We start from the raw sequence: 52,008 nt of genomic DNA, 5'->3' as shown, positions 1-52,008 counted from the left end.
GCTCAGCAAATATTACTATCTGAGCCTCTGGTGTAGGCTGAAAACTATTCTACTCCCTCAGCACAAAAGAAAACTGGCTTAAAGTGAAACAAGAGAGATTTTACTTGTCCAGAAGATTGACCTGGGGAAAATGTTAGACAGTGGATGAGGTTTCTATGACAAATTGCTGTTCCCACAGAAAAACCCTTCAATTTGTTGGACAGCACAGAGTAATGGTTTCTAAACATGCTACACACAGGAATCACCTGAGGAACTTCAAAAACCACTGATGCCTCTATCCACCCATAGGGACTGGTTCATTCATTTGGGGAGTAGTATAGGCTTTGGAATTTTTAAATTCCAGGTGGTTTAAATGGGCAGACAAATTTGGGAACCATTGACCTGGAGGAAGCAGAAGGATGATTGAGAATATTGAGACTCCATTCAGTCTGAGGACAAAAGAATAATGATCATAGCACTAATAGTCAACCTCTCACCAAGGGCTTTCAATGGACCAAGCACTGCACTGGTTCTGTAATGTGGATAATCTCATTAAATCTGTAAGTTGACATTATAAGGGAGGTATTCATATTCTTACCCTCACTTTACAGATGGGGAAGAGATTTGGAGAGATCAAGTATCTTATCTGAGAACTTACAGATGAAAGTGGTGGAATGGAGATTTGAACCCAGGCACCCCTACTCCAGAACCCACAGGTACTGCAGAAGAGGTGGGGTCTTTGGAGAGACAGGTTCCCTGCCTCCTCTCTATATCTCTTCTCATCTGCCATCAGTGCTATCCTTAAAAGGAAAGTAGGAAGTCAGCTGAGGGCTCCAGCTGGCCCTGCCTGTCTCCCAGGTACTGAAACCCAGGGCTGCCAAGAGGGCGAGGCCCAGGGCAGTTATCAACTACCAGATCATAGCCTCTGGAAGCAGTGGGAGGCAGAGTTTAAGAAAAGTTGCTGATATGACTGGCTGAGGCAGCCCCTGCAAACCCCCCCACCCCCATCTCACACTGCATCTCCTAGGTCCAGAGGTGGATATTACAGGACAGCAAGGAAGAGGGGCAGGACATGAGGACAGAGGCAGGACCCCTTGGTCAGAGAAAGGAATAGAGGGAGAATTTCACTACCAGCCCCAACTTGGGGAGGAGGGGAGAGATAAAGTCCTAGTGTAGGTATGTGGGCTGTTAATCTTGAATAAGAGCCTTGGGGACCCTGAGCACCTCTCTGAGGGAGGCAGTAATGTGACAGGGATCAGGAAGAGCAGCCCCTAGGATGGATTTGAAATTCCTAGCCTGGGCTTCCCACACCCTTAGACCAATACTCTTCCTGTGGAGTATCAGACCTAGACAGACGACAAAGACCATCAGCCCAGCATCTTAATTTTATGAGAAGGAAATAGGCACAAAAAAGAAAAGGATTTGGTCAAGGCTACAGGGGAAAGTTGTTGGGGCAGCCAGAATTAGAGCTTGAATAGCCTCGCTCCCAATCCAAAAAAGAACCAGAGGCCTAGGAGAAATTCCTGGCAGCCTCTTGGCTTCTGAAGCCTGGGAGAGATGGGACCCATGGGGAACTCGGACCTCCAGTTTCCAACAGGCCCTAATGCAGGGATGGGAAGATGGAGCTAGTCATGCAGGAACACCCATGTATTCTCCCGATTCTGGGTTAGAGTGAGTGTTAGGGGCAACAGCTAAGGCCTCAATCTCCTCCTGAAGCCCCAAATCAGCCAGGACCCCACTTATGACATCCTTTTGACTAGAATGCCACCCTGCCCTGGAAACTAAGGATGAGTCTTTCATTCTCATAAAATCTAAGAAGTGTCCTTGGGCCAGAAGCCCTCACAAGGTCTCAGAACAGCCCTGTACATTCTCTTGGCCAAGGTCCAGAGATAATTTTGTTCCAGGCAAATTAACTCCTCCATCCAACATGTTGGAAGTCTCGACTATGTGTACACCCGTTTGTAAAGCTGGCAACTCTCTCTTGTCTCTGAGGCAGAGGGAGCACCTGTGCAGACGTGGGCCTGAAGGGAAATAATGCTGCTGGTTAGACGTGGATTAAATTCCAACAGAAACAGAAAGGCTCCTGCCATAAACAGGGGTTGTCTAGGCAGAGGATGCCATTATATGTTGGATCCGATTGAGAGACAAGAAAGACTCAAGGTCTCAGTCCTAGCTAGTGGTGGGGTGAGGACCAGAATCGCAAGTTCTTGGGGGAAATATGATACTTGTGGGAAACTGCAAGTATTTAGGATGAATCATAACCAGGCAACCTGATTCCAAAGTCTGGGTCTTACCACTGTGCTTGCAGTTTCATGAGGCAGTTTAGGGCAGCTTTGGCATTTGACTGCTAGAGTTTGAATTATCTCCCTCTGGATAAGTTCATTTCTCTTTCTTGCCTCTGTTTCCTCATTTGTAAAGTGGAAAGAAGAACACTGCCTACCTCTCTGAAAATTAAATGAGTTAATTCTTTAAGAATGGTTACCAGAGTGCTAACAAATAAGAAAGCATCTGTTTTCACAACTATTATGGTGCTACACAACATACACACATACCTGTTAACCAAATTGTATTTTCCATTCATCTTACCTTAACAAATGGGAAAGTCATTGTGAGCAGGAACATATGTATCTGTGATATATTGTGGTTTTTTGTTTTGTCTTGTTTCTAAAAGAAATTCAACTTTTTTTTTTAGGCTACAGTGCACGGCATGTGTGATCTTAGTTCCCCAACCAGAAATCAAATCTGCACCCCTTGCCCTGGAAGCGCTGAGCCTTAACCCCTGGATCACCTGGATCACGTGGGAAGTCCCTGTGATATACTGCCAAGCCTACAAAAGATACAGAAAAGCTTTTCTTTAATCGTATACTTAAAGGAAAACGGCAAGTTTTTAACCTGTTTGAAACAAGTCAAAATTATCTCTTCTGTCCTTGGGCTAAAGGTGTGTTACACTGCATCACTGCCTGGGGGGATGTGTAGCCAACAGTGGGTTTGCTTTTGAAAGGTGAGGCTATACCCCCTTGGAGCACAGGCTGCGATGGGCAGTTGCCAGGCTTCTGTCTGTCGGCATCAGACTAGTGCAGGTAAGCTTTTCACTTCAGAGCTAGAACATTCACTGTCAAAGCTGCAGTTGTATGTTTTGTTTTTTTAGGCAGTGAGCATTTGGCAGCTGTGTGTTTACTTAGCAAAGAGTTTCTGGGATCACCAGAAGGCGTGTCCTCTCTTTCTGTTTATCCAACATTCTTTGTCAGTCTTCTATGCTGATGAGGACCACACTTTAAAGAGAAGGTACTCAGGCACACACTCACGTTTGTCTACCTGTATGTCCCTGAGTCGAACCTCCCAGACCCTGCACTGAACCTGTGTTCTACACAAGTCCTCCTGGGTCTGCCTTGATTGTGCTGTACCTGGGGTAGGGGTCAGGGGTGACCTGTCACAGGGCCATCCAGGGTTTTTGACAGTTCTCCTAACTTTATATTTGAAGGCCCCATGCTCAGATGGTAAAGAATTCACTTTCAGCACAGGAGACCTGGGTTCGATTCCTGGTTCAGGAAGATCACCTGGAGAATGGATTGGCAAACCACTCCAGTATTCTTGCCTGGAGAATTCCATGGACAGAGGAGCCTGGCAGGCTGCAATCCGTGGGGTCCCAAAGAGTTGAACACAACTGAGACACTGACGCTTTCACTTTCACCACATCATAGCAAATGTGTTAAAATACATATACAATTTTGTGTTATAAATTAACACTCAAATTTTTACAATTGCTTTTGAAAATATACGACTATCAGCAACTAAGTGGATTATGATGAGCTATAATGACTGGACGATTTCAGACACTTCTGGAATGATTCAAAAACAAGGAAATCAAACCTACAACTTTTTTTCAAGTGTAATGAAACTTAAGAATTGAAAATCTGATCAATGAAGAAAGTTGGTATATGTCATGCCTAGTCTTCAGTGGATAAAAGACTCAGCCCCCCCACACCCAAAAAAAAGACCCAGCCCCTCCCACCTGGGAACTCTCAGAACTCCCTGGTAGAGTCTGACTTCAAGCTCAGGCCAAGCTGTGTGGGAAAGAGACTGTGGTCAGCCACTGGCGGTGGATATCAGACCCAATGACCTTGGAATCCAGAAGGAAAAGTCTACCACTGTGTCTAAATCAATGCAGTTTATTGAAGATACAGAACAGAAAAGTCATACATATCTTGGGGCCAAGAAAGGAAAAGTACTGCTCGAGGGAAACCAAAACATCAGCAGGAAATTGGGGGGAGAGGGGGCGCCGGGGTGGGGGGCAGGGTAGCCGGGTGTGCACAGGGCTGGCTGGGGCTCTCCCATAGGACAGTGGAACTTGCGCTGGGGTGCAGACCCCTGCGGGACGGGGGCGCTGACACAGCCCAGCCCCCGGGCACTGCCCCGCGGCTCGGCCTTATGCGAGTGGATGGTTTTACCGCCAGATCACCCTTCCCAGGAAATTTTGGGCTGCGATGCCAGCCGCAGAAGCTACGTAGGGAAAAGGTCCCACCGGTACGTGAAAGGGCGTACAGAGCTAGAGTGTGCCGGCAGGTGAAGGGGGCTGGTAGGTCCGAGACAAGTTCAGAGTTTGTGCTGGGACCGCTGGCTCTGGGAGGAGCTTTGTGTGACCCGGACCGAGCTGCGACCGCCACCCCCGCTGACGGCGCACGAGCCCCCGGAATTGGAGACGCCCCCGCGCACCGCTGAGCTCCCGCCGGAACTGCTGTCCAAGCCCAGGCCCCCGCGGCTGGCTCTGCTGCCCCGGCCTCCGCTGCCCAGAGCCCCACTGCCCAGACCGCCGCTCCCCAGACCCCCGCTGCCCAGGCCTCCTCGACCCCCAGCTCCTCCTCCCAGGGCGCCGCTGCCGCCACTGCTGCTGCTGGTCGTGTTGTGAACCATCTCTGCAAAGAGCATTTGGGGTCAGCCAGTTTGTGGGAGGCCGGTCCAGCCCGCCCACCAGTCCCGCCAACAGTCCGGGAGCCAATCCCCTCCGCCCACCGGCTCTTCCCCTGGGTACCGCCCACTAAGGTTTCGCGGAGTCGGATGAGGGCCGGCCTCAAGACAGCGAGGCAGGGGAGGTTGGCTTCCCCCGCCGCCACCCTCCAGGCTCTTCCCAGCCTGCAAATGGTGCAGGCAGCCCCTCGGTTTGAGAAACATTATCCCAAGGCATCCAGCCCCTTTCCGGAGAAGGAACCCGGTACTCACCGATGCTCACAGAACTCTGGCACTCCCCAGACATCCTGTTGGGGAAGACCAGACCTCGGTGTTAGCATCTGTGCCGGAGCCTCCTTTCCTTAAATACACCTTGCTTAGGTCAACAGCAGTAAAAGCCTTGGTCCCCCCAGCTCCTTGCTGACTGATGCTGACTGTAAGAAACAGGTGCTCAAAATGCCATGACATGCATTCCTCCTCCTGTTGTGTAAAGTTGGGTTTAAACTGTTACCCTTTCCCACTTCAAGAAGATCAGAGCAGAGGGTCATTCGTGTGTCTACCCATACTCTTCCTGCTCCTCAGGAGCCTATAGAGTAACTAATGTTTATATCTGTACCTTTAAAGGCCAGAGCCCTATAACCAAGTGCCAGCCTACAGAAACCCACTCTTCAGAAACCTACTATTAAGGCCTTAAATAATAAAGAAATAACCCAGAAATAGTGTTTATATCTGTGACAGTGAAAGTCGCTCAGTCATGTCTGACTCTTTGTGATCCCATGGACTATACAGTCCAGGGAATTCTTCAGGCCAGAATACTGGAGTGGGTAGACTTTCCCTTCTCCAGGGAATCTTCCCAACCCAGGGATGGAACCCAGGTCTCCAGAATTGCAGGCAGATTCTTTACCAGCTGAGCCACCAGGCAAGTCCAAGAATACTGGAGTGGGTAGTCTATCCATTCTCCAGGGGACCTTCCTGACCCAGGAATAGAACTAGGGCCTCCTGCATTGCAGGCGGATTCTTTACCAGCTGAGCTACCAGGGAAGCCCTTATGCCTATGAGTCCTCCTCTTTTCAGACATGTATTTTACAGCTAAAATATGAGACATGAAAGATGGGAAAATCCGTCCAAGATAAGTTTCTGTTGATGTCACTAGTGCATAGAAAGCACAGCTCTCCTGGAGGATTGGCAGCATCTCAAAGCCCTTAAAGGGGTGAAAGTGAGGGGTGGGGGCGGAATGGGCCTGCTGAGGGCTACCACCATCTCCAGCAGTGCACATGCCCATGCTCAGGCAGGAAAGCCATCAGACCTCTCAGTCTCCTGGAAGCCAAAGGGATTCCAACTAACCTGCACTCCTCGCCCTCCAGGAGGGTCCGGTAGGTGGCGATCTCAATGTCAAGGGCTAGCTTGACATTCATCAGCTCCTGGTACTCCTTCAGCAGCCGGGCCAGGTCCTCCTTGGCCTGCTGCAGGGCAGCCTTGAGATCCTGAAACTTGGCATTGGCATCCTTGAGGGCCACTTCCCCGCGCTGCTCTGCATCAGCGATGGATGTCTGCAGGTTGGCATTCTGGGTTGGGGAGGGACCGGAAGTCCAATTTAGGTTCAAGTGGATTCACTGAGAGCCTGCCTATGTGTTTGGCGCTTACACATGGATCACCTCATGTTGAACAAATGAGGAAACTAAAACCCAAGAAGATGAAGCCTGGGCTTCAATTGAAATCCTAGTGCCTCAAGGATTGGGATTAACACCATCTGGCCTTAAGGACCTAGGCCAGCTCAGGAGTCAGACTCCTCCTATACCTCTCTTCTCTTTCATGATAATAGTCTAAGCATCTCTTGAAAGCCCTTCTCCTCCAGGAAGTCTTCCTGAATTATCCAAAGAATTGTGTCTCTGCCCTAATCCAAGTCGATGTGAGCTACCTTGGCTATTCTCCCAATTTGGCCTTCACACAGGTTCTTTCCCCAACCTCCCTAATTATGTCTGAACTCAGCATTTCTGGTCCACATCAGCCTCCAGTCTCTAGTCAGGCAGGATCTGGGTCCATAAGACATAGCCCAGAAGCACGCCCCATCAATTTTAGCATGCAAGTGGTTGGGACGTGAGTGCTGAGTCCTGAGTTTATGGTGCAGGCATCAGCCCGCAGTCTCAGGTGAGTGCTCCTTCCTTCCCACCTGCTTCTTGACGCTCTCAATCTCAGCCCGCAGCCTCTGGATCATCCGGTTGAGCTCCATGATCTCACTCTTGGTACTCTTCAGGTCTTCTCCATGCATGCCGGCTGTGGTCTGCAACTCACCCAACTGTACCCGAAAAGAGTCACACATTCAAAAGGCCAGCAGGGCCTACTACGGTCCCCTGCTCCAATCCTTCTGCGTCACAAACAGGAAAACCAAAACAGAGTTAGGGCCTGTACAAAGTCAACCACTGGAGGAATCACATGCTCTGTCCTCTGTGTCAGGGACACATCTTCCAGCACAGTAGCTGCTGGGATTTTTTTGAGCATTTACTTTGCCCCAAGCCATGTGCTTTACCTCATAAAACCTCACAGCTCCCTGGTGAGGAAGGCATTATTATCCCTACCTTATGAATGGGAAAACTGAGATGCAGATTACTTGAGTACCATTTCTAAACTCTCCGAGGTATCAAGTAAGAGGGCTGAAGCATGAATGCAAACATTTCAGATGCTGGAGCCATCTCTTACCCAGCAGGCTCTGGGACAGAAAACTCAGAAGAGCCTGATGCTTAAAGGGCTAGCTTGGGCCCCTTTCAGATTTGGGGATGGGAGAAAGGTGTACAGAGTTCCCCTGTCCTCTAACTTTCCTCAGTCTCCCTTGCTCTCTCCCCACTCTGGCTTCACACCCTCAGTGTGATCAGATCAGAAGCAAGCATGTCAGGGCCCAATTGGGTGCAAGCAAAATGGAAGTGTCTCCAACAATAAAAGATATGCAGCCAGAGGGCTTGAAGTTAAGGATTTCTCAAGCTTGGCACTAGTGACATTTCAGACAGAGTAATTTTTTGTTTGGTGGGAGAATGGTGTCTCATGCATTGTAGAATGTTTAGCAGCATCTCTGGCCTCCACCCACCAGACTCCAGTAGCACCCCACCCCCACCCCTAGGTGTGACGTTCAAACCTGTCTTCACACATTGCCACGTGTCTCTGGGGGGAAAAGCCTACCTCCCCCCCTGGTTGAGAAGCACCAGGTTCGAGCAATGTCAGAGCTCTCTGATTAGGAAGGGAGATACCTGGTAGCAAACCAGCCTAGTAGGAGGGAGATGAGTCACCATGCTGGAAATGCAGAGGAGAATGACTCTGGAACAGACTCGGCCCTCCTAGGGAGACGTGATGGTGTCACCCACCTTGGACTGGTACAGAGCCTCAGCCTCAGCCTTGCTCCTCTGGGCGATGGCCTCGTACTGGGCGCGGACCTCGGCGATGATGCTGTCCAGGTCTAGGAAGCGGTTGTTGTCCATGGACAGGACCACGGACGTGTCGCCCATGTCTGACTGCAGCTGGGACAGCTCCTGCAGGGCCAGGCAGACATGACCCCTCCTGAGCTCGCCAGGGGATGCAAGCCACCAGCTCAGGAGGGAGAGTTCTGGACCAACTGAGGGACAGGTGAGAAGGTGTCACTTTCATCAGAAGGATAGAGAGGTGAACCTTTTTCTCTAGGAGACAGGAGGCAGGTGGGTCACGAGGCTTGGGGTGAGGGGCAGACTTACAGCATCATAGAGGGCCTTCAGGAAGTTGATCTCATCCGTCACACTGTCCACCTTGGCCTCCAGTTCCACTTTGGTCATGTAGGCAGCATCAATGTCCTGGGAGAGAATTCAGTCACATTCCCCTCTGACCTGTGGGCTTAGCCCAGTCCTGGGCACTGAGGGAAGGAGCGGGGCAAAGGGGTCACAGGGGCCTGCCGCCCCGCCCCCCCAGAGCTCCCGGTCAGGGGAAATGAGATGCCCATCCTGGCACAGGCAGACCTGGCCTAACATTGCCAAACAGGCTGCCTTTCAGGCTGTGCTAGAGGACCCTTCTCAGAAAACAGCCAAAGAGGCTATGAGGGTGGAACGAAGAGCAAGGGCTGGGCTGGGGCCAGGACACTGAGACGGGGTGAGGAGAATTTTGGAGGAGGGTCTGGGGGAGAATCTACATCAGCAACATGCAAAGGTTCCCTCTTTTTTGTTTCCAAAGGCTCTCTTTAAACTGCTCCTGGGAATACACTCCTGGGGTAGGGGGGAGGGATATATGTATTAATACATATTCCTTCTCTCCGTCCACTTTCTGATCACAACTCAAGATCGGATGGGATTCATAGACCCACAGGCCCATCAGGAGGGAGCCACATGGCAAAGTCTGATGGACCCTTTGGACCCTCCTCCCAGGAGGGGAGCCGCCGGGCCCTGAGGCGCCAGGCCCAGCCCGTCCCAGCTTGCTGGGGTGGAGGGGCTCCCTGGCTCCCTCCGTGGCCCTCCCTCACCTACATGGCCTGAAGGAGACCCTCAAAATAAGAGGACTGGACTTTTTCTCCCCTCAACCTCACAGCACCCTATTCAGCGGGGCTCTGGGGTGGGAGGTGGGGGAAAGACCCTTCACCTTCTTCAAGACGACAAAGTCATTCTCTGCCGCGGTGCGCTTGTTGATCTCCTCTTCATATCTGTGAGGAAAGAAGCATTTTCTGGCCCATCTTCCCCAGGAGGTCACCGTGGCCTCAGAGCACTTCCCGCAAGTAGCGCAGACTCAGGGCTTCTTGTCCTGTCCTTTAGCTCAAGGCAAAGCCCTTGCAGTCCACCACCTTCCAGGTTCAGGTGAGACCTGGTTTTTCTACAGGCTTCACTGAGGGTACAGCCTGGAACCAGCTCGATGTGCAGCAAGTATGGTAGCCCCATGGGCTCTTGGTAAGTACTTCCTGAATTCATGAAAACCAAGAATGGCACCACAAATGTGCCAGGTCTTATTCTGTGAATGACACATATTAACTCATTCAGGCCTCACTACAGTGAATAAATACTATCACTGTCTCCATTTTACAGATGAGAAGACTGAGGCACAGAGAAGCTAAGGAGTTAGTCCAAGATCACAGGGCTGAAAGTGGTGGAATAGATCTTGCCCAAGGCACTCGGATTCCAGACACCGTACTCTTGACTTTAAGCTGCCTCTCACTCAGAAGCCTATTGACAAGGGAAATACAGCCCATATTTGGAGGCAAATTTGGAGATGACCTAGTCCAGGGAGGATGGAGGGTGTTGTCTGAGTCTACATGGTTTGCAAATGAACTTCAGAGTGTCTTGGAACATCCGCACCAAACTTACATGGATACACCCCTTCATTAAATTCTTAAAAGGGTTTCTGCCCCAAACAAACCATGAGCCATTATTTTAAAGACTGGGATCTTGAAAGTCAGAGAAGATGAGGGTAAATTCCACCCAATGTGAAGCCAGCTGGAACAGAGCTGGCCCCTCCCACCCTCCAACCCACCCTGCCCACCCCCTGCCCCAGAAACTGAGCAGCACACACCTCTTCTTGAAGTCCTCCACCATCCCCTCCATGCTCCTCAGCTCCTCATGCAGCTTGTCCTTCTCAACAAGCAGACCATCCAGAAAGGCCCTGAGGCTACTGATGTAGTTCTCGAAAAAAGGCTCCAGGTTGCGGTTGTTAGTGTTAGTGCCAGAGCCCTGCTCCTGCAAGAGGCTCCACTTGGTCTCCAGGACCTTGTTCTGCTGTTCCAGGAACCGCACCTGCCATCCAATAGGAAAAGGCCATCAGGGAGCGGTCTGCAGCCAACTCCAGTCTTGGATGACTTTCCTAGAAACAAAGTTCCCAGGGATCTCCCAGTCCCTCCCGTTGGCTTGCATTTTGCCTGCTACAAGAGTTCAGTACTAACCCCATGTGGATAGCAGCATCCGTGTCATACAACGAAGGTGGAGCCCTGCTGTGCAGATAAGGAAACTGAGGCCCAGAGTAACCAAGGTCACACTGCAAGCTAGTAACAAACCAAAACTGAGGTTTCTTGATACCCAGGCTGGATGATCTTCTCACTGTATCATTCATTCATTCATCCATTCATTCCTCAATCATTTAGTACTCAATAAATAACAGGAGATCTGAGAGCCTACAGCAGATGTAGTTTCCAGGAAGAGGTTTACAGTACGTCTGGGTGCCCTGCACTAAGGTGAGAAATAGAGAAAACCATAGGGAAATGGCTCTTGGGCTGTCCTAGTCCTAGGAACAAGGACCCAGATGCACCAAGGATGGGCCCTTGCTGCCGAGCCTGGTTAAATGTAGGGCTCAGTTGCATTTAAATTGGACCACTAGCTAAAGATGTCTCAAACTTTCATTTGCTACAAAACATTTCTGTACACAAGCTCAAAGCCAACTGTGTAAACAGATGGAGTAAATATCAATTAATTGACCATTTAACAAACATTTACAGAGCACCAGACATGTGCCACGCCTTATGCTGGCCACTCAGGACCCCAGGACCTGGGAATCCCCCTTCAAAGATGATGAGAGATCCTGCTGAGAAGGTCTTGGACAGTTCTCCACCTTCTGTGGAGAACAGTATTTTCACATAACTTTCTACCTCTCTGTGAATAATTTACCTGGACACCCAGGTGTCTGCCAGGAACTAGTGGGTCACTAGGCTTTGAAGAGCTTTCCCTCTGCAAAGTCTGATATTCCAGTATTAAGATCAGCTTCATCTTCAGCTTTGCCCAAGCCTCTTATGTATGGTGAGTGGACCCCCAACGAGTCCCTACAAACCCTTTCTTTAGGACCTGATACTATCCCATGGTCACAAAGAGATCTCAACACCTCCTACTCAGCAGTACTGCTCAAACCCTCAGTTAGCAGCTGATCAAGCCTGAATACTCTCTAGTCACCACAACTATTGTCATAGTGTCCCCTGCATGGAGTAGTCAGAGCGCAGAAAGCCCGATAAAACCTCGCTTCAACCTCACCTACACACAGACACACATGTGTACAAAGGTCAGTGGCCTAACACTCACAGCTCTTCATGCTGAAGTCTTCCTATGAGAACCACCCAGGAGGAGGTACCCCTTACCCTTACTCCCTCCCACCCCCAAAAAACACTCCGAATCGCTCTTCTTAGACTGACAGTAGATTAATTCATCACTCAGGTAAATATCCAGCTTTGGCAGAGCTGGTCTCTCTTTCAAAGAGGAGCAATTCACAGTTTTCCTGAGATGGAGAAGGAGTTCTGTGTTTGGGTACAGAAGGCAACAGTGAGGGGACATTCATGATGGCAACATTCTCGGCAGTGCCAGAGGCACTCCAGAGTTGCAGTGATGGGACTTAAAGGAGGAGTAGTAGCTCCATCCAGTAAGGGACCCGAAATCTTTTCATTATCTGCCACTCCCTTAAGCAGGCCCACCCCAGAGGGCTGCAGGTAGAGGATGAACCTGCAAGTCCTTCCTTGGTTGCAAAAGGCAAAGAGGAAGAAGAGGCCAACCTCATTAGGACAACCTTTCTCACTGTCAGGCTCTCCTGAGGTGGGCTCACCTTGTCGATGAAGGAGGCGAACTTGTTGTTGAGGGTCTTGATCTGCTCCCTCTCCTGAGCCTTTACTTGCCCAAACTGGGGGTCAATCTCCACATTGAGGGGCTGCAGAAGGCTCTGGTTGACAGTCACTTCCTGGATTCCCCCAGGGAAGCCAATAGGGCCAAAGCCACCAGGTCCTCCAAAGCCACCGGCTCCACCAAAGCCACCAGCTCCTCCGAAGCCACCAGGTCCACCAAAGCCACCAGCCCCTCCTCCAAAGCCACCAGCCCCTCCTCCAAAGCCACCAGCTCTTCCTCCAAAGCCACCAGCTCCCCCCCCAAAGCCCCCAGCTCTTCCACCAAAGCCCCCGCCCATCCCTCTTCTACCACCTCCAAAACCACTGCCTCCTAAATATCCCCCACTGGTGCTCCCAAATCCTCCAGCCCGGATGCTGCCTCCAGCCACACTGATGGAGATCTTCTTGTTCCCCCCCAGGTTGTAGAGACTCCTGCTGCCAAAGCCTCCTCCCATCATGGCACAGGCGGCAGACCCACCGCCACCCCCGCCTGAGCGGGAGGCCAAGGAGGACTTGGTGGAGGTGACCCGGCTCTGGCCCGACACCACGGCTGAGTGCCCGCTGAAGCCCTGACGGCGGCTCCCACTGGAAGACCTGCAGGACTGCTGGCTGTAGCTGGCCTGACGACTCATGGTGGACAGCAAGGTATTCCAAAAGGAGAGTGGACCAGAAGGTTGGCGGAAACTCGGAGACCTTCTGAAGCTCTGAGCGAGAGGTGGCGCTTATATAGGGCTGGGAGCTTGGCTGGCTGACGGTGCCAGCCAACTAATTGAGGTATTATCAGCTTTGGTTTGCCTGGCAGAAAGAGGTCAAGTCCAAAACTCGAAACACACCTTGGTAATCACCCCAAATTTCCAAATTGCTTTGTCTCCCCAGGGTTACTCATCTGAAGTAAGCTTCAGTTGGAAGAGGGGCCATCCTGCAGGGCTGCACACAGCCCTAATCCCCGAGAGACTTACCCTCCCATCCCAGGAGTGACAAGTCAGCGTTTCCGTACCTCCTCTGTGTCCCCACGGCCACTCTGCCAGCCCATCAAGCCTCAGAAGTTTACAGGATGGATGCAGAGCCTCAGTGAGGACCTGGGGGAAGAAGGGAGAGGAAGGGGGAGGGCTGGGAAGGAGAAGGAGGATGAGGAGGTGGAAAATGCAAGAGTGAGAGAAGCTATAGCATCCCTCTGGGGCTCTTGCCATCCAGGCAGGAAAAGGTACACATCTGAATCACACAACAGGATGTGTTCTTGACTGTGTGGGCCTTGGATGGACAGTTGGCTGGGGAGTTGGGAAAATAGGGTGTGGGGGGGCTCAGGCTGAGAAACAGGGCGATATACAGTGGACTGATAGGAAATACAGACCATAGCCAGGGCTTCCCCAGTGGCTCAGCGGTAAAGAATCTGCCTGCAGTGCAGGAAACGCAGGAGACAGGGGTTTGATCCCTGGGTCTGGAAGATCCCTTAGAGGAGGCATGGCAATGCACTCCAGTATTCATACCTGGAGAATCCCGTGGACAAAGGAGCCTGGTAGGTTACGGTCCATAGGGTCGCAAAGAGTTGGACACGACTGAAGCGCCTAAGAACACACACACACACACACACACACACAGAGACCATAGCCGAGGACTTTGAGGAAGGCAACAAACAGGGAGGGGGGCCTGTGGGGAAAAGAAAGCTGGAGGAAGACTAATCCAGGAAGGAAGAGTGTGCAGACTACCTGGTCCAGGTCAGAGAGACCACCAACCTTTCCTATTCCAAGCTCACATTAGAGAAACGAATCGAGGATTTCTCATTTCTCCTCTCAGTTCCCCTAAGATACACCATCTACACCACCTAGGAAGCTTGAGTGGCTCCCCGGGATGGCTATAAACAACATCCACCTGCAGCTAGGCAGGGTCCATTTAACTTGACTCAGACCATAAGCAAGGGAAGACTCTTTCCATCATCAGTTTTCTAAAATATATTTTTATTTATCATCATGATGTATATGATAGAGCTAATTACTTCAAATCACATCTTGATCTCATAGATTTTTTCCCCAATATTCTTTGCATTGCTCTTTATTCCATATTAGAAACAATCAGGTATCTTTTGACTCAGTGTTCCAAGTTCTTGGGACATATCATTAGTATTTCCCACTATCCTGTTGGGTTCTTGCCTCTTAATCTTTGACTCTTTTTCCAGGGCACATTGTTGACTAAAATCCATGAATTCTACAGAAAAATCACTTAATCTGCTAATTTCCCTTTTCTTACCATCAATCTAAAAATAAGAAGAATGATTGCTATTTGTAAGGTTGTTGAGAGGATGATTATGAGAAAAGCAAACTGTCATATCACTCATCATGTGTGGTATGAATGTTTAATCACTGTTACAACATGTACCTCCCATTGCCCTTCAGCAGCAAAGACCAGTCTTAACTACTCCCAGGCTGAAAACAGACCTCCAGGTGCTCCGGAAAATGTCTTTACTTAAAGAGAAAGAGAAAGGAGACTTCTCTTTCCTCTTCTAATTTGGCCTCCTGTGTCCCCAGATACCTGTTCCTCCAGGAATCCCCCCTCATTTATCTCACCCAGCCCCTTAGTTCACCCCTCACCTTCTGGCTGCTCAGCATATGTGCTTTCAACCAAGAGTGCGGAGTAATTGCTCCCCTACAAGCTCAGTGGAATCGAGCCAGTTTATACCAGTGACCCATGAAACCTTAGTTCCAGGAACTCTGCTCCTATTTCCTTCAAGCACAAAAAGACCCTCAAGTCAAGTGGCCTTGACAGGGCAAGTGGAGGTTCTGTATGATCCAGGTCTCCTTGGATCACAGAATTCAGTGTCCTCAGACTACCAGATTTTCTACATACACGCATGCACACAAACACACACACACACACAGGAGCAAAACACAACATGTACTGTGCATTCACAGTGACCACACATACATGTGTGCATACTCACAAAACCACTCACATACACACAGACACACACTCTCAACACGGTTCCCTGCCCAGCACTCTCTTCCACACGAAGCCCTTGATTTCACAAATGGACATTCCCCACTTTGTCTTCTAAACCTCATTGCCTGCTTCATTCCCTCATGGCCCTGATTCTTGCCCAAAGCATCTCACTAATCTGAGAAACCAAGAGACAGCAACTGGGTCCAAACAAAGGTGCAGGCTGAGAGTTAGGCAGCCTGGTCCTACCCTGACTCAGCTACCACCCAAGTCTTCTCTCTGCTGCTCAGCCTCCTCTTCCAAACAAGGAGGGGGGCACACCTGAGCAAGGGGTTCATGCAGACCTACTGAAGCCCAGGGCTCAGAGGAGGACGGGGGCAGGAGGAAGGGGCAGCAGCGGGCAGTGCCCCAGTGTCGTGGCCACCGCCATCTCAGCCCGCTGACATCCATGAAGGCTGGTCCACCTGGGGAGAGTGGGGAGGGTGGCCTGGTGACGGGGTTGGGAGATGGGGACTTTACAACACAGCACACACAGCCACTCTCATTGCCGACCAGTGAGGTTGATCCTGACTCCAAAACCCAAACAGTGTTTTGGATTCAAGCGTGGCTGATGCCCTCATCCAAAGAGACCCTGAGAATGAATGAGGAAATGTCCCACACCGTCTTCCTGTCCCACCTGCTGTGGTGTTCAGTGCTATCATAAGGAAATTCTTCAGAACAATTAGCTGATTTCCACCCCTTGGCAGCTGCCAATGCCAGGGCCCAGTTTGAATATGCTGAGAAGTCAGTTTGCATTTTAAACGTCGAGAACGAAGTCCAAAGAGCATGAGGTGGAAGTCTGAGACTCTAATGAGGGCCCAGCCCAAATCTCTTATTCCTGACAAATCCCACTCTAATCCCCCACACCCACAGACTATAAAAGCCCAGCCGCTCTCCTCTGACACCTCTTAGAGAGAGAAGTGGTGTGGTACTGGCCGGGAGGTGCCACCACTGAAAGCACCAGGTGGGGCTTTCTAGGAGGTGAGGGCACAGGGGTCCCGGGAGAGACACGGGGCCCTGCACCCCCTCCTCTCCGTGGTCACGGCTGTGCCTCCCAGGACGGCGCCATGACCAAGGCTGCCTCTGCTCTGGGGAAGCTGGGCCCTCACTGGGAGAACTAAGGAGGAGGAGGAGGAATTGCTGCTGCCCATAGGCAGTCCCGGCTTCTCCGGGGACCAGTGCACTCAGATGTGGGTGCTCGGAGCTCGGAGCTAAGGACAGGCTTGGCAACACAGCGCACAGCAGCTGGGCCAAGGACAGCAGGTGGGAAAGAGCCACAGAGGGAAGAGATGGGGCTGAACCTAGACGGGGGACCCTGGGCCAGGAGGCCTGGCAGGAAGGGCGGGGTGGATGGTGTTCTGGGCAGAGCCGGCCCTAAGGTCTGCAGTTGGAGGGCACGCTGCTCCACAAGGAACCATTCCTTGACACTGAGCTCTGAGCTGAGTCTCCCCAGGGAGGGGTCAGCCCTGTGACACCTGGAGCTCAGGAAAAAAAAGTCTAGGGCCCAGCAGCTGCAGTCTTAAACTTAGCTCAGTCCTAAAGGAGAGGGCCCTGAGGGACAGGATAGTTTCCTCACAGTGCCCAGACTCTCCCACCCAGGAACCTGTCAGAGCGATGCCACGAGAGGTCCCCCCGGCCAGAAGCAGGAGGCCTGATCCCCAGGCTCCAGACCCCTCTGGGCCTCCAGTTAGCCAGTCATGAAATAGAGCTGATACACCTCTGCTCTCCCGATTGAGCAGAGAGGATGGGAGGTGAGTTAAGAGCAGTAAAGGGCTTTATAAACTGAACAGCAGGAGTCCTGTGTTGACTCGGGGGGTTCTAATAGCAGAAAAGCAAGTCATGGGTGCTGACCTCCATAATTAACACTCTACAGACTTCTCCCCACTTGACCCTCTTTGCAATCCTATAGGGAAGATTTGTAGCTCCATTTTACAGCTGAGGAAAACTGGGGCCTGGAAATTAAGTAACTTGTTCAAGACCACAAGTGCAAAGCCAGGCCTCCGACTCAGTTCTGTCCCAATCTGTAGGCCATGCCTGTGGCCCCACAGGGGATTCTGCATCTGTTCCTGCCTGGAGCTCAGTGCATGGAGCAAGCCCTGACTCTGAACAGTTGATGGAATTTGATCACATTTTGGAAATGGCAGGTAAAACCAGAGCATGGAATGGGGAGAAGGGTCACAAAGACCACCACACGCTTGTCCAGGGATGGTCCCCAGGAGGGCGCTTTGCATTATTTCCCCTGCAGAGGTGACAGTTTGTGCTGAATTATCCCCCTCCTTCCTGGTCAGGCCCATGGGCCAGATTTTGCAAACTGGTGGACCCCAGTCTGGAGTTATGGACCACTGAGACACTAAGCAGTTCCCAGCTGGTGACCGTTGCCTCTCTCAACCCCTGAATGAGGACCTAGTGTGAGCCCGCCCCCCTCACCCATGCCCAGCCACCACTTCATGAGCACCTCTCTGTGCCGGGCACTACCCTGAGCTCTTCTCACCCACTCTCCCTCTGTCCTAGGGATCATGAAGAGTCCTCAGACTCAAAGCCACCTCCCCCTTCCCTTTACACCCCAAACTGATGCATCATTTAGGAGCAGCCCGGCCCCATCACAATGCCTCATATGACCAGCCTGGCCCCTTGGCTTCTTCAGTCCTATAGCACCTGGGACGCCTGTTGCGCCTATCACATCCATAAGTCAAATGAGAGCATCTTCCCTCCCTTCAACCAGCGTGAAAGCCCTTGGAGGGCAAGCCTCATACCTGGGACAGTCCTCTGTCCCCCAGCACCCAGCCAGCTTTGTACAACTCAGGAAGTTCTTGGTTCCCTGTAAAAGCCAAGCCACAGCCTCACAGGCATATGTGCCAAAGCTTAACAGTATCTGACATTTGTGGAGTGTCTTCAACTTTTTAAAACCCTTTCACTTATCTGACTTGACAGACAAATGGGCAAAAACACCACCTAGAGATACACACCTTCCTGTGACTCACAGACAAAACACTTTCATAGAACTTGTGACCCCAAATGGAAATGACAAAAGCATTAAGCATGAACTGATTTTGAAGACTGATGCAGTCAGGAGGTAGATTCTGTCCCAACCTACCCACTGATTCTGCTTTCTGCTAAAAGGCATGAAGATTAGAACAGGAAGTGAAAGTCAGGCACAGTGTTCAGAGGACCAAGGAAGTGTCCAGACTCTGTTTCCTTAAGACTTCATTCTCTCCAAGGGATCCAACATGGACCACTATTCAGTCATCTCTCCAAACATCCATTCATTCTCTCAGCAATCATTGTTAAATGCCTACATATGGCTGGTCCCAGACTACCCAATAAGAACACCATGATACACAAGACAGGATCCAAGATCTGGAAAAGCTTCCAGTTGCATTGAAGGAAGGGATCAGTCATGTAAACAATTCCTTATAGTACTTTAGGGGTCAGTATTTTTGACAACAGATCAAAAAAGTGCTATGAGTAGATGAATAAAGGCTATGGAAGGCATCAGAGAGAAGATCATTTTGAGTGAGGTGTTGAGGGATGAGTAGGAGTGGGCCCAGTGGGTGGACAATAGGAGAAATATACCCCACGTAGAGAGGAAAACATTTCAAATGTTGGTGAGGGGAGAGAGTTGGTGAGAGATCCCACATGCTTGTAGAACAAGAGACGTGGAGGAGGGGGACAGGTGATAACAAAGAGCTGGATGCCTAGGTTGAAACTTATGGTAATGATCTCTCTGTTCTGTGCTACAGAATTGGGACTTCAATCTGTGGACAGTGGCCCTGTGGACAGTGCTGAGCTCACATCAGACAACTAGATAGCTTTTTTTTTAATTGAAGGATAATTGCTTTACAGTATTATGTTGGTTTCTGCCAAACATTAACATGAATCAGCCGTAAGTATACCTATGTACCCTCCTTCTTGAGCCTCCCTCCCCACCCCACCCTACTAGGTTGTTACAGAGCCCTGGTTTGAGTTCCCTGAGTCATATAGCAAATTCCTATTGGCTATCTATTCTTACTGGCTATCTATTTTATGTATAGTAATGTATGTTTCCATCTTACTCTCTCCAAACCTCCCACCCTCTCCTTCCTCCCCCCACCACCGTGTCCATAAGTCTTCTCTCTATGTCTGTGTCTCCACTGTTGCCCTGCAACTGAGCAACCTGAAAGAAATGGATAGCTTTTTAAAATCCAAATCCTCAAACTCTAGTCCTGACTTTTGGAGTCAGAATCTTAGGAAATGTGGCCCAGAAACTTGTATTTTTTTAAAGCTCCAGGTTGCTTTGATTTTGATGGACTAATTTTTATAACAAAAGGAACTTTATCAGAGGAGGAAAATTCCATGTTTTTACAAAGGGCTGGGTAACAATAAGAGGATCACCTGTTCTATCCTCAAACCAGACACAGAGTGTCATCTAGTCCAAGAACCTGAACCAGACACTCAGCCTTTAGATACAGCTGCAAATGCTGATGACTGTAAGGCACTGAGAGCCATTAAAAGGGGGCAGGGAGCTTCAAAACACATCGCTGAGAACAAGAAAATGCAAACCAGAGCCCAGGGCAAAATATGCACAATACATACATCTGATGGATCTCAAAAACATCCTGATGCAATGAAGAAGTCAGACACGAAAAGAATATGTGCTATGTAATTCTGTTTGTATGAAATTTTAAAAGAGACAAAACTAACCTATTGTGACAGAAAGCAAGCCCAGCCTGGGCCTGAGGGCTGGTGGGTGAATGACTGCAAAGGGGCTGGAGAGCATTATTGGTAGATGACCTAGATTTTTATTGTGGCAGTAGTTACCCTGGTATATACATTTATCAAAAATGATTGAAATGGGTGCATTGTTACTGTATGCAAATTATACGTCAAAGAAGTTGATTTTAAAAGGGAAACAGAAGAGGAAATAGGAAGGACAGAATACTCATATTAAAGATAACATGAGCTCTGGGCTATTCTTTGGAATAGGTATTCCAGGGAACTTCTCTGTATTGATTTGTCCCTATATATACCAGGCCATAGTTCCTTAAGGCAACAGCCATGTTATGCTTCTCCATAGCAGGGCAACCTCATGGTACATTGGTACTTGATGAAATTTAACCAAATGGATAAATAACTCACCCAGGAAGAATATGTAACATGAAAAGAACAGTAGATCGAAGAAGGCACCCAAGAAAACATTAGTACTTAAATACTTTTCATTTTATTTTTAATTATAAAATATTTCAATTATACAGAAAACAACATAGCAAACACCTATTTGTTCACCATCAAGGTTAAGCAGATGGACATCTCTCTTTTAAAGTGTTGTAGAATCCTCAATTTGATGACCATGTACAGGAAAAAACATACCCAAGAGTCAACTGCAGATCTGAATGTAAATGAGATTTACAACAGTAAACCTTTTAGGAAACACCAGAGAATATCTTCATGACCTTAGAGTAAAGAGCAGAGTATAGAACTTGAAAAGCACCACACTAAAGAAAAACATGATGAACTTATGAAATAAAGTAACTATTTTATCAAAAATCTCCACTAAAGAGTGAAAAGGTAACCTACAGAGTAGGAAACAGTATTCATACATGAACAAAGGGCTAATATCCAGAACATATAAAGAACCCCTATAAATCAACAAGAGAGACAGACAGCCCACTCAGTAGAAAAATGGGCAGAAGACAGGTATGGAAGATGGTATCCAAATGGCAATAAATATTTAAAAGGAGCCCAGTATCATTAACCACTATGGGACATACAAATTAAAACCACCAAGACATACAATAATGCCTCCTTCCAAACAGCTAAAATACAAAAGAAAAGTGAAAGTCGCTCAGCCGTGTCTGACTCTTGGCCACCCTGGGGACTATACAGTCCATGGTTCTCCAGGCCAGAATACCGGAATGGGTAGCCTTTCCTTTCTCCAGGGGATCTTCCCAACCCAGGGATAGAACCCAGGTTTCCCACATTGCAGGCAGGTTCTTTACCAGCTGAGCCACAAGGGAAGCCCAAAATACAAAAGAAACTACCAAATGTTAGCAAAAATATGGAGCAACTGGAACTCTCCTAAACTACTAGAATGGCTACCTAGGGAAATTATTTGGAGTATCTATCATAATTTAGCACATCAGTATCCTATGAACTTGGCAATCTCACCAGTAGATATTCACAAAGCCATCGAGAGCACACATGTATTCACCAAAAGACTTGGAATGGAATATTCATTGACGCATTGTTCAAAACAGCTGAAAATATGAATCCAATGCCCCATCACAACAGAGAACACAAATAAACTGGGGATAGCATACTAATGAGAATGAACACCTTTAAACTGCACAACTGGTTTGAGATGATTCTTCATATATTGTGTTAAGTAGAGGAGTCCAGCCACAAACCATATGCTTCTGCTTTTATAAAGTACAAACACATTAAAACTTAACCTATGGGAATTCCCTGGTGGTCCAGTGGTTAAGAATCTGCCTGCCAATGCAACTGAGATGAGTTCAATCCCTGGTCTGGGAAGATTCCACATTACACAGGGCAACTAAGCCCATGAGCCACAACTGCTGAAGCCCATGACCCTAGAACGTGTGCTCTGCAACAAGAGAAGCCACTGCAGTGAGAAGCCTGTGCACCAGAACTAGAGAGTAGTCCCTGCTCACCGCAACTAGAGAAAGCCCACACAGCAACAAAGATCCAGCACAGCCAAAAATAAATAATACATTCTTTTTAAAAACTAACCTTTGCTGTTAGAAATCAGTTTTTCTTGGGGTGGGGTGGGATGGGAAGTGGTTGGAAGGGAGCTGGGCATGCGGGCTTCTAGGGTCATGGGAATGGATGTTCTGTGCTGGTTATATGAGTGGGTTCAATTTGTGAAAACTCATTAGGCTGAACACTTGAGTTCTGTCCTCTTTTCTGTATGTATATTACAATCCAGTAAGAAGTTTTTTTAAAATGTTGCAGAACTCCAGCGTTTAATGAGTAGACTGAGGGAGAGAAAGTCACAGAAGAGATTGAGAAGGCAGGACAAAAGAAGTCACAAGAAAATAAGGGTAGAAAGGGTGAACAGAGCCAGAGCTTCAGAGGGTTTAGGGAAATTACTAAAAATAGGCCACCATGTAGACTGTGAGCTTGTCCCTGGGGACTTTAGTGGGTGCACCGTCAGTTTGGTGGGCAGAGGGAGATCCTGATGGTAGAGGGCAAGGTGAATGGGATGTGCTGGGCAGATTCTCATCTTGCATATCCCCGGGTCTCCCTCCAACTCTGAAAGAAGGTCCTCCAAAGCCACCTCTCATGTCCCCAACTCCAGCTTCCTCCAACAGCACCCAAACACCTCTGTGCCAAGCCCCCAGCCTGGACAGCACATCCAGCCACACTGACTAAGAACTTCTAGCACCCTCTCCCACCAAGGCTATACTGGCTTCTGCTGCCAGAGGCACCCTTCTCATGACACAGGCTGTAAAGACTGACTGCGATGGTAGAGACGTCAGCTCTGGTCAGACACTGTAATGGCAGAGAGACAATGGGAGCCCTTGGTGGCCTGGGACGGCCTGCTGGATGGTTGGCTTGTTGTTTTCAGAAAGTCTTGGAGGAAAGGGCCTTCTAACACAGGGAGAAGCGTGGGCATTTTTATAAGTTTCAGTAAATTGGTTCATTAATTGGATAATTTCTTGTGCGTGATTTTTCTAGCCAAAATGGGTCAGTTCCTCAGATCTTGAATGTATCTTAGCTGAAATCCTGAAGTAACAAGATGCTTTGATTTTTCTGACATTAATGCTTCCCCCGTGACTCAGACATTAAAGAATCTGCCTGCAGTGAAGGAGACCCAGATTCAATCCCTGGGTCAGGAAGATCCCCTGGACAAGGGAATGGCTACCCATTCCAGTATTCTTGCCTGGAGAATTCCAAGAACAGAGGAGCCTGGAGAGCTACTATTATGGGGTCACAAAGAGTTGGACACAACTGAGAAACAAACACTTTCACTCTGACATTAGTCTTATTTTGCCTTCACCAGATCCAAAGCAGAAAAGCACTTAGGCTGTCCTATGGATGGGCTACTCCCTAAGGGGGTCCAACCCTAAACTTAAGGCATCTGCTTAATGACTTTCCATGCTCCTCTCATCTTCAGTGACCTGGGTCATTGGTTCTTGTCACTCAGATCCCAGCTTTTAAGGAAGAGGTTTGTAGGAGGACTTTGCCTCTAGAAATTGTGTTCAAAGTATGGTCCTCCATAGAGAAAGTTTATAACTACTGGGTCCATGCACTCTTAAGCCCACTCATCACAATTAGAAAGAAACCCGTGTGCTCCAACAAAGAGCCTGCACGCTGCAATGAACCCTACATGCTGCAACTAAGACTCAACACAGCCAAATATATAAATAAATAAATATTTTTAGATAAATAAATTACAAGGAATGAAAAGGAGGGATAGAAATCTGTACCTGTGAGCCAATGACAATGAATAAAATTTAGTTAGGGCTGATTCAAACAAGCACTTTGAATGAAAACATTGAGGAAGCATTATGGGAAATGTGAACTGAGACTGAATAGTTGATCATATTACTAAAGAGTTAATGTTCATCCCACAAAACATAATGTTATTCATTCAGTTCAGTCACTCAGTCATGTCCAACTCTTTGCAACCCCATGGACTGCAGCACGCCAGGCTTCCCTGTCCATCACCAACTCCCACAGCTTACTCAAACTCATGTCCATTGAGTCAGTGATGCCATCCAACCATCTCATAATGTTACTATGGTTACATTATTTAAAGGGTCTTTATCTTTGAGAGAAACTTACAAAAAATTTATGAATAAAATGATATGACATCAAGATTTGCTTCACCATAATCAAGAGGGGTAAGAGAAGTGGGTAGAACAAAGACAAAACAAGATAATGAGTTGACTGTTGACCTGGGTGAAGGGTCCAGAAGCACTGATTATACTACTCTCATTTTCATAAGAGGAATTTTGAAATTTGCCTGAAATTTTCCACAAGAAAAAGATTTTTAAATAACTACTTCACATAAGACTAAATATAACACTTATCTTCTCTATGGTACATGAGCAATTTTTGCTGTAAATAGCAGTTTCCCTTCCAAGTGCACCCAAATGAGGACATTATTGCATATAACTCAAATTTGTGATTTGTCCAAACCTAGCCGCTAAAATAAGCGGCTGGGTGGTAAGATCAAAATCCAAAAATAATTTGACAGTTTGGGGCCTGAGCCAAATCTAACAAGAAAGATTTAACAGAGATTAATGTAAATCAAAACCTTTGATGTATTAAAACAAAACAAGCTGTACGGTTCAGCCTGGGGAGATTCACAATAGCTTTTATAAAGTGGCGCCAGCTCAGGATGACTCAGCAGCAGGAAAAGACTGCCAGACTCACCTGCAAGGTTGGAGGATGCACAAAAAGTAGTCCCCATGTTCATGCTTTTCATGAGCTAGTTAATCCTCATCTAGCAGGTTGGGCTATAGTCCTGATATCCAGAGTGTGACATGCAGCCTGGGAGGGAGCATGCCAAAGCATGGGAGGAAACGGAAGTGTTCAGTTTGGAGAAGGAATCTGATAAAGAGACAACCATCCTCAAACATGTGGAGATTCTCATGCACAGGGATACTGCTCCCTATGGTCACAGAGGGGAAACCTTGGGCCAATGGGTAGAATTTAGGTAGGACAATGCTTTCTACCAATGGGTAGAAGGTAGGGCAAAGCTTAGCATCTTCTGTGAGAGAGAGTAGGACCCCACCCAGAAGGGTGGATCGCCAGTTAGAGAACTGGTTTTGGAGAAGACTTCAGTATCTAAATGGGGCTCCTCTTAATGACCTCTGAAGTCATTTCTAGCCTTAAGAGTCTGAGTCTTCAGAAATCAATAAACAGCAGTAACTCTAAAAATAATGATGGTAATATCATAGATTTATTGAGTACTTACCTTGTTCTGGGAGCTGTGTCAACTCTAGCATGCATTCAATTATTTAGTCAGTTCATCAATCAAAAAGTGCTATGAAGTGCATATTTTCTATCCAGTATTAAGCAACATATGAACAGTATATGACATAGTCCCTCTCTTTAAAGAGTTTGTAATCTAGTTGCTAATCAAAATTTTCATATCTGTGGTACAATAGCTGTATGAATATCTTTCATTCTATAAAGAGCTTTTCATGTATTCCTTGAAACATCCCTGAGAGACAGATTTTATTTTTATTACCACATTGTTGCTGTTGTTCAGTCGCTCAGTCGTGTCCAACTCTTCACAACCCCATGGACTGCAGCATGCCAGGCTTCCCTGTCCACCATCATCTCCCAGAGCCTGCGCATGTCCATGGAGTCAATGATGCCATCCAACCATCTCATCCTCTGTCATCCCCTTCTCCTCCTGCCTTCTACCTTTCCCAGCATCAGAATCTTTTCTAATGAGTTATCCCTTCACATCAGGTAGCCAAAGTGTTGGAGCTTCAGCTTCAGCACCAGTCCTTCTAATGAATATTCAGGACTGATTTCCTTTAGGATTGACTGGTTGGCTCTCATTGCAGTCCAAGGGACTCTCAAGAGTCTTCTCCAGCACCACAGTTCAAAAGCATCAATTCTTCAGTACTCAGCCTTCTTTCTGGTTCGACTCTCATATCCATAAATGACTACTGGGAAAACTATAGCTTTGACTATATGGACCTTTGTCAGCAACTTGGTGTCTCTGCTTTTTGATATGCATTCGACATAAAAACTAATAGCTAATATTTTTAATTGCTCTCTTCTTCTGTGAGAGCCTGTTTCTGGTGTTGCTCTGTATGATCCTAGCCTCAAACAAGAAAAGATTATCTTTTTATTTTTAAACCCCTCTCATTCCAATAATAAAGGAATTAAATTAAAAATTATAATCTAAGTTTTCAAAAAGGATTCTAACCACCCAGTGATAAATATTCCCTAGCAGATGAAACAAAAAATAAAGCGTGCTAAATTATCTAAGTTTTATTATCCATAAGAACTGTGAGAGAGAATCTTCTGGGTATTTGGGGGTTTGTTTTTTCCTTAGTTTTAAAGTAAACATAACAAAATGGACAAAGTCTGGGACTATTTTAAAGTTGAGCTTTAGAACAGATTTTATTTGATTTTAAGCAGAAAATCTGTGAGCAGATCTGAGCTAAAGGAGGGGATGGAAGAAGTCAAGTTTAGAGGGAGCAAGGGTGAGCATCAGCCTCCCAAAACAAGAGTCCCCTAAGGATCTGGACCAGATTTCAGCACCAAGGACAGAGTAGGACTCTGAATAAAAGTAGGTGTCTGCACAAAGGATTAATCTCAAAAATATACAAGCAACTCCTGCAGCTCAATTCCAGAAAAGTAAATGACCCAGTCAAAAAATGGGCCAAAGAACTAAACAGACATTTCTCCAAAGAAGACATACAGATGGCTAACAAACATATGAAAAGATGCTCAACATCACTCATTATCAGAGAAATGCAAATCAAAACTACAACGAGGTACCATTACACGCTAGTCAGGATGGCTGCTATCCAAAAGTCTACAAGCAATAAATGCTGGAGAGGGTGTGGAGAAAAGGGAACCCTCTTACACTGTTGGTGGGAATGCAAACACTATGGAAAACAGTGTGGAGATTTCTTAAAAAACTGGAAATAAAACTGCCATATGACCCAGCAATACCACTCCTGGGCATACACACCGAGGAAACCAGAGCTGAAAGAGACATGTGCACCCCAATGTTCATCGCAGCACTGTTTATAATTGCCAGGACATGGAAGCAACCTAGATGCCCATCAGCAGACGAATGGATAAGGAAGCTGTGGTACACATACACCATGGAATATTACTCAGCCGTTAAAAAGAATTCATCTGAATCAGTTCTAATGAGATGGATGAAACTGGAGCCCATTATACAGAGTGAAGTAAGCCAGAAAGATTAAGATCATTACAGCATACTAACACATATATATGGAATTTAGAAAGATGGTAATGATAACCCTATATGCAAAACAGAAAAAGAGACACAAATGTACAGAACAGACTTTTGGACTCTATGGGAGAAGGTGAGGGTGGGATGTTTCGAGAGAACAGCATGTATATTATCTATAGTGAAACAGATCACCAGCCCAGGTGGGATGCATGAGACAAGTGCTCGGGCCTGGTGCACCAGGAAGACCCAGAGGAATCGGGTGGAAAGGGAGGTGGGAGGGGGGATCGGGATGGAGAATACATGTAACTCCATGGCTGATTCATGTCAATGTATGACAAAACCCACTGCAATGTTGTGAAGTAATTAGCCTCCAACTAATAAAAATAATTGGAAAAAAAAAAAAGTAGGTGTCTGCAGAGCCTGGCAGGCTACAGTCCATGGGGTCACAAAAGAGTTGGTCATGACTTAGAGACTAAACAACAACTGCCATCAAAATGTTTCCCAAGTGGCGCAGTGGTAAAGAATCTGCCTGCCAATGCAGGAGACGCGTAGAGTTGCGGGTTTGCCTGGCAGATATAGTCCATGGGATCGCAAAGAGTTGGACACAACTCAACATGCATGCACGCATGCTGCCATCAAAAATCAGAGACACCCCACCGCCCAAACTTATTGTGAAGAAACAAAACTATGTATGTGTTATTAGTAAAGCATGGAAGTTACAAGTTGGGATTCTGGGGTCCAATAACATTTGTTCAAATCCAGGCTCTATTACTTGCTAACTGTGACCTTTACCACAGTGTGAACTTTACCTCTCTGGCCCCCTTTTCTTCTGTGTAAAATGAGGATAAACACACCTACTTCGTGGGATCATTATGAAGACTAAATGAGTTACTCCCCAAACTCCCCTCCCATCCAGGCTACCACATAACATTGAGCAGAGTTCCACGTGCTATACAGTAGGTCCTTGTTGGCTATCAATTCTAGATATAGCAGTGTGTGTGTGTGTCCATTCCAAACTCCTGAATGGATACATGAGTACACATACACACACATATACATACTTATTTATATGCATATCTGAGTCCCTTCACGGTTCACCTGAAACTGTCACAGCACTGTTTGCTAATTGGCTACATCCCGATACAAAATTTAAAAGTTTTAAAAAAAAGACAATGAGTTACACATGAAATTCTCAAAACAATGTCTGGGCAGGTAGAAATTACTAAATAAAATTTTACTTCATTTACTGTTTTTCCAGAAACCTGAAAACTCCAGATATGAGGGGAAAAGGAGGTCCAAGTGTTGTAGACAAAGTTGCCAGGAAGAAAGATGGCTGCTATTGAATTACAGGGAATGAGGATATAGCAGCTGCTTTTGACCACATTCTCCCACAACCCTGGCCCAAAGACCCAAAAGGGAAGTAAGGAAAGGCTGCCCCAGAGGTGAGCCAGGCTGGGCACTGAAGTTAGCCAGTTGGCTATTACTGAGCCATTTGGAATTCTTGGCAAGGACTGAACACTGAAGCCAGTATGTAAAATGTGCCAGTCCAACGGTGTGGCCTGTCATGAGATGGATCCAGAAACAGTGAAGCACATCATGGCAGTTGGACATATTACAAAGTCTGACACAGTTGACTTAACCCCAAAGACTCCCTCAGCACCCGATTCTCTCTTCATCTGTCACTTACTCCACACACAACTGCTAATATAACTTCCTGCAGGTCACATTTCCTGTGTGCTGCCCTCTAATTCAGCAAACATTGTGGGTCCCTTTTATTCTATCAAGCTCATAGAGCTAAATGCATCATTATGTATTGCATTTTAATGGAGATAAGAAATCAGAGAGGTGAGGGGAGGCAGGGCAGAGTTCACGTGCAAGGGAACTAAAGGAACTAATTGGGGAGGGGGATGGCTCAGGGACAAACTCCTAACTTGACAATGACTATCTGGGCTTTAGCTTCCAGGCAGCTGAGATTATAGTGTCATCAATCCTGGGAGAAAAAAAGCTATTGCAGAGAGGTGTGGCTAAGGGTAAGGAGAATTTCTGCATCATATATCAGGTCCCAGTCTCAATATTTGATGCATGAGTGCTGGTCACTGCTGGTGATGGTCTCCATAGTCCTGGGTTCTGGTCATCAGCTACAGGACAACAGTTGGAAATCCTCCTGAGAAAGTGTCATCCAGTCTCACATCCTTGAGAAAGGGCCACCATTTTTTCTTCTCTTGTCCCATCTCCTCCTTATATAACCCCACCACCCTGCTCACTTTCTTCAGAACCATGAAGTCATTCTTAGCCTCAGCACTTGTAAATTTGTCTTCATATCTACAAGGAAGGAAAAAGGTCATGCCCAGAGGGCAGCTGAGCCAAGGTATATGCACATGTGTCCAGGGAAAGGTGTTTATCCCTGGAGATGGGCAATAATTATGGAAAGCTGAAACAAACTATTAGAAATACCTCAAGCCCTAGATTTTCTTTGTACTTTCATCACAAAGGATTACCATTGGCTGGCTAAGACTCTGCATCTTAATTATCAGTTTCTCAAGCAAAAAGTGAATGAAATAAATTAAAGGGCATTTAAATATGAACTGTGTTGGCCTTGTCTATGAGAAACCACATCTTTAATAAGGCAGAATGCTTGACTTGAAATAACTAAATGACTAGTGTTAATGGTGGGAGTGGTTATGGAGCTCTAGTGCACACATTTGCTAATTGCTCTCCTCTCCTGCTAGTGATGGTGAATTGGAGGAGGTGAACCCTAGAAGCCTGGAAACAGAGAAAACAGCTAGGTATTTATCTCTGTCAGCTAGCCAGACATTATTTCAGTGACCTTGGGCTTCAGGTGGTATCCTCAAAAACTCAGCCAGGGAAGAAAGAATGTCCAGAATGTACAAGAAAGGTAGGAGGAAGGATAAAGAGACTGATTCAATTAGCACATCAATCTCTGCTGTCAATTGTGTAGCAGCAAGCCAAGGAAATCCACTCCCCTCTGAATCCCTATAGAACTTTCTAATGAATTCTTTGGTATATGTCCCTGGTCCTTCACCCCTTCAAGGATCTCAGAGTCTTCTCTACCCTTCCTGGAGGACCAGTTCTTACTAGAAGAGAAGCATCCTCCTCATTCATATCCCAGGCAAACCCAATGCCCCATCCCATGTCAGATTCCTGGGAAGCAAACTCTGAGATGCATTTGTGGGCAGAAAACATATGCAGACTGCCCTTGGGATTAATGCCGTGAGGGAGGGAATGAAGCAGGATTGGGGTAGTGAGCTATCTATTATGGACCCCTAATCCCTTCAAAGCTGATTCCTGCTTATCTTTCTTTTTTTTTTTTTTTTTTGTTTTGTTTTGTTTTTTTTTTTTTTTAATTTTTTTTTTTATTAGTTGAAGGCTAATTACTTCACAACATTTCAGTGGGTTTTGTCATACATTGACATGAATCAGCCATAGAGTTACACGTATTCCCCATCCCGATCCCCCCTCCCACCTCCCTCTCCACCCGATTCTTCTGGGTCCTCCCAGTGCACCAGGCCCGAGCACTTGTCTCATGCATCCCACCTGGGCTGGTGATCTGCTTCACCATAGATAATATACATGCTGTTCTTTCAAAACATCCCACCCTCACCTTCTCCCACAGAGTCCAAAAGTCTGTTCTGTACTTCCGTGTCTCTTTTTCTGTTTTGCATATAGGGTTATCGTTACCATCTTTCTAAATTCCATATATATGTGTTAGTATGCTGTAATGTTCTTTATCTTTCTGGCTTACCTCACTCTGTATAATGGGCTCCAGTTTCATCCATCTCATTAGAACTGATTCAAATGAATTCTTTTTAAAGGCTGAGTAATATTCCATGGTGTATATGTACCACAGCTTCCTTATCCATTCGTCTGCTGATGGGCATCTAGGTTGCTTCCATGTCCTGGCTATTATAAACAGTACTGCAATGAACATTGGGGTGCACGTGTCTCTTTCAGATCTGGTGCACGTGTATCTTTCTCTTAGCCTCACCCCACTCTGTTCATCTCATCTACCACTGCGGGCATTCCTGCAATCCTGTTAGCCTCCTCTGACCTCCCTCTCCCAGAACCAGATTCTATCTTCCTGACCTTACCCCAGCTATTCTTAGCATCCCCACAGATAACTAATTATAACTCAATGATGAGTGTTTCTGGGATTCTGGACTCCTGGTGGCTCAAGTGCCATTGGAGTCCTTGCCTCAGACAAGCAGATCAATGAGAAAAACAAAATATCTATCCAAAGAGAAAATGGATTAAAGAAGAAAAAATTCACAGAAAGTTAAAGTTAAAGAACTAATAACCAGATTTATAATGTTCAACCTCGTTACTAATTGAAGAAATGAAAGTAAAACCTGAAGAAACAGTGAAAAATTCAAAAAGAATATCATGAAGTGTTCATGAGACTGTAAAAACAAGAAATTATACATTACTTATAAAAGTATCAATTGGTACAATATTTTAGACAGAAGCTTGACAATATAAATCAAAATTTTAAAGTGGCCTAGCAATTCCACATCTAGGAAGGTATCTTAAAGAATGAAAAGGATAAGTGCTCAGAGATATGTGTTCCTTGTAGCAATGTTTATTATACTGGAAAATAATAGAAATAACATATGCATCAAAATGCTATGCTACAAGCATACAGAGGAATATTGCTCAGTCATTAAGAATAATGATGCCAACCATGGCGACAGGAAGCAGGGCGTGGCTCCCAGAGGTCAGTAATGGGAGCCAGGTCCAGAGTGGTGGGTGGGGCATAGAGCTCCTGGGTGCGCTGTGCAGACCCAGACTCGGCTGGGCCCCAGACTGGTGAAAGGCCATGGAATGGATATAGCGGAAGTGACGGAAGTCTTGGAGGAAGAGAGTTTCACAGTGTCCACCTCCTCCGCCGCTGAAGCTGAATTTGATGCTGTTGTTGGCTCTGTGGAGGACATTATCACGGATGCTGAATTCCAAGTCCTGCAGAGAAATTTCATGGACAAATACTAACAGGAGTTTAAAGACATGGAAAAGAATAAACTCACCTACATGGCAATTTTTAACGAAAACCTTTCTTTCGTAGAAGAGTATATTGAAAATCAGCTCCTGGAGCAGATACCCGGATTCAACATGGCAATTTTCACCACGACGTTAAAGCACCATAATGATGAAGTGGTTCATGACATATTCAACATGCTCACATTCACAGACTTTCTGGCATTTAAAGAAATGTTTCTAGAGTATAGAGCAGAAAAAGAAGGCCGAGGACTTGACTTATGCAGTGGTTTAGTGGTGACTTCCTTGTGCAAATCAGCTTCCCCGAACAACACGCAGCACTAGCTCCTCCGTCCAGGCAGTGGAAACCTTCTGATATCATGAGCCAAATCGTCTGGAAGAGTCTTCTGCTGGTGATGCCAGGAGAATATATCTTGAAGAGACTAGCTCTGTTCTGCAGCATTTTATTAATTTTAGTTATTAGCGGATCAAAAAAATAATTACCAGAATCTCCCAGGACTTCTGCTTTTTCTGAAACACTTTCTATTCAATAATCCCTGCTAAAGTAAATAACTTCTTCATGTGCTTTTGAGAGTCTGGCGGCTTTAGAGCAAGACTGTGTCAAGCATTCCACCTGGAAGGCCCCTACCCCAGCATATATGTTCCTGTGTCAACAAAGTGGAATAATACCATGTCCCAAACCCGAAACACCACAGGTGGGCTTTGCCTGAACCTTTCAGGTATTCACAGCTCCTTCGCTTGGGTAAGCCTTTCAGTCCTTCAAACACAGTGACCCCCTGTCTGGGATCTTCTATGATTGGCAGTACTTACATTATGGTGTTAAAATAGCTGCCCCTGTCTTCAGAGTTCTGAAACTCTATTTTCTGCCTGCCATCATGGAGAAATTCGAACTAGCTTTGGCTGTGGAAATAGACTGGAAAAGATTTCCTTTATCCAAAAGCTGCATGTGAGAATCAACTTCCTAGTCTTGGGCTTGCAGTTCTTCTATCACTGTCTTCTAGTTCTGATATAGACTCCATGTTTTGAGAGAAACCTCTTTTTTTTAGAATCATTTTTGGATAAAAATTGTAGATGAATACTCTAATTCATCTATTAGATTTGATCTTAGAATTTCTGTGATTAACCACTTTAAATCTAAGTATTAAGTAGTTGTCATTTTTAGGTGTTAGCGCTATGATGGTGTTACTGGTGTTACCAGTATGACGTTGTTGCCTGGTGTTACTACTTCCCCTAATGCCAATGAATATATGCTATACTCTGTAAATAAACTAAAAGACTTCTTTTTCTTATAGTATATTAAGTGTATTTGTGCAAGTTTACTTAAAATCCTTCTGTATAAATCAGTTGGTTAGTTTCAGGTTGGATTGGGAATGGTAGCAGTTGTGGTAGTAAGTCACTTCAGTCGTGTCTGACTCTTTGCAACTCTGTGGACTTTAGCCTGCCAGGCTCCTCTGTCCATGGGATACTTCAGGCAGGAATACTGGAATGGGTTGCCCTGCCCTCCTCTAAGGGATCTTCCCAACACAGGGGTTGAACCTGCATCTCTTATGTCTCCTGTATTGGCAGACAAGTTCTTTACCACTAACACCACCTGGGAAGTCCTGGGTTGGAGATAAGTTTGATAAAAATGTGATTCTTCAAGCTCTGCACTTCCAAGTCTATTCTTCTTCCTATCAAAATCATGTTCCACTGGTCTAACCCAGCCAGAGAAAGAAGGGAGCTTTGATTTTTGATCTTCCGTCTGGGTTTGGTTTAGGAAAATGTTTGGTAGAATATTACAGACCAGAAAGCATGTATATCACACCTCTAGACAGAAAAAAAAAAATAGTAGTTTAATTCCCAATGTGTACCTTCTATTTTTTAATGTAAAAATTAAAATCTGCATTAAAAAATAATTATTTCTATCCATATTTATTATATTGTTATTGTTCAGTCACTTGGTCATGTCTGACTCTTTGCAACCCCATGGACTGCAGCACACCAGGCTTCTCTGTCCTTCCCCATCTCCCAGAGCTTGCTCAAACTCACATCCATCGAGTCAGTGATGCCATTCAACCATCTCATCCTCTGTTGTCCCCTTCTCCTCCTGCCTTCAATCTTTCCCAGCATCAGGGTTTTTAACAGTGACTCGGCTCTTCCCATCAGATGACGAAAGTATTGGAGCTTCAGCTTCAAATCAGTCCTTGCAAGGAATATTTAGGGTTGATTTGCTTTAGGATTGACTGGTTTGATCTCCTTGCAGTCCAAGGAACTCTCAAGAGTCTTCTCCAACACCACAGTTCGAAAGCATCAATTCTTTGGCATTCAGCCTTCTATATTTATTGCATGGAAAGATGTTATTCAGTAAATTTCTTCCCAGTTAGACTATAAATTCTATGAGAGCAGAGGCGTTTTGTGTTCTCCGCTCTATTTCTGGGCCTAGCACAGCGACTAGAAAGTGGTAGACACTCAATTCAGTTGTTGAGCGACTAAATGGGTAAATTTCACAGTAGATTAAATGGAAACCAGGTTATAAAGCAGTATGTATTGTAAGACTCTCCATATTAAAGTGTATTTACATGTACATTTTGTATATGTATGTGTGCATACACATGATCACACAAAGGTAAATATTATAGGGTGGTAGAATTACAGATGATCTTCCTTTTCCTTTTTTTTTACTTTGTTAAATGTTTTGCATTTTTGCTATATGTTCCTTTTTTAATCTGGGAGATCTTTAGAAGGAGAGGGTGAAGAATGAAGGATAAAAAGAATTAACAATAAAGAATGGAGAAAAAGGAAGTATTGACACTAGGAGATAAATTTACTGCTAAAGGTATAACTGATAGGATTTCAAGTAATCTGTCACCCTCTGACCATTCCACATGGGTAAAAACCTACTCTACCCACCCTGGCTTCTTTCAAAGACAAGGAGCTTTAACTTCAAATAGGAGGTAAACTTGAGGGATTCCTGAAGGTTCAGAAAGTCCAGGATTGCCAGCCTCCAATAGGCTTAGAAATAGTCCATCCTCTCCCATTCCTGCTCTGGCCTGAAACATCATGTCCTCACCCTGAAAGCTTCCATGCTCCACTAGCACATGGTTTAGTCCCAGTCTATGTCAAGAACATGGGACATGATGCCAGTCCTGGAATTCTCCCGGGAGTTGGTCTGGATATCTGCCCTGTATCTTTGTCCTTCCTTTATGCGGCCCAAACTCTCTCTCCTTCCCAGGCCGGCTTCAGGCTTCCTCTCCCAGTCTTTCACTACCTCCCTCAAGAGCCCCCTCTGCCAGCTCTTCTCAAAAGAGTTCACAAGAGGGTCCTAGGTGCTCACTGTAACTTTCAGCTCCATCCTGCTTTGCAATGTGATCTATCCCATCTTCCTGTCAGCCTGGGAGGAGGGAGGTTCTGTTCTCCTTGTTCATTTCAGTTCATTCTTTCAATTGACGACCAAACTTTTACTCAGTTCCCTACACCCTATGCAGGGCCCTGAGACAGCACACCACACCAAGATTTTCACACATGGACCAGATGGATAAAGAGAATACGGAGACTCATGGAACTCTGTTCAGTGTTATGCGGCAGCTTGGATGGGATGGGAGTTTGGGGGAGAATGGATACACATATATCTATGGCTGAGTCCCTTCACTGTTCTCCTGAAACTGCCACAGTGTTTTATTAATTGGCTATAATCCAATACAAAATTAAAAGTTTAAAAAGAGAGAGAGATCGCAGTGGCTACCCTCAGCCCTGCTGCTCCAATGTAGTGAAAAGCTGGGTTAATCCACGACTCTTCCCAGTAAACTAAGCAATACATGAAACAGAGCATCTGAGGTGTTTTCCTAAGATTAGTGAAGTTTCTTGGAATGTCTCTAAAGGGCCAGTAAGAGCAGTAATCCAGAATGGCCTGCTCTGCTCCCAAAATCCCCAGAGCTGTGCCAGGGATAAATAGGAAAGAGGGCTACCACCTGCCTGTAGACCTTAAAAAGATGGGAATAGATTTACTGAACTCTTAAGTGTAGGAACTTTGAAATATCTCCTTCTCCAGAGTTACTATACTTGGGGTGAACACAGGAGATCAGATCAGGCTCTAGAACATAAATCTTGAGCAATCTCCTGGTATTCTCCTTGGACCATCAGAGAAATGTACCGTTGCCTTCTCATTAGTCCAGCTCTGAGCTCACTTCTGGGTGGTAATCCATGACTTACAGTGACTTACAAACCAGTTTTATCACACTCAAAGGCCTGCAGAAGGGATTGGTTTGGCAGGTGGGGAAAGGAATGAGACTCTAATTGCCATCTCCACAGACTCTCTCAGGCTCTCTGGTTTCCATCAGTGGCTGTCTTATTACCCTGATCCTTTCTGGATTTGGGACTCAGCTTTCTGAGAATGACTGGGAAATGCTGGTGTAAAAGTAGACCTGCATCTTCCCCAATTGTAATTTTACGTCTATCTGGTGTGAGCCTCACTAGTGTAGCACTCCTGCCTCTTACCTGAAAGAAAGTGAAAGTGTTAGTGTCTCAGTCGTGTCTGACTCTTTGCGACCCCATGGATGAGGTTTCTCTATCCATAGAATTCTCCAGGCAAGAATACTGGAGTGGGTTGCCATTCCCTTCACCAGGGGATCTTCCGGACCCAGAGGTCAAACCTGGGTCTCCCGTGTTGCAGGCTGATTCTTTACCATCTGAACCACCAGGGAAACCCTTGCCTCTTACCTGGAAGGAACCAAATCCCACTGGAATCTATTATGTTGATGAACTGCAAAACATTTCTCTACCAAGACTGGGTCTCAGCGACCCAGTGGGGGCAAGAGAGTGGGTGGGAAGGCCTCCTTGGGAGTGGGCAGTCCCCACTGAAGCAACATACTCTTGACCTGTCCTATCACGAGAACACAACCAAATGGATAGAGGAGAAGCCAAGACTATGCAGTGTCCTTTACAGCTACTACTAATCTTCTAGGAGATCGCCATCCATACCTGATTTCCATCTATTCTGGGACCTTGGTTTTTTCTGTGACTCCTTGAAAGCCAAACACCAGAATATGAAATACAATGCAATTTATTGGGAAAAGAAAGTACAACCACCATCAGCAGAGGATCCACAGCTCAGGGAGTTAAGGTGCCAGAGGTAAGTCAGGATATGATGTCCAGATGTGGGGCAGGAACCCTGAGAACCAACAGTCCAGAGGTCTTAACCATTTACCCTCTAGCAGCAGCCCCACTGCACTGCCCTCCTCAGGCAGGGGCTGAAACATTCCAGCCTCAGATCATGAACTCCCAAGAGAGATGGGCCAGGGCAGGAACAGGCCAGGCTGGGAAGACCCACACTTGTCTGGGCTGAGGTGTTGCTGTCCAAAGTCAGGGGGTCCTTTACAAAGGTAAAGGCATCTAGGGGCATCATCATCCCAGACTAACAGCTGGACCTACCTAGCCTAGAAGAGGTCTTGGGGATGGAGGAGCCAGGAAGAAGTTCAACCGCTTCTCCCAGGAGCTTGAGGACAAGCAAAGTTGGGGTTGGCATTTGTCAATGCCAAGCAGAGAGGGGAGAAGTGCTGTCACAAGCTAAGGGGGAACCAGTGGGCGTGGAGATTGCCCCCCACCAAAGGATCACTTGCAAAGCTAGTTTGAGCTGGTGGTCTGAATGAAGTAGATGGTGGTGCCGCCCCCACCACCAGACTTGTAGCCAGTGCTTCCCAAGCTCTGGATGCTGCTCTGGTTCTCAGAGCCACTGCTCCCATTGCTGCAGGCCTGGCAGCCCCCGCCACTGCCTCTGCCCCCAACGCTGCCACCGCTGACTCCTCCGTAGCTGCCACTGTTGCCTCTGTTGCTGCCTCTTCTGCTGCCGCTCCTGCTGCCGCCTCTATAGACACTGCCACTGCCACCAGTGACCCCTCCAAATCCCCCACGGCCTCCACCAGGGCTGGTGCCTGTGCTGGTGACGTTGCTGACCACCGCTAAGCGGAACAAGCACTCGACTCAACCTCGAGCCCTGGGCCTGTATCCCAACCCTGCTTGGCGGTGTGACTCAGAGAAAGTTACTCAGCTTCTCTGAGGCCTCAGTGGGTAAACAGCAGGAGTGAGCCCTGGCCCTCTGGTCCTCTTCCCCAGGAATAAGAGCCAGAAGTATCCACAGGAATTTCTGGTTCTCCAGCATAAGGAATTCCCTGGGACTGCAGGGGCTTCAGCTCTGGCCTGCCAGTCGGTCACACTGCACCAGGAGCAGAGTAGTGTGGCTGTGGCCTGAGACCCTGGACACTTTAGTGGCCTGGCCGCCTTGCATGGGTCAGGCTTTCCCACCCAAATGTCAGTTAGGATGTTTCTAGTTGCCTTTTTTGCATCCCAGGGAGAAAGTTTTTGAAAGGCTACTTACAAATGCACACAGCACTCTGACACTCTCCAGACATCCTAAAAAGCAAGAGGAGATGAGGATTATTTCTACAATGAGTCCATAGCCGAAGATCTCAGGGTTCATAACCCTGGGAGCCATGTCCTCCCGTTTGCCCTCATAGAGGTCAAGCTCCCAAAAGAAGAAAGGCTATTCGGAGTCTGTTTGCAGAAACAGATCTCCCCAGGAAAAGGGGCTGCTGCAGAGGGGTAAGGCTTCCAGCAGCTCCACCAGTCACCATCTCTCCATCTTCCCATCGTCTTTCACTAATTTCCCAGATTATCTTCCAGACACACTACTCATCACCCAACACCCCCTTGATTAACCCATCCTCACCTCTCCTCCCCTGCTGAGACCATGTTCCCGCCTTAGCTATGCCCTTCCCCTCCTTCACCCAGGCCTGGCTTTCTTATTCCTACCTCTCTTCTTCCGGGAAACCTTCCCCAGTGAGCCCTCCTGGGGTGGTGGTGGTGGTAATGGTTATTCAAGATGGGTAATATATGAGAGGGGCTGACACTCAACACATGATGGAATGTCCTGCCCACACTCCCCATCTTCCTGTGCCTCATTCTTGTTCATGGAGCAGGCATGACCACATGTTTGCACAGACATGGAACGTGTCCGCACGCCTTGCCATTCTGGCCCCCCACTGGTGTCATTCACTCCTTCCTCATCCCACAATTCCCAATAGACACAGCTCCACCTGCACTCTCACTCCTTTTCTTAGAAATGTAAAAGATCCTTAAGTTTTCTTCTCACATGTGAGTTCCACTTCCTCCATCAGATTGGGAGCTGCCTGAAGACAGAGGCTCTGGAGACAGGATTCATGGAGCAGCCAGTCATTAGAAGGATCTTTCAATTCTTGACACCCCTTTGGCATTTGACATCCACTTGCTGAGCCCTTAATCTACTACTTGATATTGTGTTATTTTTCCAGAGTATGTATGTATCAGCCACCTTCCCATACAGACTCAGCCTCAGGGATGTCTGTACTGTGTTGTCCAGCATGGTAACCACTCCCCACATGAAGCTATTTTATTTAAATTAAATTAAATGTAAAACTCAGCTGCACTAGCCAGATTTCAAGTGCTCAAGTGGCTAAGGGCTACTGTATTAGATAGCACAGATATAGGACATTGTCATCATCTGAGAAAGGTTCAGTGGACAGCCCTGTAACTTTTATTATAAGCCCAAAGGACTTTCCCTTCCACTTGCATATAGAGCGAGGCTCAATAGAGATTTTCAGTCGCTCAGTCGTGTCCAACCCTTTGCGACCCCACGGACTGCAGCACACCAGGCTTCCCTGTCCTTCGCTATCTCCTGGAGTTTACTCAAACTCATGTCCATTGAGTCAGTGATGCCATCCAACTGTCTCATCCTCTGTCGCCTAACAGAGATATGTAATGCAATATTGATGTCTAAGGTAAATCAGAGTGTGAGATAAGCGTGATTGTCAAAATATATATGTATATACAGTGGGGCCTGAATCCTCAACTCTGTCATTCAGGAGATTCCTTACCTATTTTCCTCTCCTTGTAACCTTGCTCTCTTTCTCCACTTCAAAGTTCACTCTGAACTCACTTCTGGAGGATAATGACCCCACAGCCCCTCACCTGCACTCCTCACTCTCCAGCAGCTTGTGGTAGGTAGCAATCTCCCCATCCAGGGCCAGTTTGATGTTCATCAGCTCCTGGTAGTCACGCACCAGCCAGACCAGGTCATCCTTGGCCTGCTGAAGGGCGTCCTGCAGTTCTTGGAGCTTGGTGTTGGCATCCTTGAGGGCCAGCTCCCCACGCTGCTCAGCATCAGCAATAGTGTTCTGCAGGTTGGCATTCTAGGAAAGAAGGAGTTAAGAGACTGTTTAGGCTAGTGACCAGAAAGCAAACAGCTGATCTTTCCAACATCTCTTACCCACCCAAGAAATTCCTCCCTTTCCCTTCCTCCCCTTCTTAGAAATTCAGTGGAGCATACTCAGAAAACAGAAGTCAGGGTCACAGTTGGTTCATTCTTCTTTGGCCCTTTTAAATTAACTCATGTTTCATCAAGAGGAGGAACACTGATTTGCTGGTTAGGGTGGCGGTAATCTGGTAAGTGGTTCTTTTTTTTAAGATTGTTAAAAGACTGTCTTTCCTAATCACTTCATTCCAGTGATACAAATTAGTCCTCAAGGTTATGTGAAGTGCATGATAAATAACTCATTGAGGGCAGATCCTACTGAGAGCTGAGTGTTTAAGGTCACCCTTACCATTGGAAGATTTGCTGCTGGGCAAACCAGAATGGACAACCGTCTCTCCTGAGGGAGCCTTCTGAGAAGCCCAACCTCCAGGAGGAGAATCGAGGAGAACAGAGTGTCCCAAAGACCAGGCTGTCCCGCAGGCAACACCACAAAAGAACTGAGAAGGCCTGTGGCAGAGGCCCAGTTGTTGCTTCTCCTCCTCCCCAGGGCCCAGAAGACCTCCAGGACTTTCCATTCAACCCAGACCCACTTGCTTCTTGACATTCTCAATCTCAGCCTTGGGATCATCTGGTTGATCTCATTCTTGGTGTTCTTCAGGTCGTCCCCCTGCCTGCCAGCCTTGTTCTCCAGCTCTCCAAGCTGACAGAAGAGAAACCCATCATCACAACTTTGCAAACTGTTGGAGTGCTTTTGATGGAGGTCAGCGGACCTATAGCTAGAGTGTGGAAACAGAGGAGAGCTCCCACCTTGGTCTTGTACAGCGCCTCAGTTTCGGCCTTGCTCTTCTGGACAATGTCCTCGTACTGGGCCTTGACCTCATTGATATTGCTGTCCAGGTCCAGGCAGCGGTTGTTGTCCATGGACAGGACCACAGATATGTCATTAACGTGATTCTGCATCTGGGTCAATTCCTGTGGGAAACATGGAGCTCAGTTTCACCATCTCCTGACCTCAAGAGATGCCGAGAATAAGGAGGTCCAAGAATCCTCTACCCCCTCCCCCAACAAGGGGGCCAGGAGTGGGAGAGTTAGAAATATCAGCTTGTATTTCAGGCTCGGCTGCAGCCTAAAGGATACCAGGCAACAAAACAAAAGGAAAAAGGAACAACACCTATAAAGTAAGATTGTCAGCCTACTGGGTGGGTTTCCAGGGCACTGCAGTAAGGAGGGGTCCTCTGGAAGAGCTCACTGTGGTACTGGGTTAGGAGCCAGAGGGTTAGAGCCAATTACAGAGGGTAAGTAGGGGACAGAGAGGGACCCTGGCCCTGTGAGCCAGGTCTAGGCAACTGTGAGAGTTAAGCTGGCATTTCCTGGATGAGTAGAGCTGAGGTCTGAGCCTTATTGCTGGTTTTGTGAGTATCCTGTCATGTGCATGCATGTGCTCAGTCGATCAGTTGCATCCGACTCTTTGTGACTGCATGGACTGTAGCCCACCAGGCTCCTCTATCCATGGGATTCTCCAGGCAAGAATATTGGAGTGGGTTGCCATGCCCTCCTCCAGGGGATCTTCCCTACCCAGGTATCAAACCCGAGTCTCCTGCCTTCCAGGCAGATTCTTTACCACTGAGCCACCTAGGAAGCCCCATCCTGGCACGTGACTGTCCCCTGATGTCACACTTGGGAAGCATGCTTGGAAAGATGCAGATAAGAAGGCTCTGGGGCTTGGCCAACCAAGGAATCACTGTCTCATAGATGGTCCTCAGGAAGTTGAGTTCATCTGTCAGGCCGTCCACCTTAGCTTGAAGCTCCACCTTGTTCATGAAGGCTGAATCCATGTCCTGAGCAAGAGGAAGGGAGGAGGGCAGTCAGAAACCAAAAGAATGTGACCATCTGCTCCCCCTCCACCCACAGCACTGTTCTGAGTCTTCATCATTCTTCTTTGCCCTCCCCCCATTCCTCTTTCTAATTATGACTTCTCTTTTTTGAAAAAAAGAAAAAGTGGTTTTCTTCCTTTTAATTGCCTTGGCCAATCAAATCCCAATGCTTTAACAAAACATAAATAACCCCATCAGCCAGGTATGGAGTAAGGGTAGCAAAATCACATTTATCCAATATATGACTTTGGTTAGGTGGGACCAAAAACCCAGCCTCCTGAAGAGAAAGGAAGGCATTCTTTTCACAACGTCATCTTTATGATGACTAGCTGACACAAGCTACCAGTATTTGCTGATTGTTTTTATTAATAACATCCAGGGTACACTTGTAGACTGAACACCTTGTTTAATGCTATAGATAAAGCCTGCATTATTACTTCACATTACCAATCAGTTCATTGGTCACATTATAAGATGTCATCCCCACCAGTAACATACTCAGAGCAGCTTCCTTCATCAAACACCTCATTCCCCAAAAATACAAGAAAAGATGTAAACAGCCCACAGAGCATAGGGTCACAGGGTCCCAGAGAAGTTGGCTCTGCTCTCCCTCCAGGGGGGTCCACACCCAGAAAGGGAGCCAAGGTTCCCATTGTCCAGATTCCTTACCTTCTTGAGTCCAACAAACTCATTCTCTGCAACAGTACGCTTGTTGATGTCATCTTCATACCTGGGACAGAAAGAGCCACGCGTTTGGACATTGACATCTCAGAAATTGAAAACAAAAAAAAACATAAAAAGAGGCTCCTAAGAACTCAGGCAGAATCTCCTCACCAGGGGACGGGACCAGCTTCAAGGGTGTGCAACCTGTGCAGTGACATAGAGCCCTGGGTTCAGAATGTCCTTATGCTTGGTTTAAAGCTCTGTTGAGCCAATCTTGAAATTCTTAGTAATTTTTTGACAAGGGCCCTGAGTTTTCATTTCCCACTGAACCCCCAAACTGATGTTGCCAGTCCTGCCTAGAGGCCTTTCGGAGCTCAGGCCGCTGCCTCGACCACCTCCCTCTAGGTCTGAGTGACACGCCAAGGAGTGGCAGGCAGGGGAGGGGAAGACTTGGAGGAGCCCAGCTCTAGAGACATCACAAAGCATGTGGGCAGATAAGCCCAGAGAGATATTTGCTCAGCCTGGATGTTTCAACCTCTGTTCTGTTTCTCTTCTCCTTAATCTGAGCCGGTGCCCACAAGCTTGTGCATGTGGAGTGGAATGGGGCCTCCCCAGAACAGGCTTTCCCCTTCTTGCAGGTCCTGGCCCCCGGGGATGTCTGGAGCCCCCTTCCCATCTTGAGAGGTCCTGTTTACCTCTTGCAGACCTCAGAGGATGTCAGCCATAATCGCAAACATGCAAGAGGGAGCTGACTGAAGCTGCAGAAATGGGAATGGGCTGGACACATGGGAAGCGCACTTTTCAGCAGTCTGCCTGGAACCCCTGGGACCTGCCCCACCCACCGGTTCAGAATCTAGGACCAGAGCAGGGGAATTTGCATTTTTGATAGGCTTCCAGGGTGCTGCCTTGGTACAATAAAGTGTGGAGGGCCCTCCAGTCTAAAGGACTTTGAGTTCTGGGAGGACTCTCTCGTCCATCTGGGCTGGTATAGAAGGACCCTGCCTGGAGACTGACAAATCTGGCATTATCAGTCATTTGGAAGTCTCAGTCCTCACCCTCTCATACACTCAATAAATCCATCCACAATTCCTGACTGAAGGTACAGTCAGGAACAGTTAAAAAGCCTCAGTTAGGATCACACCTCCCTGCTAATCCCCCAGGAGGGGAAACTCCCCAGCTGGGGCCCTCACTTCTTTCTGAAGTCTTCCACCAGGTTCTGCATGTTCCTTAGCTCTCCTTCCAGATTCCCCTTCTCCGTCAGAGCCGAATCTAGCTGCCTGCGCAGGCACTTAATGTAGCTTTCAAACAAAGTCTCCAGGCCTCTGGAGCCCAAGCCCACGGTCCGCTGCTGGAGCAGGTCCCACTTGGTTTCCAGGACCTTGTTCTGCTGTTTCAGGAACTGCACCTGCAGCAGGGGAGGTACAGAAAGAGTCAACTTCTTGAGTTGGCCAGGCGGGGCCATCCAACCCAAAGGGTTCGATATATGGAAACTCAACCCGGTTGTCCAATCTTCAAGAGCCTCTGTTTGTTTTCAGGAATTTGAGAAGGATGAGGGTTTAGAAAAGGAGGAAGAGATACATTGAGTGCTTCCTGAATGCTATTTTCTTATAGTCTAACTCATTTAATCCTCCCGTACAACTACCTATAAAGGAGGTGTTATCCCCATTTTGAAGATAAGGAAACTGAGGCTCCAAGTGCTTAAATAAGTTGCCCAAAGTGAGGTGGCTACTACGTGACAAAACTAAGAGACAAACCCAGCCTTCCCTCAAGTCTATTGGAATCCTTCAGTATACACCTAAAGGAGACCTGCACAAATAAAGATGTTTATGGTTGTCTTTTAAAGGAAAGCTTTTTTACCTCCCTTCAAGCAGGGAAAATAGTCAACGAGGTCTAACTTTTCCTAAGTTTTTCTTATTCTCCTTACTTGTTCCCCCTTTCAGTTACTCAGCTAACTTCAGTTTAACTTCAAATCCCAGGCTCTTTCCTTCACATCCAGCACACTTTTCCCTGCCCGAGTGTGGACAGCTTGGTGTAATGTGGGCTGAAGCATAGCATCATCTAGAAGGTAAGTCAATTGCCACTACTCATCACTGAGAGGCAGTCCTGAGATTCCTCCTAATGCAGGTTTGGTTGTCAGCTAGTTTGGATTACCAAGCAATTGCTCCTTAAGAGTCACTGAAAGCTAGCTATAATAATTTCATGGTTAATGCTCCTTTCTTAAAAAGAGCTAAGAGCATTCCTGGACTCTCACTTCACTTTCCTGAGCCCTGTCCCAAGAAGAAAATCAGGAGATGAAACACTTCTCCCATTTCACAGCTAGGAAGACAGGGCCTGCAGAGCAAGAGAGGCATACTGACTGTCCTGTAGGGGCCAAGGTAGAACCAGCATGGGAAGCTGGAACCCCTGCCTCTAAGCCTGCCAGGTCCCATGGGCATCTTCCTATACCACCCCCCTGGGCAGACCAACCCCTCCAAGACACCTCTGGGCTTTGCCCTCACCTTGTCGATGAAGGAGGTGAACTTGTGGTTGAGGGTCTTGATCTGCTTCCGCTCCGGGGACTTTACTTGCCCAACCTGGGGATCGATCTCCACATTGAGGGGCTGCAGGAGGCTCTGCTTGTTGGTCACTTTTTGGATTCCCCCAGGGCAGACACTAGAGCCATAGCTACCAGGCCCACCAAAGCTACTAGTCCCTCCAAAGCCACCAACCCCTCCATAACCACTGCTCATTCCTCTGACTCCACAAACGCCACCTCCATAACCACCACTGTAACCACCTCCATAGCCACTGACACAGCTGTTGAGCGCTCCCCCAAATCCACCAGCCCGGGAGCTGCCGGTCACGCTGATGGAGATGCTCTTTTTGCCACCCAGGTTGTAGAGGCTGTGACTGCCAAAGCCGCCTGCTCTGCCCTGGGACCCACAGACCCCTCCGCCAGCTCCTCCAGAGCGGGCCACACAACTCATCCTGCTGCTGCTGCTGGGGACCACGGCAGAGAAGATGGAGCAGCCCTGGCTCCCTCCACTGACGGGTTTCTTGCAGACTTGTCTGTTCATGGTGAGAGAGCTCAAAGGCAAGCTAGTGATCACTTAGCAGGAGTTGCGAGAGGGATGAGGACAGAGGATGGGGACAAGAGAGGAGACTGGTCTTTATATCCCAAGGAGTTTGGCTTGGAAGAAGGAGAGGCAAGCAATTAGCTGAGAGTCATCTTGGGTTTGGTTTGCCTCCCAGGCAATAAATTACTTCCATTTTGCAAACACACCTCAAAAATAATCCCCCGGACCAAAGTGACTTTGCTCTCTTAGCTTAATCATCCAAACTTGCCTCCGTTGACAAAGGACTGGATCTCTCCTCCCTCCATGGGTTTCCTCAAGGGTCTCAGGGAACTCAAACAGCACCTGATCCAGCAGGATGAAAGGGGGTTTGATACCAGGGGGTCAGGAGCTACTGAGCTCCGTGACACCAGTCTGGGGACCAGACAACCTTTTCCAGGTGACCTGGGTCCCTCCCTGCACGCAAAGTGCCACCACTCCATGGCATGTCCATGATACTTCAAAGAAATATCCAGAGGAGGGTTCAGGGTAGGGAGGATGGAGGGATGAGAGGTGCGCTGACCCCACAGGATCTACTCTGGCACCACCTCTGCTAAATCATCCCTTGAGCCAGCTTGTCATGTGAGCTGAGAGATGCCGCTCTCATGGGAAACACAGGTGAAGATACAATGTCTGACCTGTGGGAGCAATGAAGGTCAGATATGCAGCAAGTGTGAAGCTTGCAAAGAAGAAGGGGATGTATACGGAGAGGAGTCTCAGACCCAGCCCCTCTACCACCATCCTAGACCAGCAGCAAGTGATTTCTGGATCCAGAAGCAAGGGAGGGCAGAATGTGGGACCACTTGGCTGATGGAGTCAGCTCAAAGACCCCATTCATCATCTTAGAATGAGAGAGCATGCTATATCAGATCTGGTGGCCTTTGACCCCCTTCCCCGTCCACCACCTGGTCTGGGTTAGATGACCCTGCCACTTTTCCCACCACACCCTGTGCTTTTCCCACCATGGCCCTGATTCAGAGCGTTACTGCTCTAACTTTTGACAGCTCAATCATCCCCCATTCCTGGACCAACCCATCTCCACACCCAGCCACACCACACATGGCAAGAACAAATTCTCAGGTTGTTACCTACATATGGGACTTCACAAGCTGTGGCAGAAATAGGGGCGAGTGATTCTCACACCCCGAGAAATAGGTGGTGCGTCTACCTCCAGAATTCTGGTCAAGTCAGCAACATGCACTCTGTCTTTCTGGGATGGTTTCCAGACAAGGCAATCTGGTGCAGAGGACTGGTCTGAAAAACCCTCAAGAACCTCAAGTCTAGCAATTTTAACTGCTCTGCAGCTAATTCTCAATTCTCCGCTCTGCTTCGTGTCTAAAGTTAGTCCACTCGGTTAGAAGCTCAGTTGCTCTTTGACCTTGAACAAGTTACTTAATTTTTATGTGTCTTGGTTTCCTCAACTATAAGATGGGGATGATAATAGCAGGTACTCGAGCATTAAACAAGTTAAATAAATATGAAATGCTTACAAAGGTGCTTAACACATGGTAAGCACTCTATGTTCACTTATTGCTAATATTCTACTTGGGAACATGGGGAAGGGAGTAACTTATGTTTGGCCTCGACTGTCCTCAAAGCAACTTTCACCCCTGAGAAAGAAGCTGAATGTGAGTGGAGAGTAAGATAAACAAGTTGGGACAGTAAAGAGCAAGACCTCTGCTAGAATTGGTTTGGATTGGGTGACCTTGAGCAGTGATTCAACATACAAATTGGTGTTCTAATCTGTCAAATCCCTTCCAACCTAATTGGTTTGTGATGAGCCTCACAGGAAACAATGTAAGTTGAAAATCCTTGATAGTTACAAAATGCCACACAAAATAAGGTAACTGGGGTCTAACAGAAAGCCTGTCATCATGGGCTTCAGAAGACCAGGGTTCAGATAACCTCTTGTCTACCTCCTACCATGTGATGACCTTGGTCAAGCTACTTGACTTCTTTGCTGTTCTTGTTTAGTCACTAAGTCTGGAATTCTTTAGTCTCTTATATGTAAAATGAGGGTTCTTTTTATATGTAAAATGAGCTCGACTCACAGGATTGTTTTGAGATTTAAATCGTGTCCAGCAACAAACTGGATTTTTAAGTCAACATTACCCATCCATAGACAATTCATGAAGGGGATCTGTGTCAGGTTCTTCCTTGAGACATTTACGCCATCCATCAGTTGAATGCCAGTCTTCTTGGTGAGGTCTATGTCCATAATCTTTGAAACTCCTTTAAAAGCAGGAGATGAAATGCTCTCCCTGGGAACAAAGCTGAGCCAGGCTCACCTGAAGCCCCAAGTGAGAACTCATAGCAAACAAGGACAAACATCAACGTCTCCTTTTTACCATGTTAAAATAAAAATGTGGCACTACTGAAATAACTTTACTTAACAAATGAACAAATGAACAGTAAAAATATATTACTCTGTAGAACTAGCTCCCGTTAACAGCTTAAGCTTGATAAAGAAGTGATTGCTTAAGTACAGCTAAATTCTTTTGTTACTAAATCTTATTTGCAATCACAATTTATTCTAGTTCTGGTTCCCTCTCCAGACTGGATTAAAATACTCTTCAACTCACCCCAAAATCATTATCTAGTACCAGATTCTCTCCCAGGGCTTATCTAGGGCAGAAGTCTATCCCCAAGTTAGCCTTGATTAAAAGGTTTTGTGGTTAAATAAATTTGGGAAATGAAAATTGTTTAGCTTTCTCTTAGGTTTTTATTAAAGCTTATTTACCTATTAAAAGCCTCTTTCTTGTACAAAGAATTATTTACTTTTACTAAATCAGAGCTCCCCAAACAAACCTAGCAACAAAATCTTTCTATCTTAACCGCTATTAACTTGCTGTTGAATATACTTTTGTTGTTGTTGTTCAGTCACTAAGTCATATCCAGCTCTTTGCAACCCCATGGACTGCAGCATCCCAGGCTCCTCTGTCCTCCTCTATCTCCCAGAGTTTGCTCAAAAGAAACACTAATACAACCAGGTATCCAAAATGAATAAGAATGCAAAGAACTAAACAGACATTTCTCCAAAGGAGACATACAGATGGCTAACAAACACATGAAAAGATGCTCAACATCATTCATTATCAGAAATGCAAATCAAAACCACAATGAGGTACCATCTCACACTAGTCAGAATGGTTGCTATCAAAAGTTCACAAACAATCAATGCTGGAAAGTGTGTGGAGAAAGGGGAACCCTCTTTCACTATTGTTGGGAATACAAACTAGTAGAGCCACTATGGAGAACAGTGTGGAGATTCCTTAAAAAACTGGAAATAGAACTGCCATATGACCCAGCAATCCCACTGCTGGGCATACACACCAAGGAAACCAGAATTGAAAGAGACACGTGTACCCCAGTGTTCATCACAGCACTGTTTACAATAGCTAGGACATGGAAGCAACCTAGATGTCCATCGGCAGGTGAATGAGTAGCTGTGGTACATATACACAATGGAATATTACTCAGTTATTAAAAAGAATGCATTTGAATCAGTTTTAATGAGGTGAATGAAACTGAAGCCTGTTATACAGAGTGAAGTAAGTCAGAAAGAAAAACACCAATACAGTATACTAATGCATATATATGGAATTTAGAAAGATGGTAACGATGACCCTATATGCAAGACAGCAAAAGAGACTCAGATATAAAGAAGACTTTTGGGTTCTGTGGGAGCAGGTGAGGGTGGGATGATTTGAGAGAACAGCATTGAAATATGTATATTACCATATGTGAAATAGATTGCCAGTCCAGGTCCAGTGCATGAGACAGGGTGCTCAGGGCTGGTGCACTGGGATAACCCTGAGGGATGGGATGGGGAGGGAGGTGGGAGGGAGGTTCAGGATAGGGAACACATGTACACTCATGGCTGATTCATGTCAATGTATGGCAAAAACCACAATATTGTAAAGTAATTAGCCTCCAATTAAAATTAATCAATTTTTTTAAAAAAATTTTCTAAAAGAATGCATGGAGAAGACAGTCAAGGGATGGTAACTTAAAGTCAAGAAGACTCGCCTCATCCCTGGAGGAGAGCACTTGCTCCCAGTGACACAGAGAAGGCAGTGGGCAGACTAAGGGCTGTGGGATGAAGAAGCAGGGAGCACTCTGGGACGCTGGGAAATAGAGAAAAGGTCTATGAGAACCAATGCTCCTGTTAACCTCTATTTCTCACCAGCCACAGATTTTGCTGGGTCTTTCCAAAAACCTTGGACCTTCCCTAGGGAAACACCCTGGGCAAGGGGCCTCATCCCCTTGGATTTTCCCTGTGCTGGATTTTCTGAAACTCAAATGATGGCAACTCCTCCCTCTCTTTCCTTGCAGTTTGGAGGAGTGAAAAACATGGAGGCCTTGAAGTTAGACCTGTGTTCAAAATCCCAGCCTCGCCACTTTCCACTTACATGGAGTCCAGGGAGTCTGGCCTCAGTTTTCTGTTCTGAAAATTGGTGTGAGCATAGCCTCTTTGTGAGGTTGCAGTGAGGACCGTAGAAAGTGTGGTGGAAAGCCCTTAAATGGAGCAGGTCTTCCCACACAGCAGCCTTTGTGATGATGACAATGATAATGTCAATATACGGAGCCCTCCTGGGAGCTGTCAGTTTGGAGGCTGAAGAGGAGGAAGGAGTTCTAAGGGGTAGCCTAGCTTACGGTCCATGTGACACTGAAGCCTGATGATTTTGGCATAAAATTGCAAAGAATCTTTGTGAGTCATCTAAAAGTCATTCTTCCATGCCTGGCCAAGCAAGTTTCCCACTACAGGGGCTCATCAGTAAAGCAGTTCATCAATCAACAAATGTTAATTGAGGTACTGCATACTTCTCAGAGTTGGAAGGACTATGATTTCCTCTTTCAAATCTTTACTCCTTTCACCTGTCTGTGTAAATATATAAAAATGACTAACATTGAGTGCCAGCCATATAGCAGCCACAGAGTTAGGTTATTTACAAGTATCATTTCTATCTGTCCCAAAAACTCTGCAAGATTGAAATTTTCATTCATATTTTACAAATAAGAGCATAAGCTTAATGAAGCTAATTAACTTGTCCCAAGTCAATCAGCTGAGTGAGATGGGATTTTACTCAGGCTATGCAACTCCAAAGTCTGTCATAAATCAATGGATCATTTTTATCTGTGTGGGCTTCAACAAATCAAATGACACCATCCAAGAGAGTCACTTTGACATTTAAAGAACCCATCATAGAAGGTGATGGATAGATATGCCTCAGAGCAGCCACTTGTGTTAATGAAAATAGCTTTAAATCTTACAAATTCCTCTTTGGCATCAAGGAGTGACACCCATCATTATCAAGGTATTTCCCCCAGTCAGTCTCTCTGGCTCCTCTACTGGAGACTGGGACTCTCCAGAGCTGAAGGTGGGCCCGCCCACAGCAGACACCTGAAAAAACCTCTCCTGCTAACATCAGAACTTCAGGTTTGGTTTCTGGCTCCTCCAGAAACCATTAAGCTGTTAGCAGCACATGTCAGAGCTGGTGGAAGAGAGGGCCTCCAGGAGACTTGAGAAGAGGTCAGCCAGCCCCATCCACCAACATAGCACATCGGTAATAGGTGTAGACTTTGGATTCGGGGCCCAGATCTGCCATTTCCACTACTAGCATGGGCATGTTACCCTGCCACTCTGAGCCCCGCTTCCCTCATCTGGAAAGTGAGGATATTTACTACCTGCCCGCTCCGGCAGTGATGAGGATTACATGAGATGACTTGTACAAGGTGTCCAGTATATG

At 46.8% G+C, this 52,008-nt stretch overlaps 2 protein-coding genes and 1 pseudogene across 2 annotated transcripts; 1 reads left to right on the top strand and 2 right to left on the bottom strand.

Moving 5' to 3' along the window:
• Nucleotides 1-4,572: 4,572 nt before the first annotated feature.
• On the bottom strand, nt 4,573-13,122 carry LOC136166041 (keratin, type II cytoskeletal 3-like). Its single transcript, XM_065932064.1, has 10 exons — nt 12,843-13,122; nt 12,436-12,686; nt 10,432-10,652; nt 9,511-9,571; nt 8,640-8,735; nt 8,277-8,441; nt 7,094-7,219; nt 6,268-6,488; nt 5,197-5,231; nt 4,573-4,892 (listed from the first exon to the last, which is right to left on the bottom strand). Exons 1-10 carry the CDS (start codon nt 13,120-13,122, stop codon nt 4,573-4,575), a joined length of 1,776 nt encoding a protein of 591 aa, XP_065788136.1.
• A 19,076-nt stretch (nt 13,123-32,198) lies between these two features.
• Nucleotides 32,199-32,693, top strand: LOC136167523 (ADP-ribosylation factor-like protein 2-binding protein pseudogene; annotated as a pseudogene).
• Nucleotides 32,694-37,967: 5,274 nt separating this feature from the next.
• Nucleotides 37,968-46,222, bottom strand: LOC136166040 (keratin, type II cytoskeletal 2 oral-like). The gene is given in 10 exon segments (XM_065932063.1): nt 37,968-38,302; nt 38,719-38,753; nt 40,347-40,567; nt 41,220-41,251; nt 41,254-41,329; nt 41,437-41,601; nt 42,372-42,467; nt 43,173-43,233; nt 44,357-44,571; nt 45,665-46,222. Coding segments are annotated over 10 exon segments (1,794 nt in total).
• Nucleotides 46,223-52,008: the final 5,786 nt, after the last annotated feature.

This window comes from Muntiacus reevesi, chromosome 4 (assembly GCF_963930625.1).
Source record: "Muntiacus reevesi chromosome 4, mMunRee1.1, whole genome shotgun sequence".
NCBI classification, from domain to species: Eukaryota; Metazoa; Chordata; class Mammalia; order Artiodactyla; family Cervidae; genus Muntiacus; species Muntiacus reevesi.
Note: the sequence above shows the minus strand (reverse complement) of the source record. Positions and strands in the feature narration are given on the sequence as shown.

Excerpts from the sequence above, each read along its gene's own strand:
- LOC136166041 (XM_065932064.1), bottom strand. The coding sequence starts at position 13,122 with ATGAGTCGTCAGGCCAGCTACAGCCAGCAGTCCTGCAGGTCTTCCAGT. Across the intron at positions 10,653-12,435 it reads TCGCCTCCTTCATCGACAAG|GTGCGGTTCCTGGAACAGCA; the intron begins GTGAGCCCACCT and ends ATTGGATGGCAG. Across the intron at positions 8,736-9,510 it reads ACTTTGTCGTCTTGAAGAAG|GACATTGATGCTGCCTACAT; the intron begins GTGAAGGGTCTT and ends ATTCTCTCCCAG.